General features: G+C 49.5%; 2 protein-coding genes and 1 long non-coding RNA gene across 4 annotated transcripts; 1 reads left to right on the top strand and 2 right to left on the bottom strand.

The window, feature by feature from the left end:
- The first annotated feature begins 24,043 nt into the window (after window positions 1–24,043).
- BTG2 (BTG anti-proliferation factor 2) lies at window positions 24,044–26,639 on the top strand. The gene is made up of 2 exons (XM_058540307.1): window positions 24,044–24,287; window positions 25,573–26,639. The coding sequence occupies exons 1-2, from the start codon at window positions 24,134–24,136 to the stop codon at window positions 25,905–25,907; spliced, it is 489 nt and encodes a 162-aa protein (XP_058396290.1). The 5' UTR covers window positions 24,044–24,133; the 3' UTR covers window positions 25,908–26,639.
- A 7,857-nt stretch (window positions 26,640–34,496) lies between these two features.
- On the bottom strand, window positions 34,497–39,647 carry LOC131405002 (uncharacterized). Its single transcript, XR_009219889.1, has 3 exons — window positions 39,561–39,647; window positions 36,649–36,696; window positions 34,497–34,820 (listed from the first exon to the last, which is right to left on the bottom strand). It is a non-coding gene; the product is annotated as an uncharacterized LOC131405002 (long non-coding RNA).
- A 13,484-nt stretch (window positions 39,648–53,131) lies between these two features.
- Window positions 53,132–63,358, bottom strand: FMOD (fibromodulin). 2 transcript variants are annotated; one of them, XM_058540305.1, is made up of 4 exons: window positions 63,248–63,358; window positions 61,833–61,945; window positions 59,538–60,525; window positions 53,132–54,979 (listed from the first exon to the last, which is right to left on the bottom strand). In XM_058540305.1, exons 3-4 carry the CDS (start codon window positions 60,514–60,516, stop codon window positions 54,828–54,830), a joined length of 1,131 nt encoding a protein of 376 aa, XP_058396288.1. In that variant the 5' UTR covers window positions 60,517–60,525; window positions 61,833–61,945; window positions 63,248–63,358; the 3' UTR covers window positions 53,132–54,827. The 2 variants fall into 2 exon arrangements, with proteins under 2 accessions (XP_058396288.1, XP_058396287.1); XM_058540304.1 differs by lacking the exon at window positions 61,833–61,945.
- Window positions 63,359–70,311: the final 6,953 nt, after the last annotated feature.

Genomic DNA, 70,311 nt, shown 5'->3' with positions numbered 1-70,311 from the left:
CATCTCCTTGCTTCCACCTTCCTCTCCCAGTTCTAGCCACACCAGCCAAGGCTGTAATTCAATCCTGCCACACGCCACCCTGCTCCAGTGCCTTTGCACTTGCCATTTCCTGGGCCTGGAATTCAATTTTCCCAGAAACCCTCACACCTCCCTGGCTTGCTTAAAGTCTTCACTCAAAAGTCACCTCCATGAGGGCCTCTCTGGACATTTCATTCAAACTTTCAATAATATGCTCCCTGCTGATACTTGCTATCCCTCTTCCCCCTTCAGTGGCCTTTATCATGAATAGAAATATATATCATATCACCCTGCTCGCCGTCTGTCTCCCCAGGAGAACGTAAGCTCTCAGAGAGCAGGGATTTGGCCTGTTTTGCTCACTGCTGCATCCCCAGCATCTAGAACAGTGTCTGGCACAAAGTAAGTGCTGTAGGGAATCAATAGCTCACTCCAGGGAGTTCACTGGAGTCCACCTCCTTTCTGTACAAGTGCTCGGTGGCCTGAGGCTGCGAAGATGCGAGCTGAGGTGGCTGTAGTATCCTGGGACAGTCACCTCTGGCCTGGGCATGGGCTGTCAGAACTGACTCCAGAGGCAGAAACCCAAATTGTGCTTCTGTCCTCAGACCAGATTTCCCTTTCTTCCAGCCCCCCGAGCTGTGTCAGGTAGAAGGTTTGGCTGGGAACTCCAAGCTCATCCTTTTCTCCAGAGAGGCTGGGCATTGGGCCTAGGCCGTAGGAGGAAGGAGTGGTATGTGAAGATGGCCTGCAGCCAGAAGGCTGGGTGACACACACAGCTACTCTTTGTCCAATTTTCTTGAGGTTCCCACAGGGCCTTCCTAGGGGAAAAATCAGTGCCGTCCTTCCTGGACTTGGCTTCCCAAGAAAGCAGTGCTCCCCAGGGGGAGTCCTGGCATCACGTTTCTGGGCCTGACCTCAGGCCTGCTAAGTCAGACTCTGGGGCCTGGACACCTGCATTCTACAGGTCCACCAGGGGATTCTTCATTATACTCAAATGAAAGCCGCCTAGCAGAAAGTGACCTCCTTGAGGCAGGGATTGTGACCTTCTCACATTCCAGCCACCCTGTCTCAAATCTCATCCCGTCCCCTGCTTCATGCCCCTCTTTAGCGGTTATCATAATGCAGTCTAACGTAGCATGTACCTATTCCACTGATTATCCTGTTTTCTCTCAGACCTTCCCCACCCCCTCCCACACACTAGGAATAGACGTTTTGTCTGTTTTATTCACTGTTGTATCTCCAGTGCCGAGAACAATGCCTGACACATAGTGAGTGAGTCATGAATACTTGTTGAATGAGTAAATCCTTATCCAAAGCCCTCCTTGATAAGAGCTCACTAGTGAGGGAGGCGGAGTGCAAGGAGGAGATAGTAATCCTCTTACAGTGAGATTGTCTCTGTCCTCAGGGGACTCCCAGAGGCCCCAGGCAGAACAAGACCCAAAAATTCCACCTGCACTGATGATGAGCCCCCTCTGTGCCTTCCACCTGCTGACCCAGATGTTGGACCACTTTGCACAGAGTAGGAAGAATACGTTGTGATGGGTTCTAAGACAAGCTGAACACTTCTCCCCTCCCAAGACTCCCTCCTTTGCTGTTACAACTCCCACCCCTGCTGTAGGCCCCTTCTACCCAGCAGGCCTTCCTGTGCTGCTCTAGGCCCAGTTCTCCTTCTCTGGGCTCAAGGAGCACCAGGGACCAGTCTTGTCATCTGAGCACTCGATGGCCAGGTGGGCTGCTGCATTGTCAGTGGACCCTTCACAGACGTCTTTCTTGCCTCCCCAAATAGACTGTGAGTTTGCTGACAGTATAAACTCTGCCAGTTCATCTGCCAGTACCTAGAGCACGATAGGTGCTCAGTAAGTCATGAATCTGGGGCTTTATGAAGGAGAAGCACATGGAACATGGTTATGTTCAGGGTTTGGTATATGCTAGGGCTAAACAGACGGGTTGTCTTTAATGTGAATCTCTACCATACAGGGATTATCTGTAGCCTGAGGGACTACACAGCAACGTGCCTTAATGTTGGAGCTTAGTTGCCCACCTATAACCTCTTACTGCTCCCGCCAGTAATAATAGCTAACATTCATTGAGTATTTACTGTGTGTTAAGTGCTGTTCTAAGCATGCCACAAGGATTATCTCATTCAGTTCTCATAATGTTTTGAGATAGGAACTATGATTACACATATCACATGCATATCAGGACCTGTGCTATTTTGGGGGTAAAGGCTATGAAGTAGTTGGTGGAGAGGCCAAGCAAGTATGCTAAGGGATAAAGGAGGGGATCAGGAAGAAGGGCTTCATCAGCATGAAAACCCAGGTACACATGAGGTCACGTGAGCTCTTCAGAGCAGAGACTCAACTCCTTCTCTATGATGACTTCAGTCCTGATACCATAGTCTCAGGACTTTCCTTAAGGATTCTCCAGTCTCTAGAAGTTCACCCTTCAAAAACCAACCTAGAAGTGAAAGATCCAGGCTTTGGGAATATTTGTGTGATACGCTGCCCATTTTTGATCCATTCAACCAGCTTTCTTCCTCTCTGAATAAATTATGAAATAATTATGAAATCTTCCTTCCCTGTCCCTGTTCCCCACCCCTTCCCACAGAAGTCTTCCTAGGAAAGCATCCTGCCCTCTTTCACTTTAACTCCCACCAGACAGGGAGCCCCTCTAGGGCAGGGCCATGTCAATCCAACTCAAGGGGACCTCTCTGCTCCCACCCCGGCCCCACTAACCCCATGGCTGGGAACCTTCTTGGTTCTCTGTCACTGGTGGTCGGCCCTCTGCCCCACTTCCAAGCCCCTCCCTCTGTCCTAAGAACACTCTATCCAGGCTCCCAGCTGTGAGTGACACATCAGATACAGGGGCACTGGGTGCTCCTGGGTAGAAAAAAGATGGGAGGACAAGGAATTGTGACAGGGTGTGAGAAAGTCAAAGAGCAGGAGAAATTGGAGAAGGCAGCAAGTCCGTTCCCCTCCCTCCCAGCTTTCAGGCTGATCATTAGACAAGGTCTGTAAATAACATCTGAGTGGCCTCTAATGCTGTGTTTGAACCATGACATTCTATTCCCCAAGTAGACCTTGACTATCTGTTCCAGGCATTCCATAGGCCCTGGGGGCAGGGTGAGAACTTGTCCCTCCCCCTCAGGGTACTCTAGAGCCAGGAACCAGGACGCAGGGACCCCCAGCTCATCGGTCTATGGTTCTGCAGATGGTATGGTGAGTATGTCCTTTGCAATATGCCTATGTTCCTGGAGCAGTCAAGTTCCCTGTTTACAGTAGTTCAAAAGAGTGACAAAGACTGCCGTGCCTTCTGCCTAAAAATAAGCAGAAATTCAGATGCTCAGGGGGCATCAGAGTGGGCTCAAATCTGTGTTTAAGCCCTACAGAAATTCATCCACTCTTCCCACTGTGTTTTGGGTTCTCCCAGGAAGGCTGTGGGAGTGTGCAGTGGGCAGACTCTGAGTGCTTGCTGCTGGAGACAGCTGAGAAGAGGCACCGTGGAGGAGAATGTGGCCACAGCTATACAAATGCACAGTTGGGTGTTCTGTCCCAGTTATAGTGTGTCTCCTCCACCCCCGCCATGTCTCCTGCCCTCTCGCCCTTTTTGCTCCAATAATCTCTTCTCCCTCCGCAGAGCAGAAGAGGGACTGACGAATCTGCCATCTGCCACCTCCTCCGATGCCCAGGTCCTTGCACCAAAGTAATCTAAATGACTTGAGTAACCTTGGGTAACCGAGATAAGATTCTTGCTGCCATTAAACATTGACAGGCTGGAGCAGAGCATGGTACTCAGTTGCAAAGAAACTTCCTGAGTAGTCTGCAGGGAGGCAGGGAGGTCACAGCAGCTAGGCCATTAAAAATGGATGGAAACCAACCTCTCTAAGAAGGGGCTGCATCTCTTAAAGTGGCAGTTCTCCTGTTGTCCAGAGGGAGGGACCAGGAGGACTCAGAAAAGGCCTACAGGGCTCAGACCCTGAGCAGTTTTCAAAGTCTCAGCTCATGGTGGCCTTCACATTCTGTGAGTTGGGTGGAAAGAGCATGGCTCTGGAGTCAGGCCGAAATGAATCTGAGTGTCAGCTTGACCCTATAGCATGGCTTTAAGCACCCTGAATCTTAGTTTGTTCATCTGTAAAATGGGCTTAATACTTACTCTAAAGATTGTCATAGGGATAAAATGAAATAGCATAGTGTTTGGCCAGTGAGACATGATTACTTAAGATTAGTACCCCCTCTCTTTCCTCCTGGAAGGGGGTGAGTTTCTTCCTAGACTTAAGTCTCCTCAAGGAGACCCTCTCTGGACTTGGTGCGATCTTTTCCCTGCCCCCTGGGGTTTCCAGAGACCCTGGTATCATTATCAGTTTGTTTGTCTGTCTTCCCTACTAGTCTGGAAGCACCCTGAAGACAGCTACCTCAGGCACCACTGATTTTCCAGTACCCAGCTCAATGTCTACATATACTAGTTACTTGGAGAATGTCAAACTGAACTAAATTGAAGAAAAAACTTTAAAAGAATATAAATGAGACAAATAAACTAAAGGCAAATAATAAAAGATGGAAGGAATTGAAGTCATTTTGCACAGAAAAGGTCATCACAGGCTGTCCATCTCACAGGGACCTTAGATACGGCTGGTCCAACACCCTCACTTTATAATGGAGGAGACTGAGACCCAGAGAGTCGGTGGCAGAGCCCAACAGCTCACCAGGCTCCTGACTCCCAGGCTCCATGCTGGACAGCTGAGGCTGGGAGTGACAGGCTCTGCCCTCCCACCCTCTGTGAGCAGGGCAGGACTATGCTCCCTGCCCAGGTGCCTGGAGAGGTTACGTGACTGACCCTCAGCCACAAAGAGTCAACTCAGGGTGAATCTGGACCCAGGCAGCTCTCCCAATGTCCAGGTCAACACTGCCACCCCCAGAGCACCTGGAATTGCTTGTGTGCAGGCTAGGAGGGCACTCAGTACTTCTGTCTTGGTTCTAGCAATAGTGTCATATACTTTCTGGTCAGGGGTTAACTGGGAGTGTTTGAAGAAGGAGGATGCGCCCTTTCTCTGCACAGTGTCTGCCCCCCAATAACCCATTGAATAGACCTGTTATTAAATCACCCTGTCATTGTGGAACCCTGAACTCTGCCCCCATGGAGCAACCTCATGGCTTCCTCAGTGGATGCCAAGCTGGATGGGACCCTCCTCACCCCTGGGGGCCTGCTGGAGCAGACGGTCAGAAGATAGGAGATCCAGTCCCAGTCAGCCTCTCTGATAAAATTTTTACAGCTTATTCTGTAGTATCATCGTAAAATTAAATAAGACAATAAATGTGAAAGTTCTGAGAGATAAACACTATCATTATAAAAAAATATTTGGCAGGTAGGGACTGAATGAATCAAGTCAGAGACACTTAGCCAGGCAGGTTTCTTACACTGAAAAGATTCTCAGACCTTCCCCCTCCTAGTTCCTGGAGCAGCTGCTGCTGCTCCATTGTTGGTGGTGAGCAGCTCTGGGACCTTCATCATCCATAGGAAGGAACTGAGCATTCTCTTCTCGCTGAACCTGGAGCTCAGAGACCAGAAGAAATATACACATATACCCCAGCCTAATACAAAGATGTCAGAATCAGGGAGAGAACTTCACTTCGTGATGGCAGAGAAACAGACTAGAAGGCCTCTTAAGTAAGGCCCTTTCTTATAATAACAGTATTTATTGAGCCCTAAGTGTTATGTATATATGACCTTATTAGTCACAAACAATCCTATTTGATAGATACTCTTGTAATTCTACTTTACAGATGAGGAAACTGAGGCACAGAGAATATTAGGTAACTTGTTCAATCTAAGGCTTGAACCCAGGCAGTTTGACACAGTAGCCCAAACCCCTCCCCTCATGACACAAGTCTGACTCTACTAGAGGAACCACTCTGGGGAGCTTTCTGGGTGAGGAGGAACTCCTGTTACAATGATCAACCCCAAGAAGATTTCTCTGGACCTTGGGAGAGAGATTGAAAACCCCTCTCCATCCTAATTCTAGGTCTGCTTGATAAGCCAGGAGTAAAGCTATCCTGGGTCTCCCAGAACCTTCTGTTCCTTGGGGCAGCAGGACATTTATTTGGCCAGGGCTTCCCACCTCAGAGGCTCATCTGCCCCAGTAACAGGGAGCAGCCCACCGACAGTGGGCAGTGCCAGTCAGCTTTCAGACAGGGAGCTGCTGGGTGTGCTTGCCCTCCGCTGGGCCTCTGAGAGGCGAGAGAGGCTGGGAGGGACAGCCTCCTGAGAGCTGAAACTGTGAGGCCCTCATCCTTCTTTGAAAGGAGGGATTTCCCCAGGCCATCTCCACAGGGCTTGGCTTTGCTCTGCTCTCAGGGCTCCTCCTGCAGGCAACTGCCTTTTTGAATGCCCCATGAAGCCCAAATTAGCTGGATTCATAAGAGGGAAATACCCAAAACCCCTCCACAGCCAGAGAGTGATTTGTCGACAAAGTCCCTGTGATAGAAATAAAGTTTTGCCCAAGAAGCTGTCTGGCTGTGTGTCCTCTCCCAAGTACACACTTGGATTCAGTACAGTCCCCACCATGTGTGGGGGAACAAAGAGACACCCACCGTGGACCACCCAGGAACAAGCTCATACTCTCATGATGCTAGGAAGGGCGTGAGAGCAGAGTAGACAAGCACACAAACCACAGAATACACGTGAGGACATTCTCCACACCCCCAAGCAGCAGGTGCGCCTCTTCATGGTGCACTTTGAGTAAGGAAGCCCTGAGGAGATGGAGTGGGGTACACTCAGCTGCCCTTTATTTGGGTTTGAGAAAGGCAGGGCCCCTTGTGGAGATGGCAGCTGGAGGCAACCTGGGCCCTGTGGGGGTGGCAGACAGAAATAACAACACACATGATGGCACCATTCATGACACACCTTCACAACCGCAACTCATTTGATCCTGATGGCCACTCTGTAAGCAGGCTTCACCACTCTCACTTCTCAGATGAGGAAACTGAGGCTCAGAGAGGTTTCTGAGTAAACTCAGGGCTTCTTTCCCTTCTGCTGCAGTTTGCCTGGGGGAGTCAAGCAAAACCTCTCTCTGGAGGGTCAGCCCTCAAGGAACAGAGAAACCTCGACTTCTACAGAGGCAGCTTCCTCCTAGCCTTGTGCAGGGCCTACTGCAAATGCAAAGTCATGGTGGTAAAAAGTGAGTGTGCAAGAAGCCACACTGATGAGGGCTGGCGGCTGGAGGGCACTGGGAGCAGCCAAGGGCAGAGGCTGAGTTAGGAGCACGTCACCCATCAAGGATGGGTGTGGCTCAGTGGCAGGCAAAGAGCTCCAGGGAGAAGAGTGGGCCTGCCGCAGTGCCCAGTGCCCAGGAGAGGGGTCTAACCTAAGGGAAGCCTGACTGTGCCAAGGTCTTTGGTTGCCAGAGGTAAAGGTGAGATAAAGCCAATCTCTTATTTTTAAAGCAATGAGAGGACAGCTGTTCTTTGTTTCCATGAGCCAGCAGAAGAGGAAATGGGCTGCCTATGGTGGGGTGGAGGGTTAAGGTGGGGGCTGGGTGGGGCTTGGGGTTAGTACTTTGGCTGTGAGGAAGTGGAACTTGTTACCAAAGGACTTCCCTTTTAGCAGGAACATTTGCTCTCCTTCCAGGAAGAGAGGAGCGGCAGGGGCCAGATGCTTTCAGAGGTTTCTCCCAGCCCTGGGAGCCTGGAGTAACACCAGTCAGCACGGTGTCGCCTGCCTGCCCCACCGTGGGCAGATGGGAGTGATTGTGTGATGGGAGCAGCAGGAGTCCTTGAATCTGCCCAGTGGCAGGACGGCTCCCCTCCTTCCCTCCTCCTGTTCTCCTCTGATTGCCAACCCCTCCCCTCCCCAGAGGACAGAAGCCTGCTTCCCTAGATTCTGTTGAGGCTGCCTCCTTCTGGCCTCCATTACTAGGAATTGCTGATGGACAAAAGGAACTAGGTTTTAATCAGCCCTACTGTGTGCCCTGCACTAGGGTTGGCACTGTGGTCACGACATGAATAAGACATATTTCCTGCCCTGATGAGTTGTCTGTCGGGGAAATCAGAATTAAACCACTAGGAGAAGTACGAGGTAAAGGGAAAGCCATCAACAGAGCTGTGAACAGAATGCCGGGTGCTGTGAACGCCCATGGGCAGGAGACGTAAGCAGAGGAACAGGAATGGGAGCTGAGGCTGGGAAGGGAGAATCCACCAGTGGAGCACTGGTAGGTAGGGGCAGTTTTCAAACTATTTTCACAAACTTTCATTCCCTTGACTTTCACAATCAGGGAAGCTGGCCAGAAAGTATTTTCTCCATTCCGGTGATAAGAAAATTGAGGCAGAGGTAGGGGCACAGCCTGATGCAGACCCCCGTCTTGTGCTTCCATGCTCACTGCCCTTTCTTCAAGGCCAGGCTGGGATCAGGATCAGGGGAGGAGGTGGCGGAGGTGATGAGGTACCAGAAGGAGAGGAAAGCTGAGGAGCAGGGGACCCCTAAAGGCAAACCTGGAACACCTGATCATGCTGGCTAACTGTCCCGGTGCTGTGCCGGAAAGGACTTCTATTACTACTATTTGTAGTAGTGACAGTAAGTGTTACTATTTATTGAAGTGTTTACTATGTGCCAGACACATAAATATGGTGAAAGGGATTAATATGTGCAAAATGCTTCACAAACATGATCTTTTAATCCTCAAAAGAACCAATAAGATAAGTACTTTTATTTCCACTTTTCAGACAGGCGATTGGGGCTCAGAGAGATCAGGAACCTGCCCAAGACCTCACAGTGAGCAGCAGAGCTAAGACCTCAAAGCGTATGCTCGTAACCACCGTGCAGGACCACCCAGGCAGGGACACATATACTGCCCCCATTGTTTTTACTGATTTTTTTATGATAACATTTTATTATGCCAACACCTCTGGCATCATCCAGCCCCAGGACAGTGGCCCCCAAGGAAGGAAGGCCTCTCTTCTGCAGCCTCTTAAATTCCCAGGCTTAAAACCATTTTGACCAACTGCTCTGAGCCTAGGCCTTGAGGACAGACAAGGCAAACTGGCCACAACCTGGGCAGACCCCCTGCCAAGAAGGGCACTATCTCTTCCGTGCCCCTGAGACTCCCACTCTCTCAGTGTACCCAGAGCTTGGGGTGGGGTGAGGTTTTCACCCAGACAGTTCTCAACCAAGGGAAGTAGAAAGGAAGTGGGTCTTAGACAGGGGAGGGAGACTGGATGGGTGAGCACTGTGGTGTGAAGGGACAGTCTGAGAGACACTGGGACTTTCCCCTCTGCCTGAGCTCCTCCCCAAGAAAGGGCAGCCAGGCTCCCACACACCACAGGCGTGAGCCTCTCCTGGGGTTTCTGACTCTTGCCCTCTGTATCCTCTGGCACCCCACGCAATGCACCCCTCTCCTTGCATCTTGGGATCTTTTTACTTCCCACTGCTCCCCTCAGCGCCCCCACCTCACAAGTGCAGGTGAGATAAGGCGGGCCTATGAGGGCCCCACTCCGACAGGCTTCACCTGAGCACAGCAAGACTCAGAAATGAGGGCATCCCCCAGAAAGGCTCCAAGAAGAAACCTGGTTGAAATGTGAGCCCTGAGCTTCTCTAGTTGTGGTTTCTCTTTCGTTTCCTGGCCTCTGCCTGGCACTAGGCTTCCTAACTCTTCTTATTTAGGCGTCTCCTCTGTCAGCCCCTGGGCCAGACCTCTTATTTGACTTGGCTCCGGCAGGGGTAGCAGTCAGCTTGATAAAAGGACAATGAGTCCTTTACAGCCAAGCCTTTAGTGGGACTTCCTGGGGCTGCTCTCTCGGGAAGCACAAGTGCCCTCTGAGTCTTTTTGTTTGTTTAAGGAGGAAAAAGATGGAGAGATGGGATTGTCTTCAAACATCTCACAGCAAAGTTCCTCCTCTGTCTCCAGAGCATAAATACACCATCGCTGTGAGGTAAAATACACATTCTTGGCACTTTGAGACAAAATAGACTGCAAACACACGTGGACATCCCAAGACAACATCATCGCCACAACACAAATACTGGCACCCACACTGGGACAGACAGTGCTCACGCGTGTGACCCCATGTTGCACCCATATTTATAGAGTGCGCAAAGAAAAGCACAGCGGCTGGCAACCCCCACAGGAGTCAGCTGGCGGTGCCCCCCCATCAGCCCCTTCTCCCCCTCTCCTCTCCCTGCCTCCACTCCCTCCTCCCCTTCTCCCTCTCCCCCTCCTTCTGCTCATCTCCCCCTCCCTCTCCCTCTCCTCCTCCCTCTCCCTCTCCCCCTCCCCCTCCCTCTCCCCCCTCTCCCCCTCCCTCTCCCCCCTCTCCCCCTCCCCCTCCCTCTCCCCCACTCCCCCTCCCTCTCCCCACTCCCCCTGCCCCACCCCTTTTCCTTGTCTCCTCCCCCTCCCTCCCCTTCTTCCTGTCTCCCTCCCCCACCCCTTCTCCCTGTCTCCTCCCCCTCCCTCCCCTTCTCCCTGTCTCCCTCCCCCTCTCCCTCGCTTCTCCCCATTTCCCTCTCCCTCTCCCCTCCGCCTCCCTCCTCTCCCTCTCCCCTCCCCCTCCCTCCTCTCCCTCTCCCCTCCCCCTCCCTCCTCTCCCTCTCCCCTCCCCTTCTCCCTCCTCCCCCTCTCCTCTCCCTCTCCTCTCCCTCTCGCTCCTCCCCCCTCTCCTCTCCCTCCTCCCCCCTCTCCTCTCCCTCGCCCCTCCCTTTCTCCCTCTCCCCCGTCCCCTCCCCCTCCCCTCCCACCCCTCCCCCTCCTGCCTCCACTTCCCCCTTTCCTTCTCTCCCCTTCCCCCACGGAGCTCCGCGTCACTTGTTTTCGTGCTGCAACACACGCTCCTCCCCGCTGGCCGCTGACGTGGCCCCGCCAGAAGGGAAGCGCTGCCCTTATATGGGTCCACACGCTGGAGAGGCTGCGGGGCGGGGCGTGGGGCAGGGCAATAGCTGCCCGCTGTCCCATAGCCCGGCTCTCGTCTTCCAAACAGTTCCTGGCAGGGGTAAAGATGAGCCACTTTGGAGGGAAGACGTAGCTTTCCCATCTCCTGCTAGAGCTGGAGAGCATTCTCCCTCTTTGGGTTTCTCATGAAATGTTCCAAGCTAGACTAAAATGCAGATTGAGAAATCAGTCTCTAATAGATGCACTCAGATAATCCCTTAATACCCTGGGTTCCTAAATGCAGGGCTGGAAAGCTGTGACGCAGAGGCCGGTGGGGGGTAGTGGAAAGGATAGCCTTGCCTCCACTAGGCGACCTTAAACAAGCCTCATAATCGCTTCCAGCCTCGGTTTCCTTGTCCATAAATTATAGAGGAAACTTGCCTTCTGGGGTGGTTGTGAGGATTAGATGAGCCTCCCACTCGCTGATGTAAAACAGCTGTGTAAACTGTGAAGTGCTGTGCAAAATTACATGGATGGTCACTGTGTGCTCTGGAGGAACCTGTTCAGGTGCCCCTTCTGAGGAAGGGAGCAGCAGATGCCCTGCCTCTCTGGGTCCTCACCCCACTGCTCTGGGAATGCCCTTTGACTCTGTTGAAAAACCTGACCTCTATACCGTCACCTGGTGTCACCTGGCGTTTTCCTCCTGCGCTCCCACGGCTGAGAACCGCTATTTGTTTGGGGCCTCTGTTAGTAAGAAAGTGGCAAGCATGCTTGAGATGACCCTTCTAATTGGGAAGCCAGAATTGCCAAACGCCAGTGGGTGAGCAGTCTCTGTGTGAAAGCTTTGTACAGCACTAGACACTGTACAGGACCTGTCTTTCTTCTGCCCCTACTGATAAGACCTCCCTCCTTCCAAATCCAGTGAGGCTCAGAACTCCCAGCCCCAACAAGCTATTTCCTGCTGGACACCCGCTAACTGCCAGCGCCTCCATTCCAGCTGCCTTCCTGAATTTCATTTTCCAACTGTATTTGCAGAGCACTCATCTTCCCACGTTTTCTCTGTGTGCTGGCTGCTTTGCATGGGTGTCCTCTGTGTACATAATTCCTCCTCAGGAACTTGGAGTTTCCTGAGCACAGGAACCATTTTCCCCCAAACCATACTGAAGAGCCCCCACTCTCCATCCTTGAGGATGGGCACCATGTCTCCTTCCTTTGATGGCTCTAAGACAAGGTGGAAAAAAGGTGTTCAGATCCTGGGGTCAAGTGATTAATGACCCACATATAAATGGCAGTGAGTCACGGGGAGAGTCAGACAAGGTGAAGCTCTGCAGTCTCACTGTCCCACTTTCCCTCCCCAACCCTGGCTCCAGTGATCCTCACAGCACACCCTCCAGCCCCGCCAGGGAGGACCTGGCTGGATTGTTGAGAAGTGGATTGCACAGTGGGCAGGCAGGCACCCTCCCTTTAGAGGTGGTTGTCCTCATTAAAGGTAAGGCACTTGAGGGGGACACCTAAGGCTGTGCTCCCAATGGGTAAACTGTGTGTCAGCTAAGGCCAGCTGCTCCTTAGGTGCTGGCTAAGACTGGTCCAAAGACTTATTCTAAGATCTATGGGAGATCCAATGCTCTTCCTCAAAATATTCCAGATTCCTGTGGGAGTGAGGATGGAGAGTGGGGAGGACTTTCCTTCTCATCATTGCCTCTGGCTTTGAGCTCCTATTTTTCTCACGTCAGGTCAGTATAGAAATCATCTTGCTGATTCATGAATGCTCTTGCTGTTGTGAACTGTGGATTTCAGCCCTTTTCCTTGCAGATTCCTCCTGTTTTCTTTTGCAGAGTAACTTAGCTCTTTCTAACCCCTACTCACACTTCTGAGCCTCTCTATGAACTCAGTGAGATGGGTCCAAAGCTTGTGTATGTTTAAGTTCTTAGGCAGAGTCTCTCCTCCTAAGCCAGGCCAGGCTGGAGGTAGAGGGTGGTCTTCCTGGACTTACACAGCATTGTTACATAAGGATGCTTACTTACAATAGATTCCTCTTTGAACTCAGAACCCTGGGGGGCAGGGAGTTGTAATCTTTCTAGGAGCATACCCAGTCCCACTAACATCATCATTCTACAGAAATCTGGGGACTCAACCTTCTCAAAGCCCTCTTAGGTGTATCTCATAACATTCCTTTCTCCACTCTCCTCTGGAGTCTTGCCAGGGGACCCCCTTGCTTCCACACAACTCTGATGCTGGAGGGAGGCAGCTGAAAACACCTGGGCCACCTGCCTATTTTTCTGACTCAGCAGGACTCAACCCCTGACCCCAAGGGAGTTTCCTGAGCCAAGAGGGAAGGAGGGAAGCCCTGAACAGAGCATAGAAGGAAACATGGAAAGGATGTTGATTGCTATTTTCCCAGCCATTATCCTGACCCTGATTACTGGGCTCTCAGTAAAGCCCAATTGAGGATGATACTAAATGCCAACTGAGAATAATTTCAGATTCCTTGGCTCCAATATTCCAACAGAGGGATTCACATCATAAATTCCTCCTTGAGTTTAGTATTGTGGATATGTGTGTGTGTTGGGGCAGTGCTATTTTAATAGGCTAACTTGATGCCTTCTTATATTTGATGACAAAAAATATATATAATGCAAGTATTCCTTTTTTGCCTTGGCTTCCCGGAAGCCCAGTGATAAATTTAGGGGTCAATGAAGTAACTAATTCAAACGCATTAGCAAATACGTATCTTTATCTCTGTCCCTCATACTACTAATTGGTTTCTGATCTTTAATATAATGTAAATATACACATATAATTTCATTCTTAATATGTAATTTAATATTTTAAACTGTCTCAAATTCTTGGAAGGAAGCAAAGTATAAATTATGAGTAATAACAGTTAACATATACTGACCACTATTACGTGCTAGGCACTAATCTAAGTACTGTAAACTTGTTCAATCCTCCTAACAACTCTATGAGGTAAGAAGTACTATTAGCACCATATTATAGATAAAGAAACTAAGCACAGAGAGTTTTAATAACTTGCTTAAGATAGCACAGCTTGGATTTGAACCTGGGCAGTATAGCTCCAAGGCATGTGCTCTAACCACACACTAGAATAAATAAATTACAAGCTAGTTCAAAAAGCTTAATGGAGAGCCATCTAGGTCAGTCATCATCAGAACAAGGCTGATATAATAAGCAGCTCAGACCACCCAATCTTAATCTACAGAGAGACTCCTCCCCACCAGCCTGATTCTTAGTGGAGGGGATGGAAATAATAGGATTTAGAATCTTTTTCTCTCTTTCTTCAACCCCCCCCCACCCCACCACCCTAGTCCCTTCTGGTGTCTTTTCTGACAGGTCCATTATCCTATCTGTGTTTACTTTTTCCTTCAGTAGTATAGGAAAAATAATGTTTTTTCTCTTTCTGAATCACTTGCATGGAGATAATTAATTCAACTAAATTCTATAAAGGCTCGCTGAGTACCTACTATGTGCTAAGGACCAAGGTCTGTGCTAGGCACTGAAGTACAAGTGTGTAACCTGGGCTCTGACTTCAAGGAATCCCAACCCCACAGTCTACACAGGGAACTGTAATACCAGGAGATGAACTTACAGAGTTATAAAGAAAGGAGAAAGTGATTAATTGCAATAGGGAGTTGGAGGTGGTAGTGAATCCAAGAAGGCTTCACATAGGAGGTGACATAGAAGCCAGGTCTTGAAGGAAGAGTAGGTTTTTTGATGCAAAAAAAAAGTGTACTAAGAGAATTCCAGGCAGAACAAATAATATGAGCAAAGGCACAATGGTATCAAAACGCAAAGTGTGTGTTTGAGAAACTCTGATAATGGGGTTAACTGAGTTTAGAGGTTGGACCAGATTTTAAAGGCCTTGAAAGCCCAACTATGAATTTGAACTTCCTCCTGTAGGGAGCCATCAAAGGTTTTTAAGCAGGAGAGAGACAAAATAAATCTGTAGTTAGAAGGGGCTCTGACAGCAGAGTATGGACTGAGGGAAGGGTATGAAGGGGAGAACTCCAGGCAGAGAGACTGTTTAGGAAGATGTTGTACTTGTTCAAGAAAAATCTGATGGCAGGTAGCTTTAGTGATGCTGAGTAGAAGATGTTTCAAAAGGATAATTGACAGGGCTGGGCCCCTAAGTGGCCGTGAGGTATCATCAGCTCAGGAGGTAGGACTTCGGGATATCTGTCACCGAATCAGGAGATCTGTAATATGGCCAGTCATCACATATTCTACTGGGGTCCAAGGAGTCGTCAGTGTGGCCCACAGATCACAGATTAAGGAAGAGACAGGGTGGATCTCCTGGCCACACTCTCTTGTCACAGATCAGCAAACTGAGGCTCATAGAGGTGACTCCCTGTCTAGCCGTCAGGCTCCTTCCTCTGGACCACATGGAGCAAATGCATGGTCTCCCCTGGCTCGGAGCCACATAGCAGCTGAGAAATGCCTTGGGCCTGAGTCTGAAGGTGGGAGGTGGGAAGCTGCAGTACCTCTTCTTCAGATTCTTCCTTGCATCCCTCTGTCTTTTTTTTTTTTTTTTTTGGTGAGGAAGATCAGCCCTGAGTTAACATCTATTGCCAATCCTCCTTTTTTTTTTTCCCCAAAGCCCCAGTAGATAGTTGTATGTCATAGTTGCACATCCTTCTAGTTGCTGTATGTGGGACGCGGCCTCAGCCTGACCGGAGAAGCGGTGCGTCGGTGCGCGCCCGGGATCCGAACCCCGGCCCCCAGTAGCAGAGCGCACGCACTTAACCACTAAGCCACGGGGCTGGCCCGTGTCCCTCTGTCTTGAGTTTGTCTTTTTCTCCATTTCAGCCCCCACCCCAGGGGGTCTCTGGCTGTGGCGGCTGTGATGCCAGCTTCCTGCCTGCTCCAGACACTCAGCCCCAGGAGGCCCGGCCCCACTGTGGCTCTGCCAAAACAACCTCTGGAGCGGCTCCCACAGTCTCAGGGCCTCTTCTCTTGTTTTCCGTCTGGAGACGAAGGAGGTTTGCCCTGGGCCCCTGGGAGTGAGGATGAGGAGGGTTTACAATGTGTCTGTCCTCTAAGTTTGGGAAAGAGGCAATAAATTTAACTTCAGATTTGCTGCTGTCCCCAAGTCCATGTGTTCCCTTGTGAGTCTCCGGCACTTGCAGTCACACCTTCTAGTGCCATTGGAGAAGGCCAGGAGAGGGACAGTGTGGGAGGTCACATCCTCAGGAGGCCTCCAGAGAGCAGACTTTGCACAGAGGGTTTCCATCCTGTTGCTCCTGTGATACACGCAGGGAGTCACGGAGGCAAACACATCACTGGGGACCTTTCCAGCCAAACACTGCTCTGCCCATCTGTCCACATCTCTCTCCTCCAGCTCCTCCCACGTCTCTCATTCACTCTCTCTCTCTCTCTGACACCCTGAGCCATCCTGCCTTCCTTTGCCCTTCCCCTACACAGGGCCAGCCTGGCAGAGGAGGGGAAGGAAACCAGAGCATTCCTCTGCCTGTGGACGCTAGTGGGTCAGTAGGGCACAGCAGCTGAGAAGCAACCCTCAGGGGAATGGCTGTCTTTGAGGGAGCAGATTTCCTCCCTAGATGGGGCCTGGAATACCGTCAGTGTCCATTACAAGTCTGATGGATTGATAACGCTTTCCAGCTCTCCCCGCCAGTGGAATGAGAGTGAGTCTGGATGAGCCAATGTGATGCAGGATGATGTGGGGTGATGAAGAGGTGAGTCTGAGGAGCACAAAACAGACCCTTAGGGCCTGAGTCCAGGAACCTGGAGGCCTTGACTCTCTAAGCCACAGAGGTCACGCTGCAGTCTCCTGGGTGGCCCTTGAGAGCAAAAGTGGCGGTTCTCTGCCCTGCCCAACACTGTGAGTGTCATGCCTCTGTGGCTGAGTCTCTTTTTCCTGGCACCCTGAGTTCCGTTGTCTCTCAAGGTCTAGTCTAAATCCTCACTCCCTGTCCTTACACTGGTCACTATCCAAGGGGCAAATGCTCTCATCCCCACACTGCTGCGTACATGCTCTCTGATCATCTGACTCCCACCACCTCCCTTCCCCTCTTTGGGTCCAGCAAAGTCCCTCATATCCTCAGCCCCTCCAAGCATTTTCTCTACCTCATGACCTTAATTGAAACCAGCTGTCGCCTGAGGGCCCTCTCAAGGGGAGCTTGTTTCTCTGTCACACCTCACACCCCTCAGGTTTACGTGGTGGGGCTGTCTTCCTTGCTCTGTGTGACCTCTTCCCGACCATCACTCCCCATGGCCTTCTCTGAAGTTCACTTTATCTTGCTGTACCATCATCTTTGGCCCTCCAGGTCACTCCTTCTCAGTGACCCAAGGTCTTGACCCTACGAGGCTCACAGCCTTTCTCTCCACCCCAAACTCTTGCCACCATCTGAGGAAACATCAGCATCTGTGTGAGCAGCTGAACTCATTCTGCCCCTGGGCTCTCAGTCTCCTCACTCCACATTGCCAAGTGACCATGTCCTGCTCTCAGCCTCCAACACCTACCCCTCCAAAACCCACCCCTGTATCTCCAGAGCCTGGTGCCCGGGGGTACTCAATAAATATTTCCTAAGTGAATAAATGAATGAGTGAATGAATGAAGCAGGTGTCACAAGAAGGGAGTCTGACATAATGGAAAGAGTAATAGGTTGGATGGGAGATCGAGGTGCTAGTGTCAGACCCGCCACTAGGCAGCTGTGTGATTTTGGGCATCTTTTCACATCTCATGTCCTCCTTTCCTTCATCTGAAAAATTAAAAATTTTGTGTAGATGATTTCTGAAAACCCTGCTTCTGACAGTCAACAACAATAAGAGCCATGGTTCATGGAGCATCTACGATATTTAGGCATTGTGCTAATAGGCATATTTCTACAGGCACTTTCTATTACCTCTCATGTACCCAATAACTGTGTGAAGAACTTACTGTTCCCATTCTAAAAATGAGAAAATTGAGGGTAAGAGAGATTAAAGATTTGCCTTGTCATGAGATAGCAGGTGGCAGAATCAGGAGTAGAATCCAGGTTGGTCAACAAAAGCAAGTATGTCTAAATGAGCCTTGTGTCTTGAGAACAAAGAAGCGTCAAGTTTAGAGACACTACTGTTTGCTCTTCACAACTAGGCCTCTGGTGATTGAAGGTCTCTCTGAGGTGGCAGGGGCCTGCCTTCAGATATCTGGCTGGGGGTGCAGACCTCCCTTGTCCCACCCTTTGCATGGGCCTGCTCCCCACCATTCAATTCAGCCAACAGTTCTGAGTCGGGTGCTACAGCAGGGGAGGCTGGGGGAACCACTGCCGGGGACGTGATGGGGACGGAGCAGCTCGCAGCATCTGGGTAGATACGTCAGGTAACTGTGAGTTTGGTGCTCTAAGAGTGCCTCCAAGACAGGGTGTGCCAAGTGGGGTCCATGGGCCGCTGCGTCAGAATGGCCAGGATTCTTATTACAAATACAGATGCCTGGACCCCACCTCAAACTACTGAATCAGAATCTCAGGGAGAGGCTGATTAATCTGAATTTTTACCAAACTCCCCACATGATTTGAATCACTCACCTAAGAAGTCCCATGGTATAGGGACTTGAATGCCAAAGGAGAGATTTTTAATGAATGCTGTACGCAATGGGAAGCCATTGAAGCTTTTTAAAGAAAGTGACATGATTAAGATATTATTCAAGGAAAATTACTGTGGCAAGCAGTCTTCAGCATGGATTGAAGTGAGGAGAGACTAGAGGGCAGAATACCAACCAGTAGGCTATGGCAACAATCTAGAGGAGACAGAAGAACTGGGGTAGGGAGGGCAATGCTGTGGCAAGAGGCAAAAACAGGAAAGACAGCACAAATGTAGACTCTCTAGGCCTTGGTAACTGATTATTAGGGGTAGGGTTAAAGATGTCTGCCAGATTGCGAGCCTGATGACTAGAAAAAGAATAATAATTGTATTGAGAGAGAAAAAAAAAGCAGAATTGGGGAAGAAGGGAGAAAAGTATCTTAATTTGTTACATGTTGAGATTAAAATGCCAAAAAATATTTCAAAGATGTCCAGTTCTCAACTGGGAAAACAAATAGTTGGGAGCTCAGTAGTAAAGTTGGGGTTAGAGATAATTTTTTGTTGTTTTCTTTTTCTTGGTGAGGAAGACTAGCCCTGAGCTAACATCTGTGCCCATCTTCCTCTACTTTATATGTGGGAGGCCTGCCACAGCATGGCTTGATAAGTGGTGCATAGGTCTGCACCTGGGATCTGAGCCTGAGAACCCCAGGCTGCCAAAGTGGAGCACGTGAACCCAACCACTACACCACGGGGCCGGCCCCCTAGAGATGACGGTTTGAGATTTAGTCTGTATCAGGAGATGCAAATTCAATTACCTCCAGGGTCAAGGCAGGTAATGCAAATGAGGATTAAGAATAATTAAAAAAAAAAAAGAACAGCATACATCCCTAATAAATGATAACCACTACTCGGTCTCAGTGGGAATTCGATAGAGAGTGGTGGGGACTGTGGTGAACTGGAGGACACACTCTGTGTCTTAGTCACCAGTTATGGCTAAACAGGAATGTGGGACCAGTGTTAACAGATATTCTGGGTTTTGAAGAGAAATCATAATTCTAGGTTTTTTTTTATTATGACACATCCTAATAGTTAAATGCTGACAACTAATTTTTAAAAAGCTTAAACACTATGCAGACTAAATAATATATATCTGTGATTGAGTCAGCTCTGCTCATAGGCTTCCAATTTGTGACATCTGAGCCATGCAAGTGGGATTCAGGAGAGCAAGTTGAGCAAGTTGAAAAGAAACCCAGGGACTGTCTGTGGAGAACCAGGACCCTCCCAGGCTCCCAAGCTTCCCTGTGGGTGAGTCCAGGGCATAGAGAGGCCCTGAAGTTTTAGCCACTGCTGTCTGGTGGGCTCCCAGGTTGGTGGCAGCACATACAGCCTGCACCTGCCATGGCTATTTCCGCTCACCACCTGGAAGTCATGTGAACAGCCACTGAGCTTCTGATACTTTCCAGGTTTCCTCAGGAGGGAGCCTGCAGCCTTCTCCTACACCAACCTCTGTGGCCATGTTCATCTTCCACTGTAAAGATGCCCATACCTTGGAGTGTCTGAGTTCTGGCTGGAACAGGCATCTTGTTTAGCACATCCTAGATGTTCACTTTCCTGTCAGGAGGTTTTTCTGTTGCCTAATTTAGGTGCTTTTTGGACAAGTGAATCTTCTTTTCGCTTCTATCTTCAGAGCAAGTGGAGGAATGGGTTATTTTTTAGCTTTCAGACTCTTTTCCAGTCCTCAACACGTTCTCAGAAATGATCCTTATGGACTTGAAAATTGTTCTGACCTAGAGATGAGCAAGTCCTTTGCATATTTATATTTTACCAAGCCTGCCGTTAGTCCAGATGGGTAGATTTCCACTTACCCTCAACAGCAATCACTTTTGCATTATCTATTTCTGTTCCTGTTCTCAGTTCACTTTGGGGTGGGGGAAGGAGGTAAAGACAGAAATTTTTAAAAGAGGTAACATCCCCACTTTCTCACAGTCTTCATTAACAGGTTTTAGGGACAATGGCGTTTTCTTCTGTCCTGGATTTCCATTCCTGATCCTAAAGAATAACTCCTAGACTGGCTGGCCTAGAACTGATCTCAAAAGGCAGGATGGGAGATGATGACAGGGAACCCTCAAAGACATTCTGGGGCCAGCCCTGTGGCGCAGGGGTTAAGTTTGGCGCACTCCACCTCGGCAGCCTGGGTTCAGTTCCCAGGCACGGACCTACACCACTCGTTGGTGGCCACGCCGCGGTGGTGACTCACATATAAAATAGAGGAAGATTGCACAGATGTTAGCTCAGGGCAAATCTTCCTCAGCAAAAAAAAAAAAAAAAAAAAAAAAAGATGTTCTGGGCATTCCCCAAGGATGCTTGCAAAGAGTTATGAATATATTTAGCAGTATTTCCACCCTGATTAGGAAGTGAGGAGGAGGCATCTGGTCCTCCCTGGGTGATGTTTCTTATCATCTCAGGGCAGCAATGAGGTCTGAAAAGAGGAAAGATCAAATTAGCATCTATACCAGCCACACTCAGACATACCCCACCCAAATGTTACCTTCCCCTCTAAAATACACACTCCACCAAAACATCCACACTTCACGAAATGACACCCTTCGATATGTATATTATAAGTGCATGTTAACATCTGCATGTTACTCCCTCCTATCCACAAACATCAGAGCTCACACACACTTTCAAGTATGCACACTCACTCAAATAAATATACTGCCCTCCCTACCCACACTGATACACACGTGCGCACACACATGCACACATGCAAAGACCTATAAAAACTCCGTGTTGCACAGTGTAGGAGTGAGCTGACAGCATCCTCCTAGAATATCAGCCCAGCCTCCGCCCACACAGCGGCTTTACTCAACTGCAGGTTTCTACGAGTGGTAAGGAAACTGGGAGGTAATGTTGGCAACCAAGCCAAGGCCCTGCAGGCCCAACAGGACACTAGGAAAGACAAGAGTCACATAAAACCATCTGGTTGCTCCTGATTGGGGAGTGGAGACCAAGGTGTGTGTGATGACCCCACAGACAAGGCCAGAGTTGAGGCCTGAGGAGAGGGACCCAGGGCTGGGTGGGGATTTGGTCTGAGGAGGGCAGTTTGGGATTTGAAATCTGAATTGTCCTGGAAATGTAGGACATATAAGCATAGTAACCTGTTTTCAAGCAGCCTACAACCTGTTGTTGAGACAAGATGTCAATCTTTAAAGAGATCACTAACAATACCAAACAATAGATTATAAATGCCAAATAAATGGTATGGATAACATTAATTCTGTAGTGGGAGAATGGTCAGCACAGGTTTTCAAGGAGGAAAATCAAGCTTAAACTGTGCCTTGGGAGCATGGGCGATTGGGAGAGATGGGAAGGAGGCACTGAGGTATCCCAGAGATAATGGCACAAGCCAAGGTGGAGCAAGGCCGGGCACATTCAGGCGTGCATGAAGTGGGGGCCACGTGACAGGGCAGGGATGGGGATCATGGGCAACATGCTGAAGTCTCTGGGCTGCAGAGCTGCTGCGATGATTAGAGAATAGTGAGGAGAGTGAGCACAAAGTGGTAGAAACCTAAAAAGGTAGATGAGGCCAAATTATGAAAAATCTTAACTGTTAGGCAAAAGAGTCCAGACTTAATGCAGTAGAAAAATGGCAGAGGGTGGTGTCTCAGAATGATCTGAGCAAAAGAAGAGTAGCCTTCTTTTTCTTATTTTATTTTTTATTTTTATTTATTTATTTATTTTTATTTTATTTATTTATTTTTTTTGTGAGGAAGATCAGCCCTGAGCTGACATCCATGCTAATCCTCCTCTTTTTGCTGAGGAAGACCGGCTCTGAGCTAACATCTATTGCCAATCCTCCTCCTTTTTTTTCCCCAAAGCCCCAGTAGATAGTTGTATGTTATAGCTGCACATCCTTCTAGTTGCTGTATGTGGGACTCGCCCTCAGCATGGCCGGAGAAGCAGTGCATGGGTGCGCACCCGAGATCTGAACCCCGGGCCGCCAGCAGCCGAGCGAGCGCACGCACTTAACCGCTAAGCCACGGGGCCGGCCCTGAGCAAAAGAAGAGTAAGTGAATGCAGACGTTTGGGAAGAGAGCTCTACTAACAGTGGGAAGGGGGATTTGGGGATGGGATTTGACAGAGTCCACTGCAGTCATCTAGAGGGGAAGAAGCAACAGGTCTTGGGACTGGATCTGAGGAGCGAAGTACAAGGAGAAGCCAAAAGTGAGTCTGAGTTTTCTGGGTGGAGTGACTGGGGAAATGATAGTGTCTCCACAGAAATGGAGATCAGGAAGGGACCTGGCTTTGGAGAAGATAGTGGGCTTAGACTGAGGTGGCAGCTGGACATCCAAGGGGAGGGAGAGAGCAGGTGGCGGGAGGACAGACTATGCAGATGCAAAAGTCAGCTGTAGAAAAGTAAACATCAAAGTGGACAAGAATGAGGAAGGAAAGAGGAGAGAAAAGGGAGTGAGGGGACATAGTGATGGAATGGGGGCAGGAAAGGAGGCAGGGCAGACACAGCAAGGGAAGGAGGCAGAGAAGCCTGGGGTTCCTACCATGTCAAGGAAAAGGAGGGAAGACTGCCTCCAGAAGGTGCTCGACAGGGCCTTGAGTTCCAGGAAAATAAGAATTTACAGAGGCCGCCGGGTTTGACGCATTTAACAAATATCTATGGGGCACCTATGCATGCCAGACCTGGGATGTTGGTTAGAAATGACCCCCATTCAGCAGGCGTCTAGGAGTGACCGTGATGGTGCCAGGCCCTGAGCGTGGAAGAGGGAAACTGAGGCTGGATTCTTCCCCCTGAGGAGCCTGTGTTTACAGAAGCTCCACTCCACAATAAGGAAGGATGAGGGCTGGGGGCAGGGGAGGAGGAAGAAGGAGTGCACGGGAAAATGTGTACAGTTGAGAGCAGACCACTGACTCAAAAATTTTGGCGTTGAAAGAAAAGCAAGAACTAGAAAAAATAACCTGAGGAGACAGAAAAGTCTTGCAACAGTCCCCCTACCCCAACCCCCCAAATAGGTGAGACTGGATGTTTCTAGGCAAGAGAAAAGGCGTTGCTGTAGAGGAAAAGCAGAATTTGTCGGGGGAGGTGGGATCATTGTGGAGTAAATAGAAGACTTAGTCTCCATTTCCGAAGAACCCATTCCTGACTAGTTAAGAAACACGGCAAAGCGGTAAAATGATGACAAAGCGTCCGGGTGAGTGGCTCTCTCAGTGTGTGGTTGGAAAATGCGGGTGTCAAAAAAGGCGACCGCTCGGGAGAGGTGGTATCAGCAAAGGCTTCTTGGAGGAGGTGGCATTTAACCTAAGACTTGAAGAATGGGCAGAGAGGAGAGGCCGCGGCCTCCCCAGCTTGGAGCTAACCGGGCATAGCTCTCCTCCGCCGGAAGCCTTCGACCCTCCCACCCGCTTCTGCTCGCGTGCGTGCTCCGGTTCCCAGCACTGACGTCAGCGGGAGCTGACCTCAGCGCGGCGGCGGCGGGGGTGGGCCGTGCCGTGGGCGCGGGGCGGGGCGAGCGCCTGCCCCGCCCCGTCCGCCGGCGATGGCCAATGGGCGGCGCCGCCGGCCCCCGCCCTGGGGCGCTATGAAAGGCGCGACCCGGTGCGGTTGGCGCAGTGTGAGTCGCCGAGCAGCCGAGGCTACGGTGAGGAGGTGGGTACCGCGGCTTCTCACCGCTCCTGGAGCCGACGGCCCCCGCCCGCCGAGCCGCGCACGGCATGAGCCACACCCGCTGTACCGGGAAGAGAACGAACATGCTCCCGGAGATCGCCGCCGCCGTGGGCTTCCTCTCCAGCCTCCTGCGGACCCGGGGCTGCGTGAGCGAGCAGCGGCTTCAGGTTTTCAGCGGGGCTCTCCAGGAGGCACTAACAGGTGAGCACGCGCGGAGGGTCCTGGCGGGCGTCGAACTCTGCCATCGGGGCCCGCTCTTTGCCTGGGCGCCCTTGTTTTCCACCTCGGGTAGGGGTCCCCACGCGAGCAGCTCCGGGACTCGGTTTCCGGCCAGTTCCCCCATTGCCCTGGGTCACGTCTCCGCTCCCCGGCCCGGCACTCAGGTCTCGGTCCGCCGCGGTTCTTAGTGGGACGCGCCCCTCGTCACTGTCGCGGGCGCAGCCTCCTTGTCCTGGAGTGCTATCCCGAGTCCCTGGCTTATGCCCCAGAAGAGGGAGTACCTGCGGGTCTGAGTGCGGGCTCATCTCCCTCACTGGACCCTGAGACCCTCGAGGGACGCTGCGCGAGACAAAACGCGGCCGGCGAGGGGTCCTTGTGGGAGAAGGCGCAGTTGATCCTTCTGAACAACTCGAAGTCGCTGCGGGGCCTTTTCCAGCCGTGGGGGCTGCGCTCTGTCTGGGCCGCTCGTGGAGCCGCTCGAAGATGGAATCCAGGCCCCCTTTGTATTCTCGGTCCCTCTCAGCCATCTGCCACTTACTATGGTACCAAGAGGTCCTTGTAGGTAGTAACTGAGCTCTACAGGCGTGTGTGTTGAGGGGTGGAGGTGCGGCGGGAGACGGGAGGTTGACAAGAGATAAGCAGCCTCGCTGGGGAGAAACCTATCTCCCAGCTGTTTCTAGCGGTCTTGGGCAGCAATAGCCATCTCTGAACGTGTCTGCACATATCTTGCCTTCTGAGGAACAACATATGTTTCATTACAACAACCCGTTTGGACTGCGGTAGCCACTGCTAAGATCTCTAAATTTTGAAGGAGGCAGTGGGAGCCGCTGGGGCACAGGGTGGGAGGTGTGGTAACTTACTGTAGATCTGACAATGACAGTAGCCTTCCTGGCCTTGGAACTTCAGCTCGTAGGTCTCCAGAGGCCCTGCCTAGAGTTGCCGGCCCTGCTCACATCCCTCCTCCTTAAACTGAGGATGTGCCAAAAACAATACATTGGCTACTAGGGACTGCCCCAGAACACTGGGACCGCCATCCCAATACACCCACACACCCCTGTCCTGGAAGGGGGAGGTTCTTTCCAGAGCCCATAAAATTTTCTCTGCTACTGTGGCAGGAGGGTCCTGGAATTTGTGGAAACCACTTTGCTTACTTGCTCTCGGGGTCCTTTCTTCTCTTGCTATCGTTTCATCTCCATCCTCCCTTCTCATAGCATCCATGGCCCAGCTTCTCTAACCAGGGCATCTCCCTCTTGTCCTGTCTCCACAGAGCACTACAAACACCATTGGTTTCCTGAAAAGCCGGCCAAGGGCTCTGGCTACCGCTGCATCCGCATCAACCACAAGATGGACCCCATCATCAGCAAGGTGGCCAGCCAGATCGGACTGAGCCAGCCCCAGCTGTACCAGCTGCTGCCCAGCGAGCTCACCCTGTGGGTGGACCCCTATGAGGTGTCCTACCGCATCGGGGAGGATGGCTCCATCTGCATCCTGTACGAGGACGCCCCAGTGGCCGCCTCCTGTGGGCTCCTCACCTGCAAGAACCAAGTGATGCTGGGCAGGAGCAGCCCGTCAAAGAACTACATGATGGCCGTCTCCAGTTAGATCCCCCACCACCCCTGTCTGGCATTCTACTGTACTCATTCTTCTGTGACAACAGGACACTGCATACCTCAAGCTGGGGAACTGTATTTTAAATGAAAAGCTATTTATGTGTGTGTGTGTGTGTGTGTGTGTATATATATATATATATATATATATATACACACATATATATATATTTTTTTTTTTTTTAAGAAAAGGGGAGGGAAAAACCAGAAGATTTTTTTAAGAAAAAAAATCCTTTAAGGGAGCTGCTTGAAAGTGGCCTCCCCAGGTGCCTTTGGAGAGAACTGTCTTGCCCTTGAGTCTGGGAGCCAGTGTCTGTCTATGGGAGGGGGGAGTGGTTGGGGGTAGGCCTGGCCAAGGTGAGGTGGGAGGAGCTTGGCTAGCAGCCTGGGAAGATGTGAGAGAGAGCAAGCAAGTTTAGCAACTGTGAATGAGAGAGGTCAGGATCTGCCCTGGGGGAGAAGAGGGACTGAGTTCCAACCTCTCAGTCTCCCCACCAGGACACCTGCATCCCTAGCCTCTCTCTTACTGCTGGGCATTCAGGCCTGGACTTAAATCATACTATGTTGCCTAATCTTCTGTTTTATTTTTTTGATGAGATCCTGGGCAGAGAGTGAAAAGGCCTCTCCTGATTTCTCCTGTCCTAAGCAGCTTTTCTTTTCTATCCTCAGGGGCCTGTAGATGTTGCTTCCCAGCCAGGAATCTAAATAAAGCTTTTTGTTTTGTGGGGGTCAGGGGAGTAAGACAGGGGTTGGTGGTTATTGGGTTTGGGACAGTGGGGACTCTGCACAAAACCTTTGTTTCGTTATCTGCTGCTCGATGTGTGTGTGTGGCGAATAACTTGAGAGTGATTTGCAGTGGAATTTTGGGACCCAAACAGCATCCCTGGGGATGTTTTTTTGGCCAAAATCCTTCTCTTTGGAACCACATGAAAGTCTTGATGCTGCTGTCATTATCCCTTTGAGAAGTGGCTCAAAAGCTGCAGGGAACTCCAGGTCTTTTATTACTGTCTTCTTTTTAAAAGCACAACACTCCTCTCACTCTCCCTGCTCCTCTTCTCCTCTGGCTAGGTCACCGAGCTGCCCTATTTTCTAGGACAAGAGTTGTCAGTCACTGTGCAATATGGCCTCCTGGGTCTCAGGAGGGTCTGAAAGAGAAGTGCCTCTAGGAACCTCGTGGTGCCCTGGTGGGCTTAGGGAACTCTTCCTCTGTCCTTGGCACTATGGCTGGCTGCTCAGCCTTGCAGGGATTCCTTGGCTAAGTGGGAGAATGCCCCAAGGTCTGCAGGACCGCTTGGTATTCTTGGAGGGCTGACACTAAAAGCCAAATCTTGGGCATTGTTTTTTCTCCCTCGTGCTCAGAGCACCTGTGGGAGAGGTTGCTGTCTCACTCAGTACAATCCAAATTTGTCTGTAGACTTGTGCAATATTTACTGGAGAAAATGGAAAACTACGCTGAAAGAAATCCCCTTCCTTAGGTTTCTCAGTGACATTAGTGAGAGGTACTCAGAAGGCTTTGAGTCTCCCAGACCCGAATCACCTTAAGAAGGATGCAGCTAGAGCATCTGGTCAACCTGGCCACCCTCCTGCTATTGCCCTTAGTGAGGAACCTCCCTCATCAACCCCCGCCCAGGACCCTCCCCACTGCCAGTGCCTTTCCTGAATTTCTGAACTACTCAATTCTGACTAAAGGTGCTATTTAACCAAACACTCTCTCTAATCATTCCTGCCAGTTCTGCCTCCTTTTCAACTCTCCAGATTCCGAGTTGCCTTCCCAGACCCTGCTTCCAGTCTTGATTGCTTTCAAGTTAATTTTGGGCCCACAGACCCAAGAGCTCATTTTCTGGCCTGTGGGTTGAAACAAAGCTGTGAATCACTGCAGATTGTGCTGTTGCATCTTGTCTGCAAACAGATGCCTGCTTTTTTAGAAGCAGCTTCATGGTCTCATGCTTAATATTTTCTCTCTTCTCTTCTTTTTGATGTTCACTTTAAAAATAGCAAAATGCCCAGAGCTGGACTGTTGAGCAGGCCTGTCTCTCCTATTAAGTAAAAATTAATAGTACTACGTTTGTAAGCTATTCTGACCGAAAAGACAAAGGTTACTAATTGTATAATAGTATTTTTATATGCAAGAATGTACAGCTTTATGGACAAATGTAGACCTTTTTTTTGTTACTTTAATAAAAATGTAGCAGATGAAGTCTTGCAGAGAGAAGATTTCCACATTGCTAATTTGCATGTCCTTCAGATCCACAACCTTTCTTTGTTTCCTGTAGCATTTCTTTTCAGTTGCACTCAGAAGATCTGTAGCATGTGGCTGGTGTAAAAGAAATATCTAGTTGTGTGGTGGGGTCATTTCCAACCTTCCCTCTTCCCTGGGAAGTAGCTCTCCTTCCTTCCTTCCTTCCTTCCTTTAATGTATATTCTAATAGCTCCCTGTGAAAATACGAGGTGGGACAGTGTTCTTCCAGCCAGCGTTCACTTTATGTATTCTCTTCTTGCTAGGCCTCAGTTGCGCTCACTCATTCATTCATTAAGCAAGCACGTATTGTTGGTAAGTGCTAGGCACTGAAAACACTTTCAATGATTAAGGTAGCCTGCCTCTTACAGACTGGGATGGTGAGCAGGGGCTAGTGAACTCCTTTCCAGCTGGGGGCAGGACTTTTTGAAATACCTGGTACAGGCTCTCTGGTCATCTCTGGGCTGCCATTTGTTGCCTGCCATTCTTGTCTTATTAGACGAGAGCAGTTGGGTCTCAGGGTCTACACACTTCAGCCCGGCACTGAAGGCCAGTGCCATTGAGTTAGCTAAGAGCAGCTACTTCGTGTGTGTGTGTGTGTGTGAGGAGGATCAGCCCTGATCTAACATCCATGCCAATCTTCCCCCCCTTTTTTTTTTTTTTTTTTTTTTTTTTTTGTGAGGAGATCAGCCCTGAGCTAACATCCGCCAATCCTCCTCTTTTTTTTGCTGAGGAAGACGGCCCTGGGCTAACATCGGTGCCTATCTTCCTCCACTTTATATGGGACGCCGCCACAGCATGGCTTACCAAGCAGTACTTCGGTGCGCGCCCGGGATCCGAACCAGCGAACCCCGGGCCGCCGCAGCGGAGCGCGCGCACTTAACCGCTTGCGCCACCGGGCCGGTCCCCCCCCTTTTTTTTTTTGCTGAGGAAGACCGGCCCTGAGCTAACATCTATTGCCTATCCTCCTTTTTTTCCCTTTTTCTCCCCAAAGCCCCAGTAGATAGTTGTATGTCATAGTTGCACATCCTTCTAGTTGCTGTATGTGGGACGCCGCCTCAGCATGGCAGGAGAAGCGGTGCGTTGGTGTGCGCCTGGGATCCTAACCTTGGCCACCAGTAGCGGAGCATGCGCACTTAACCGCTAAGCCACGGGGCGGGCACCTAAGAGCAGCTACTTCTGACAGCAAACACTGAGCTGAAGGCTTGTTACCAATTTATAACTCCTGGCTATGTTGATAGGATCTATGCAAGGAAATAGGAATAGTCTTTATCATCCCTGACATTTCGGTTCTTTTTATGAGGTTTTGACACTGATTTCCCAGTTGCCACCGCACTTATCGCTCAGCAGTTCCCACTGAGGTCACAAGTACATTTTTGACCTGGGCTAGTTTTCTTTTCTCGGCCATAGTGAGCTGGATATAAATTTTAAATGTTGACTCATGAACAGTGGCACTGCCCTTCCACCGCATTTCCTATTTCCATGACCCTCATCAACAAACATGCAGTTGGGCCCAGGTGTGCTGGTTGGGAGGTAGGCCAGGAAGGCTGTGTATGGTACAATGGGAGAGTAGCTGAGCCAGGGGATGGGAGAAGCTAGCTCATCTGCATCATAAATAGAATTGGTTATGGGGACCCAGTTGGTGTCAAAGGAATGGTCCTATTTTCACTTGTAGCTTCTAATGCAAATGTCTGAGGCACTCATTTGTTAAGAACCCACTTTTTTGGCTGTTAGGACAGGGTTAGGATTGAATTTTCGCCCATTCTGGTATGCTCTTTTATTCTGTGCAAAGTCAGCATCTATCTTTTTTCCTAATAGGGCCCAAACATCAGTGATATTTCATTATTTAGCAGAAAGCCTCAACTTCAGGGAAGGCTGTCTGGAAGCTGGGGAAACCACAGAAAGGCAGATTTACCTTGGTACTGCTCTTGGCTCCCGGTGACTAGCAGCCCTTCAATTTACATGGGAGGGTTCTGTGATCAACTAGTGTGTTATTTACTTTAGATCTGACGAATTTCAGTAGGGGTAGTGAGTGCCCCTTATCCAGCTGGGTGTACAGGGGCTGTGGACAGGAACTACTTAAGGAGTTGCACTTGGTGGCCTTCATGTGTTCAGGGACTGGGCATCGATAGAGTCCATCTGCTCCCAGCTTCCCCACTTGGTAAACAGTGCCTGACCTGTGCTTGGTCAACTGTTTCTGGATGATAACGCGCCTCCCCAGAGTGTAGACAAGGCCCTGGGAGCTGCAGGTTAAGAGCCCATCCTGGCTCCTGATAAAAGAGGTTTGGGTGGGGGAGTCCTTGATGCTGCACAAACAAGCCCAGGAAGAAGCAGCCACTGCTGTGAGTCTGACATCTCCCACAGCAGTCTTCGTTACAGAAACATAGTGAGGACTCCTGGCTCCCAGGCCCTGTACTGGCTCCTCTGGCCAGACAAAGCGTGGTGCAGTGGAAAGAGTTCTGGGCTGGAAGGGAGAACATATGGGGTGTGGTCCAGATTCTTCTTCCTCACTAGCTGTGTGAGTTTGGACAAGCCCCTCAGTGTTCCTGTCTCAGAAATTGGGGGTTAGATTAAATGACCTGTGTTCCTTTCTTCCGCTTTTGATTCTAAATCATCTCCATTATCCTGGCAATCACTGGAGGGCAAATTAGCACAATTATTATCATTATTTTCAATTAGTTGAACTGAAAGGTCACTGGGCTGGGAGGTGGGGTAAGCAGTCATCTTCTCTGGCTTGGGTCAGACTCTTGCCTGATGAGGTTGGAGTCTTCAAGCCTCCTGAGGCGGTGCTGCGAGGAGGTGAGCAGCTCAGGCCCCACGTCAGGCAGCCCAGGAGCCCAACCTCAGCCCTACTGCCTCCCTGCTGCCCGTGCAACCGGGGCCAGTTACTTCACCAACCAGGCCTCTACTGCCCCATCTGTAAAATGGAATTAAGAATAGAAGCCATCTCAAAATGTTGTTATGAGGATTAAATGAAATCCATAAACTACTTAGAATAGTGCTTTGCACATTTAAGTACTCGGTACATGAGAATTGTAGTTTTAAGTAGAAGTTAAGCTCATCTCTTCAAGGGCTGTGAATTGGTCCTGAGATAAATAAGGACACTCTGACATTCCAAAAACTGGAAGGAAAGCATTGTTAAAGGAATAGTTCCTACTCGTGCCTCCAAGAGCAAGAGCGGCTGAGGTTAACACCGTCCACACAGCCTGTGGCATCTCCCCGAGAAGCGTGGTCTTCACTCCTCTGTTTACAGATTCTCACAGTCCAGAAACTCTTCCTCGGGTTGTCTGTAGTCCATAGTAGGCACTATAAGTACCTGCTGAATGAATGAATGAACTCATGCCTGATCTCTGTCATTGTTGCTGAAATCAGATCTTGCCAGAGGCACCTTTGACCTTTTGGCTTCCTGGTCTGTTTGTGGATTAGTGGCAAACTGGGCTATGTGCTCATTCGCACATACAGTGGGCGGGGAAAGGGATTTTCCAATAGCAACTTTACCTCCATTCTGCCCACCTGTGGAATCACACCCACGTGCTCTTCCTTCCCAGAAGAGAGAGATGGGGAAGCTGAGACGGGCAAGCCTGATGCATTCTGGAGAGTTCTGGCTTTCTCTGTGCACCACTTCTTTGCAGAACTGGCAAGAAAAATGTTTGAGCTCAGCCTAAGAGGATCCCAGGATAACAGTCTTAGACAGTTGAGTATATATGTCCCAGATGTGCAGCCATCCTTTCCCCTTCTTTGAAAGGAGGCCCCTACCGGCTCCAAGTGACTTTGCTCCCAGCTGAAGGCTGGCCCTACCACTCCCCACCCCCATTCCCATAAACAAGGGTGGGCCTCAATTCAACTCTTGTCCTGTAAACCTGACAGGCTGCCCAGAGCACATCAGATAGCAGGAAGTTATAGTTGGGCAGTTTGGAGCAAGGACTGACTTTGTTTACCAGCACCAGCAAGGAGAGGCCATTTAAAGTTTTTGGGCACCAGGGGAGTGAGGATGGGGCCAGGCAGTCAATGAATGAGGACAGCTGGACAGAGGCTGCAGTGAACTGGGAAAGCAAGCTCAAGCCTTGTCTGAAAAGGGCCCCTTTCTTACCTCGAGTCCATTGTCATCCTGGGAGACCTGGGATATCACATATTGTGAGTTTTCCAGAGAAACCTAAAATGTAGACTTTTATTTGACATCTCCCTAAATTCTAATGATGGCAACTCATTTTTAAAAAGTGTTAAACACTTTTTTTTCTAAGTACATAACTGCACAGGCAGCCAGTTTGTGACCTATGATGCACCTGGGGCCACCTGGGAGTGGGAATGTAGGGGTTTCTGGCTCCCATAGTAGATGTGCAGCTCTGCCTTGAGAACATCAATGGCAAGCTGTCATCACGGCCGTGACCTCCAGGAAGGAGCAGCCCAGCATGTTCCTGCTAGAAACAAAGGCACATATGGGGCCTCTGCTTCCCCTGCTGGGATTAGACCAGAGGCAGCTCTCCCACCAACTGGCGTCCATTCACCTGTGCCTGGGACTGCGGTCCCTGGGCCTTTGCTCAAGGAATGTCCTGCCTCCCTCCTGCCCACGCACTTTTGTCCGGTTAACTCTTGTCTCTCAAGATTCAGACAATCTCTTCCAGGCAAGTTTTCAGTGACATCTTCCCTTCACAGTCTAGGATATGTGTTCCCATGATACTCAGTTCCTTCCTCTGTCCTAGTCCTTACAACTCTAATTTACAGCTACAATGTGGACCAGGGACCTTGCCTGAGGAGTATTTGGTTCTTAGTAGGTCTTAGTGAATATTGGTTGAATGAATGGATGTCAAAGTTTCCAAGAATAGAGGCCAACAGATGAAAGGGATGTAGATCAGGTGGAAGAAAAAAATCAAGTCCGAGGCCGGCCCAGTGGCATAGTGGTTGGATTTGCACACCCTGCTTTGGCGGCCCAGGGTTCACAGGTTCAGATCCCAGGTGTGGACCTACGCAACACTTATCAAGCCATGCTGCGGCAGCATCCCACATAAGAAGTAGAGGAAGATGGGCACAGATGTTAGCCCAGGGCCAATCTTCTCAGCAAAAAGAGGAAGATTGGCAACAGATGTTAGCTCAGGGCTGATCTACCTCACCAAAAAAAAAGAAAAATCAAGTCCATTCAGGGTCTGCCAGTGGTGGGTGTGTGTGGGGGGGTAGGCAGCTCAAAATAGCACACCTGAGATTGTACTTTCTTAGGAAAACAATCCTTTGAATCTTGCAGGCTCTTAGGTCTTTAAACACCTGCCACTGAAATGTAAATATAACTTAGAGGGGAGTGGACACACTTCAAATTATAATGTGGTAGAACCTTAGTTACCAATTAACTTCCTAAGTGGGTTTACCTGGAGAAAAGGCTGGGCTGCCATCATGAAGGAACTCTGACCGAGGTGGCAGGAGAGAGAATAGACTTGGCAGCTACTCCACACCAATCCTGTCCACAGAGACCCTCCTTCCCAATGTCTACTTTAGAGGCCAGCTTCAGGGTGGTGGAAGTAGCTCTGGGCTTAGGAATTGGGAAATAGGGGCCCTAGCTTCAGGTCTGACAACAACTAGTAATAGATGTCTGTGACGTCTTAGACTAGTCTCTTCCTCCTTCCCAGCCTCAGTTTTCTCATCTGTGAAATGAGTCACTCATGCTAAATCACCTCTCACCGTTCCATTTCCACTTCCAGATGGGACAGGAAAATCTCTGATTCTTCTGTTCCACTTGGGCCAGCACATAGTTCTAGTCCGGCCCCTGTCACACTTGAAATACACAACAACCTTCTCCCTGCCCCACTACCCAGGCTGGCCGGCAGCCTGGGACAACCGCAAACTTCATTTTCATCATGCCATTCCTCTCCTGCTGCATTTTTTTTTTTTTTTTTTTTTGCCATTCTAAATCCGTAAGATGAGAATACCAAGCTCTCCCAGTCTTTCTAAGCACAAACCCCCTGTGCAGTGGCCTACCCACGCCAGGACCCTCCCCTTGTCAGTTCTCTCCTGCTCACTCTCCTTGCAGCCCTGCCTACATCTGCGAGTTTCTCTGGTCTGCCAGTTATCATGGCCCAAAACTACTTGTAAAAGCACTTTCTTCTAGGACAGGAGCACCTACTGTGGGCTGAACACCCACTACTGCCAGGCACTCTGCCTGATGCCTTACCCACAGAATCTGTCGTGTAACCCCCACAAGCACACTGTGAGATATTGCTCCCTCAAGTTCACAGATGAAGAAAACAAAGCCCCAGTAACTCAAGGGGGAGGCAGTGGAAACAGGTTTACACCTCAGTGTGTCTCTGCGGAGTCACCTGCTGCCTCTTCAGGATGCCTCCCCTGAATGACTTCATTGTCCTCTTTAAAAATATTCCTACCTCAGGGCTTTTCAACACGTATACACATGGTTTAAAACTGCTCACACTTTTATCACATATTTCTTACTCCAGAGCTTCTTGACTATACACGTAGTTTATTGCTGTTCACACTTGTATGACAAAGCACATCTTCACATATTGCATTTGATTGATGTCTGGTGGCTTTGCAAGCTCGCGTCCCCTCTCCGACTGTTACCACGTGCACCCCCATAGGAAGAACCATTGTCTTCTATTTCTTTTTATACCCCCATGTGCTGTCAAAACAACTTGGCACGGACAGTCTAGGTACACCGCCTGAGTGCACTGGCTGTTGAATGAAAAGATACGGGTTGAGTGAACTGTGGTACGCTCACAGGTGGCTGTGGGACAAGTGCCCTCTCCTCACTGCCCCCTCCAATCCTCCCACTCCAGACCTAAGAGGGAAAGTGCCCTACGTGGGAGCTTCCTAAGAGGGGGTGAGGGAGCCCTGTGAGCTCAGCCCCCACACACACACCCAGTCCCCACGCACGGCCTGCACACTGGCAAACACGTTCTTGGGTGGATGCTGATGGTAGCGCTTCATTTGATCATGTTGGTTAAGTCTGTTCCACCCTGAACCACAACAACTTGAAATAATAAACAGTGAGTAGGTATGGATGAACATCTAGATAAATGAGTTTGGAAATAAATGGAGACTTGGAATAAGCTTTCACATAACACAGGCTGATGCATAGGTTAAGGATTCTGTCTTCATGCGTGGACTACAGGTTTAAATTTACATGGTCTAAAGAAAGTCAGACTGTGACTGAGAGTGAGGAGACCATGCAAGGGAGGAGAGGAGCAGACAAAACTCTCTGCGGAACCTCTCCCATGTGAGTGTTCTCATTCGGCTCTAGGAAAGCTGGTGCTAAAGGGGCTGATCCCTTTCTGTGAAGGCTGGGGGTATGGGGGTGATGGTGCATTTGAGCAACTCAGCTGTTAGTTCTCAGCAGCTGGTGGGTGCCAAGAGAACACAATTAAGTGCCAGAGCCCCTCCCCCAGCTCCGCGCCAGCCTAACTACTCCCACAAACTCTTTCTTCTCTCAGGCGGAGTGTCCCCTTGCCAGCTGCCCAATCCTCCAGGTGTTTCCTATACTCTGTTTGCTGGCTGGGTGGCTGAGGGTGGGGAGAGGGACTCTGTTTTGGCTTCCTGTTAGCCAATGGCAGCCATGTGGAGGAGGCCAGGCACTCTGGTATCTGATGAGAACCGACCACAAGCAGCAGCTGCCTCCTAACACCTGCTTTTCTGAGAGCATGTAAACAGTAACAGGCCCAAGGAGGAAGAAGGCTTCTTCAGCTGAGCAGGGCCTTCTGTTGGGTCAGACCAGAGGGAATGACTTCACAAGTGAAATGTCCAGAAGCTCCCCACCCCAATTCCCCTTTCTCCACGGGAAAGGGGTAGGGTCAGGGTCTAAAGTGTGGGTCACCCCAGGGACCTCAGGGCAAAGGCCCAATTGCCCCAGGCTCTAATCCCTACATGACAAGCCCAGGGGATTCCGGGTCACCCTCTACTGTCCCCTGGCCATGAAGTGGATGGCACTGCTTCTCAAGGCAAAGGCCAACAGTGGACAGGGGCCGTCTTGGTAAAGCCTCTATTTCCTTACCTCACACCTGAAACAGCTGCACACCCCATCTTAACCAAGCCTCCCAACCCCAGACAACTGGTACAAAGACAAACGCTGTCTTGGGTTTCTCCCTGGCCACTCTTCCCAGGAAGGCAAGGCAGTGTTTGTGGTTCAGGTTTCTCCGTTTCAACTGAAACACCCCCCCCAACCTGGGTGATGATCTCATTTATATCTCTCCGGTAGGCCACTGGCTCTGGAGCTGAGCTGGCCCTTTTGATGTGACATGGTATCTCCAGGGCCTGCTTAGGGCCTGCACATGGTAGGTTCTCAGCAATGTTGTAAGAGAAATGGGAATGTTCCCTCTTTAATCCTTGTCTGTCTTTATGTTTGTGATGGGCCAACAGAACAACACAATAATAAATAGCACCAGTGAGCACTCGCCATGTACAAAATCTCATTAAATCCTCAGAATAACTCAATGGGCTGATATTATTACCCTTAGACTATAGATGAGGAAACTAAGGCTCAGGGAAGGTCGAAGCAATTACCTACAGGCACGCTGCGAGTAGGTGGCAGAGTCAGGCTCAAATCCAGGAATGACTGAATAAACAGAGGGGAAAAAAAAGAAAAATTAAGGCAAAACTGGACCCAGGGTTTCTTCTCATTCTCCCTGTCACCCTTAGCTCTCTGTTTTTCTGGATTCCAAGAACTTTTACACCAAGCCACAGTTCATATTCCAGGTAGTCAAAAAAGATAACAAGTCTGGAATCTCAATCTTACACACTTTTTTCTGTGAAATCCTTGCCATTTATCCCAGCCTTAAGTAATTTTATAAAAACCTTCTGAACTCTTACTGGAAGTCACTGCTCCCCTCCCTTGCTCATGTACATGGAGTTCCGTGTGTGCATGTCTTCCTTGGATTTCATTTTTGTTTATATGTCATATTTCAATTTGAATATAAGGTCCTAGAGATCACCTCTGATATTGCTCAATATCTACCATAGCATCTGGGGCTTATCCAGTACCTGGGTATAAACCTGACAGCAAGAAGGGTTGGGGAACCAGAGTCTAATCTACATACTTCGTGGGTCCCTCCATCTCTTTTTCTCTTTTTCTCTCTCTCCTTTGTCCTTTGCCTCTTTCCATGTTGAGAAGTTGAAGAATCCTCAATCCAATAGACATGGACCAGCCAGATGGATTGTTCACCCTCAGCTGCTGATTTCCCAGCCCTGGCGCAAAACACAGCAACCCCCCGTGTTCACTGTGACCCGCTTCCTTTCTTGCTAGGGCCTGCTCAGGGTGGAGGCTTAGGTCTCAGCAGCTTCTCTTGTTTTCACAAAAGGAAAATAATCTCCCTGTCACAGTCACTACTTGATCAATAGGCTTTTCCCGTGGATCCTCCCAGGTGGAAAAAAAATGGAACACTGATTGTGTCCTAGGATGAGATTCAAAGATACCCAGAAGGGGGGAACAGGATGTAAAAGCAATTGTTAAGATGTTATTTGAACGTGAGGGACTGAAGCTGATCAATGCTGCCACGGAGCGCAGGGTCTGTATCTGGGGTCCAGCACATGGGCAGCTGTGCAGGGCAGCTTGCAGGACGTTTTCATGGTTTTGAGCTTTCAGCTTTCTGTCTGGCAGGCAGGCAATGGGTGTCCAGGAGTAAGGGCCCTCTTATGTCCAGAGATGGGTCCTCATGAGAAGCACAGGGTGGGGGGAAGGCAGAGACGAGAGTTTTTGTCCTCAGGGTGCTGCCAGTCCAAAGGAAGTGAGGGGATAATCAAGTGCTAGAGTTCATAAAACACTGATGACATAGGATTAAATGCAAACCAATGGAATTACACAGAACAATACATTATACATAAGTAAGTGCTCAGATTGTTGCTAGACAAATGGAATGATCAGAGACGGGTGAGGTTAGCTTAAGTAAGGATTGAGAAAGAGAGATGTTTTGAGAAATGCCTCTATTATCTTATGCCGGAGAGAAGGAACCCAAACCAGCTCTGAGCACAGGCACTTTGGCCAACACAAACAACAGGAAGTCAGGTGAGTGTGTAAGAGCAGAGCATGAAGCCAGTAGGAGGCGAGCTGTGAGTTCTGTTCCCTGTGTTCCCTGGGCAGCCACTCTGCTCCCCCAGCCCCTGCCCTTCACCCCAGCACCACCAGCTCAGCACTTCTGCATAAAGAGCAATGGGGAGTTTAGCCCAGAAGAACATGCCTGTGGCCTCATAATCATAACTCTGCATGTGCTATACCTTTTACTGTCTTAAGACATAGGGAATGGTTCCCTTTTATTCTGAATTTATTGAGATCTCTTAGTACCTTAATCTAGAGTTCCCATTAATCCTCCCCAATCAGACTGGGCTGATGTTGGAAGGCAGAGGAAGAAGGGAGACAAAATTTGGAGATTCAGGAGACTAGGGGGACAGGGGGAGTCTCCACCCCTTCTCTTTAAAAAGAGATCTTTGCATTGCCCTAGACCTTTCTGGTCTCAGTTGCCTCAAAATAATAGATATGAAATACTCTGAAAAACGTGTCAAGTGCCATGCTCACTCTACCTCCCGGGAAGCATGGTTGTGGGGAAATTGAGAGTTCAGCCTTACATTTGTACAGCCTAGCCTGTTTATAGAGCATTGGATCACACACCAGTTTACTCTCCACCGTGCTGGTAGGTAGAGGTGGTGGGTGATTTTACCTCCAATCTACAGAGAGGAAACTGGGGCTCAGACAGCCTAGATGACTTGCCCAGAATTACAGGACAAGCAGATGGAAGCTGAGAGTGGAAGCCAGATCTTCTGATTCCTGGTCCATTCCTTTCCACCTATAGCTTCTTAATTTTTGAGGCCACGCATGGATTATTTTGATAAAATCCCATTCCAAAACAACTCAAACTTGATCATTTAATGTCAGGGCGCCCAGATCCCACTGTTCTCTATCTGTTTCCAAGGCCTTGGATTTTTTCATTTAACTCTTTCTCTGAAGAGGCAAAACAATGCCCAGCCAAGGGATTTTTGCCTAACAAAAGCCTCAAAGCACAAAGTCCCTACTGCAGCGTAGCATTGCTGCCCCACATCGAGGTCTCCCTTCCCAGGGGCCCTGGCTCTGCACAGAAATGGCTAGAAGCCCAGGATGAGCGTGGCGGCAGACCCTCCCCCAAGGAGGACAGATGGGCAGGCTGGCCCCAACGCCAGCGCTTTGAACAACCTTTTTGTTTTCCAGCCAAACATCCAGCATCAGTTCCCCCTCTCGACTCCAGCTCCCTGGCAGCCTCCCTCCATTCTGTCTTTGGGCTGGCTCTGAGGAGCCTACAAGCTCTGGAGGGTTGGGGGCTGTTCTCCTTTATGACTAGAAGATGGATGAAAGGAGGCTTGCAACTGATGTGGGGCAACTGTTGCCATCTGTCTGGTGGAATGTCACCAGGGAGGGTCTCTCCCACTCACTCCTTCACGCACCGTTGGGCTCACCTTTTGTTTGGTTGGCTGCAGAGGGAGTGCTGCTCTGGGGCAGTGGAAGAAGGCAGGGGCGAGAGAGGCAGCTTCTTTCTGTCTGAACCAAACTTTCAGTGAGTCACTAAGATAATATGCATGAGGAAGCTGCCCAAGCCCCAAACCACTCAAATGATTGACAACCTCCAGCCCTTCCCCATTTCACACCTCTCGACCTCCTCCACAGGGATGAGGAGCAGAAAAAGCTGCTCTGGTCCTCTGTCCCCACCCCTTTCCCAGTTTGAGGTAGGTCTGGTGTCTTCCTCCCTCCCCACCCCCATCAGTCCCTTACAGCTCTTCTCTTTTTCTTTGGTTTCTGAGTACTAGGCCTGGCAGGCGGAGAGGCCCATTAGCCGCAGCTGAAGAGGACAAAGAAGGAGCTGAATGGAGGCGGTGGGGTTGGCAGCCCTCCAGCCCAGCTCCTGGTCTTTGAATAACGCTCCAGGCCAGGGGCTGGATTCAGTACCGGGGAGGCTCGGGGGCGTTTAATTATTTAAAGGTCTCAATAAAAGGAGCTAAGTCCCTAGAGAAGGGGGAGAAGAGGCAGATGGTGTGCCCAGGCACTGGGAAAGGGGTGCAGAGCAGGCAAGCATGGGATGGAGGAGGGAGGAAGGGCCGAGCAAGAGAATGGGGGATGGGAAATGAAAGAGATGGCCCTCCAGACCCAAGCAGGCCCTGAAGACCTTTCCCCACACCAGCTTGGGAGGGTCTCAGCCTCTCAGTCCTGTACTCTGCCTGCCACTCCCCAACTTCAAAATATGTCTGCCCTATGCAAGACCCATTTTGGAAACAAAATATCGTTTGGAAAACAATAAAGCTGTGAGGTGTAGGGGATCACCCCTCACCTCTGTGGCACCCATAGACATTCCAGATTGGTTCAACAGTGACCAGGACTGGGCAGATGCGTGAGAAGATTTTACTCTGGTTTCTTTTCTTTTTTTTTTCTACTGTGGTAAAACTTATGTAACACAAAATTCACCATTTTATCTGGTTTCATTTTATATGGTGAGGCCATACAGTAATTCTGTGAAAGTGCTGAGAAGGCAGATGAATGGAGGGCCTGCTCTCAGGACACATGCTGCTTCAAACAGCAGCCCATTCTAGCCCTTTCTCTTGGAGAACATTGCAGGAAGAGCTACATCTTGAAGAATGAGGTCAGATGGGGTCCCTAGGGAGAAACATACTACCTAGGTTCAATTCAGCTCTGCCACTTACTAGCTCTGTGACCATAGGTAAATTACCTAACTTCTCCAGGCCTCAGTTTTCTCATCTTTAAAATGAGGATTAAAAATAACTCCCACTCAGTATTGTTGAGGGGATTGATTAATATACCTGAAGCCCTTGGAAGAGTTCCTGGCTTTTGGTAGCACACAGTAAATGTTATTAAATATGATTATGACCATAACCAGATCAGGAGGTATTTAGAGAAACAGGGAATTTGGGAATTGGGTATGAGGCCACAGGAGAATTTTGCAAGGGGGTACATTTGCTTCTGCCCTTTCTCCCATCTGTAATGAGCTATGGTTGGAAATGTGGTCTTTACTGTTCCTAAAATAATAGTCCTGTTGGGGTAACCCCGTTTCCCAGCGGCACCCCTCTTCTCCTTCACCAGGCTGAGCCAGCGCCCAGATCCTTAGGCCCTGAGACCCCCGGTTCAGACCCTGCTTTGGGACAATCTGGGCTTTATTGTGAGCCCTGCTCTAGTGATGGAATGACCAACTGAAACGGTTACAGGGCTTGAGATTTGATTCTTCTGCCTCCTGGGGCTTTTCCCACTCTCTTTAGCCCCTCCCAGGCCACAAGGTCACCGGGCATGAGGTGGTCACTTGGTCACTGCTGGGCACACACTGCAGGACAGCATCTTTGTTAGCCAGCCTTCTTGTCTTAGTCTCCTCGGCCCCAAACGTGTGAGTGGAGTTTGTTTTTGGTTCCTTCCAAGGAAGGCAGTTCTCACGTCCCCGAGGTTCCTGGGGGGCAACCGCGACGCCTTTCAGCTAGGACAGCTGGGGACAGCAGAGGCCTCCCACCGCGGGCCCAGGAATCAGGCCTGCGTAGCTGGGGTGGAGCCGGCGCTGCGTGGAGGGTAGGCTGCGGACCAGCGGGCACGCAGGCGTCTGGCTCCCGCCTCCCTCCCGGACACGGACCCAGGGAAGAGACGTCCGCCGGCCCCCAACACCAGCAGCTGGCTGGACTCCAGACGCCCGGACAGCGCTCACAAGTCCGCCCCGCGCAGCCCCCGCCCCTCTGGGCCCCGCCTTGGCAACAAGCTGCTGATTGGCTGGCGGGGGCCTGAAAAGGCCAATCAAAGCCGGCTCTGACGATCGAGGTTTGGCCGAGGAGAAGAAAACAAAGGGGTTGGCGGAGGGGGTGCTGGCGCTTTCGGGGCGCAGTTGCTCGGCAGGTGGCCTCTGCAGAAAGAGGGGAGGCAAGAGGAGGGCCCGGAGCGCGGCGCTTGGATTCCCTCCCTCTGGCCACCTGCTGCCGAGTGGCTCGGGTCCCTAAAGCTTCGGGTCGTTTCCCCATTTCTCAGGCCCCAGCTCAGCCATTCTTAAGCAATTCTAGAGGCTCTGGGTTTCTGAACCTCGAACCCTTCCCAGTCCTCTCTCCAAAGTCCCTGTGGATTTGGGCATTTATTTCCCCAGATTTGCCACGCGAGGGGCCCTCTTTCTCTTCCTATTTGTGTGTCCTCGCCCTGCCACGGCGCGTCACATGAGCCCTCCTCTCCATTAGCTGTCACCCACCCTCTAAAACCAAAGTAACCAGCCGCTTCATAATACTGGAGCCATGGGCTACAGCTGCGTATCCTCTAATAGAGTATACATTTTCTGAGGATGTAGGTTGTCAGGTTTGTAAGAGAAAGTATCTTGGATTCTTTGATTCTGCACCCCAACACGCACAAACATACACACACACGTAGACTCAAAGGACCTAGCACAGTAGCATCGAGATCAAAATTAGAGACAGGTGACCAGGGCTTGACTCTCACCCTTGCTACTTATTGGCTGTGTAACCTTGAGCAGTTACTTAATCTCTCTGAACCTCAGTTTCTTCAATGAAAAATGCCAATGATAATAGCTCCTACTTCCTAGCGTTATTGTGACAAAATGCCTAGCACATAAATGCCTAATAAATGATATTATTTTAGGTATTGATAACGAAGGAATGAGTATTCTTTCCCACATTTAATCTCAGCTACCCATTCCTGGTTTGGCTGCTCTGGGTAACTCTAGATTCCAGGCACATTTAAAATTCCTATCAGTCAAGCAACAGAAAACTCAGACTAAAACAGTACAGTCTTGAAACCCCAGCCCTAGCATGGTCCTGCTCTTAGTTCGTGGATTTTGCCAGGGGAGAGACCTCTTGGCAAGACAGGATTCCTCTTTTCCTCAGGGACTTTTCTTCAAATTCCGCCCCCTCAAAAATTTTAGAACAGCAGCATCCACGGATTTACAATAAATCCCACTTTAATAGGATTAAACTTTGTCCTTTTTTCATGAACCCGTGGAGTGCCTACCTGATCTCTCCGTATACCTGCATCAACACCAAGGTGTTATGGTAAGTTTCTCCCAAACTCTTCTCCTGAAGTCCTTTCTTGTAGCCCAGAGACTCATCTCTTCTGCAGTCTTTGCCTCCCCCCAACATACTACACACTGATACGTCGGTTTTCTTCAGTGAACACAGAGACTGGCAATTCAGTGCTCACCGACCCCTACTGGCCATCCAGTTCTATCACCTGCTGGGCCCTGTTGGTGTCAGAAGTGTGCCTTTGTTGATGTTTTGCATTGTTAAGAACAAAAGCAATGATGTGTTGGGGGCACCTCAGTGGTGCCAGATGATGGGGACAGGGAGGAGAGCAAGGAGCACACAGCAGTGGGGTATGGTTCATGCGAAGCCAGTAGACCTGAGTTTCAGTGTTGAGTCTATGCTGTTAAGGGCAAGTTGATTAAAAGTAGTAGGTCTCAATTATCCTATCTATAGAATGGGGTGAATCGTACCTGTCTCCTTACTGTATAGATATTTTAGGAAAAGAAATGAAGTCGTACCATTGAAAGCACTTTATATTTTTTGAAAAGAAAAAAGAGATGTCTGCGGGGGGGGGGGTGGTAATGGGTTATTACATCCATTTATGGCACTATTTTCATTGGTCCCCAAAGAATATGATCCAACAGATGTTAGTAAAAACTTATGAACCCAGCTCTGTGAGGACTGTTGTGGGGTATATGGAGGAGTCATAGGACATGATCTCTACCTTTAAAGAATTTACAATCTACCCCATTGCTCAGCTAACACTTGAAACATTGATGCGTGGTACTGACTGTGGGTTTATAACAATGATCCCCCACTCTATCCTATTCTTTTCTACAAGAAAAGGATAATCTGGTGATGGGACAATGGAGTCAAGAGGTGGATGTGCCCCACACGGACCAGCACCACTGCTGGCCTCTGACTGCTCCCTTTCTGTCCTTGGCAGAGCTTGGGGTCTTACACACCATCCTCACTGCTGCCTTCACCAGTGCTCATGAGTCATGGCCTGATGCCTTGTGACCTGGGCTTGGAGAGATGCCAGTGCATTCACTGGGCCTCCTTTCCTGCTCACCTTTGATGCTGCCCTTGGCCTACAGTCATGTGGGTACCTGTTCCTGAGGCTTTCTCACCTGCACCCTCCCACTGCCACTGGTTACAAATGCCATCACAGCCACTGTTGCTGCAGCAGCTGCCCTGGAATGGGCCCTGGGTGGGACACTGGGGGTGCTGTCCCCACCTCTCCTGTGCTAGGCAAGAGAGGCCACCTCTCTTCCCCCTTCCACAAGAGAAAGAAGAGTTGTAATCTCTGCATTTGCCCACAGGCCAGGTAGCCTAGAAAAGAGGCAAGGTGGGCTTTTCCCATAGCACAGAGGGCTTGTGCCACCTTCGGGGACTCCTGCAGCCTTCTTAGTGGAGGGAGCTGGTCTGGGATGGGTTGGAGGATCAGTTCTGTCGCTGCACACTTGGCAGATCCCAACTCCAGGCTCCCAGTGCTGGGCTGGCAGATTTAGCTCCATTTCTTTTTGGGATTGCCAACAAAAGCTCAGCGTAACTTCTGAAAAGGAAAAGGTCAGTGTAATTGCTATCATCTTGAAAATAAAAGATGGGGCATGCCAATTAAAATAAAAATCAATACCAAGTCTCACCCAGAAGACTGTCAAAATTGCTAAAGTCTGAACCAACATTTGGCATTGTGGAGAAGTGGGGAAATGGGGGCTCTCATGTACCATGACTGTGAGTGGACATTTGTACAACCACTTTGGAGAGCAGTTGGACAGCATCTAGCAAAGGTACATTGTTCATCCTTTGCAGCTCAGCACTTCTCTCCTAGGCATATATAGCAGTGGTTCTTAACTGGGGGTGCTTTTGCTCCCCAGGGAACATTTGGCAACTCTGGAGACATTTTTTATTTTGACTGGGGAGGGGGGAGTGCTACTGGCATCTAGTGGACAGAGGCCAAGGATGCTGCTAAACATCCTACAACGCACAGGCGGTTCACCCGGTCCTCCCCACCTCTGCCCAACAAAGAATTATCCTGACCCAAACGCCCAGAGTGCCACTGTCGAGAAACCCTGGTATACACCCCAGAGAGACTCCCCACTGCAGCCCACAGACACAGGGGAAAGAATGTTTGATTGGTTTTCTGTTTGTTTTCTGCACTGTTTCTATCAATAAAATATTGAAAATGATCTAAATGTTCTTCAAAAGGAGAATAGAGAAATAATTTTAGGTGTATTCACACAGCAGTTAGAATGGATGAACTGGAACTACAAGGATCAGTATGGATAAATTTTGGACACAGAATGTTCAGTGAAGGAAGCAGAGTGATCCATAAAGCACTGCTGTGTAAAGCTTAGAGACACAAACAGCTCTGCTTCTGTCACCAGCTAGCTGCCCCAAGGAACTCAGGGGTGAGTTTGGAAGAATTTAACTGGTTTTCCAAGTTGTTTTTTCCCTTTTTGTTATGTTAAGTTGATGCAGCCCCCAGCCACCCTGAACCAGACCCAGCCTCAGCACAAGAGCTATGCCCGTGACCTTTGCCTTATTTTTACCGCTAAGATCTCTCCAGGAGGAGCTTAGGCCTTATCACCATAACCTCCAGTGTATGTGGAAGTGTGTTTTCCAACTGAGCCTGCACAAGAGAATACCTGCCTCTTTGTTTTTGGTGAGGAAGATTAGCCCTAAGCTAACATCCGTTGCCAATCCTCCTCCTTTTGCTGAGGAAGGTGGCCCTCAGCTAACATCCATGCCCACCTTCCTCTACTTTATATGGGACGCCGCTACAGCATGGCTTGACAAGCGGTGCGTCCGTGCGCGCCCAGGATCCGAACCTGCGAACCCCAGGCCACAGAAGCAGAGCCCGTGCGTTTAACTGCTATGCCACCGGGCCGGCCCTCCCCACCTCTCCCTTTTGAATATTCATTCCCCATCCAAAATAAAAGGTCCTTGCTTCCCTTTGTTGGGGTACGCCATGTCTTTGGAAATGATTCTTTATTGTCTCCTATTTGCTGCAAATACGCTTTACTTTGTGAGACAGCTTCCACTGGTGTAGAGTCTTATTTAGCTCGCCAGGAGGCAAACCCACTTGATTCAGTAACACTTCATTTATGGATACGAAAATATGTAATGAAATGATAAAAACACAAACCTCAAAAGAGAGTTCACCTCTGGAGAGGAAGAGACAGGAATGGGAAGAAGTAAAAGGAGATTTCAAGTGAGTTGCAATGTTTTATTGTCTTAAAAATTTCTCTAAAGCAAACAGAATGGAATGTTAATGTTTCTTAAATCTGGACGATAAACACACACATCTTTGTTATACTACTTTCTGTGCTTTGTTGTAGGTTTGAAATATTTCATAATAAATTTAAAAAGGAAAGATGTAGGGGACCGGCCTGGTGGCGGCATAGCTGTTCAGTTCACGCACTCCGCTGCATCGCCCCAGGAATCACAGGTTCAGATCACGAGTGCAGACCAATGCACCCCTTGTCAAGCCACGCTGTGGTGGTGTCCCATATAAAGTGGAGGAAGTTGGGCATGGATGTTAGCCCAGGGCCAGTCTTCCTCAGCAAAAAGAGGAGGATTGGCAACAGATGTTAGCTCAGGGCTGATCTTCCTCACAAAAAAAAAAAAAGGAAGATGTAGATTTCCTGATATACGTGAGTTGTTTTCTATTTACACCAGCCCAGAAGAATGTCTTCCCTCCTCTTCTCTGCTGTTCGGTTTGGTGCGTAGGTGATACCTGCCTCGGACTGTTCCGTTTGGTGTGTAGGGGATGCCCGTCTCGGACCGTTTGGTTTGGTTAGTATGTGGTGCCCGTCTCGGACCGTTCGGTTTGGTGAGTGTCTGATGCCCGTCTTGGACTGTTTGGTTTGTTAAGTGTGTGATGCCCGCTCGGACTGTTCGGTTTGGTGCATATGTGGTGCCTGTCTCGGACTGTTCGGTTTGGTGCGTATGTGGTGCCTGTCTTGGACTGTTTTGCTGTTGTCAGAATGTCATACGCCTGAGGGCAGGACCTGGCTCTGTGGTGCGTGGGTCTTAGCACCTGGCTGGTAGTGCATCCCCAAGCCTCTGGAAACATCTGTCTGACATCTAGATGAAGCTCTGTCAGTCTGCCTTGGAAAAGTCTCCTTTAGGTGACAAAATAGATTGACTAGTGTCCCAAATTTATGTCCACTCAGAACCTTAAAATATGACCGTATTTGGAACTAGGGTCTTTGCAGATGTAATTAGTTAAGGATCAAGATGATATCACAATGAATTAAGATGGTCCCTAAATCCAATAACTAGTGTTCTTATAAGAAGAGGAGAGGACACAAAGAGACACAGAGAAGGCGGCCACATGAAGAGGGAGGTAGGCAGAGACTGGAGAGATGCAGCCACAAGCCAAGGAACAGTAGGAGCCACCAGAAGCTGGAAAAAGCAAGGAAGGATTCTTCCCTAAAGCATTCAGAGGAACCATGGCCCTGCTGGCAACTTGAATTTGGACTTCTGGCCTCCAGAAATGTGAGAGAATAAATGAATTTTAAAAAATTGTTATATGCCACCCAGTTTGTAGTACTTTGTTATGGCAGCCCTATGAGACTAATACGGATGGGTTCTGCAGATTTGAAACCAGACTCAAAGCAGTGTTAGCCGGAATGAAGTATTTCTGGATTAAGAGGAAGGAGCCATTTGTATGTGACAGTCCTGATTTATATGAGGACACCCTATTCCTGTGTTGGTGTCTGTTACCCAGCTTCACAGAGTGGTCATGGTGGCAGGTGTGGGGACCAATGCACCTTACAAACCCCTTCCACAGATTTCCCAAAAGGAAACTCTGACATTGGTTTGGCCACTCAGCATCTGAGCCCTTTATTTATTGTGGGTTCTCCCCAACCACATGTGACAGCCTGACTTTTACTATTGAAGATGAGATTGCTGGATAGTCACTGTCCCAGCCTCACTTACCACTAGGGCACTACACATTCTGCCATAGTTCTGCCAATATCATCTTGAATGGAAAGGTAGTGGCACACAACAGCAGGGGCCTGTGGAACCGACTCTGGTGAGGGTGGGCAGTGATGGCAGCTACATCCAGATTCTACGTGCAGGACCAGCAGTGGTTCTCGTGAAGCATCCATTATCCAATATTGGTGGCGTTGGTGGAGCCAGCTCCAGTGTCTGTGCCCCGGGGGGTGGTGGCTGTGGGATCTTCATGGTTGTGACTTTGGGCATTATTGGACATGCCCTTCAAGCATGATTCTAGAGCCCTCCCAGAGATTCTGTGAGCCACTTGATATGCCACCCCCCTTATAAACAAACGAACAAATGAATGAGTTCTTTTTCTGCTTAAATCAGCTAAATTTAATTTCTATTGCTTACAACTTAAGAATTGGGACTGACACAACCTCTCCCTTTACCTGATGGTCTGACCCCCAAATGATCTTGATTGCATGTCTTAGACTTCCTAGGACACAGATGTTTTTAAATAAACTGTTTTATGGTCCAATGAAGACATGCATATTTAGTGAAATGTATAATTTGGTTCAGAAAATACGATCATTGAGGCCAGGAGAGATGCTTTTCACATATTGGAGGTGTCTGTGGGCTGAGAGCCTCCACGTGTGAGGATGGGCCAGGAAGCGCCACCTGACACTTGCACTGGGCTGAAGTCCTCAGGGCAGCACTACACAGCTCCCAAGTCCCCATGATGCCACCGTCTGATCTTGACTCACCTTTACTCCTGGGCTGGCAGCTGCTGTGCCCCTGACACTGACCACATGTATCTTCTTCTACTTTAGGACTGGAGTTTTGCAGCTCCTTCCTTGGAATGGCTTCCCCTCACCTTCCTGTGCAAACTGCGGTTCTTGGCCCTAGCGTCTGACTCGACTCCACCTCCAGAACTGCCGACTGAGCCGGGCACTGATGGCATATATGGGTTATTGCCCTGCCTGTCTCCAGAGTCTTATTTTGGCAAGATCCGTGGCTCTGTATGACACTTTTGGAAGAGACACAGGGATATTGGGATAGAATGTTCTCTGCTGGTGGGTTTTTGGAGGGTTCAAGACTAACTTCACCTGCTGGTCAATGCTTCTGCTTCTGTAGGGAGGTCTTCTTATCTCCTCTTGGGACTCTGACCCATTTCCAATTATTATTTCTTAAACCAAGTCAAGGGTAATTTCATTCATTCTCTTCTAAGCGTAGCTGCCAACCCAGCCCCGTGGGTGGGAGCAGCTCATTTATCTTTAGTGTCTGCAGTTCCTGTTGGAGCCTAGCATGACTGGGCAGGGTGTGCTTGGTCCTTTTGTCCCTTTCAGCCTTTCTGTGCTAGTTTCCCCTCTTCTTCTGCTCCCTGGGCCACGGGGGTCAGCTAAGGACTTGGTTCAGTCTATAGTCACGCGTTGCATATGATGTTTCCGTCAATGACGGACTGCATGTACAATGGTGGTTCCCTAAGATTAGTGCCATGTAGCCTAGGGATGTAGCTGGCTACACTACTGAGGTTTGTGTAAGGACACAATGATGAAATCGCCTAAAGATGCATTTCTCAGAATACATCCCTGTTGTTAAGCAACACACAACTGTATTGTGTCAGCTTTTCTCAAACCGCGTGTGGACTCTGTCCTCAGGGTGTGGCCTGGTTTCCGGGAAGGACTGCTGCTCTGGAAGCTCCGGCTGCCATGGGATTGAGCAATGTGTTTGCTCCCTTTGGGCACAACATGGTGGCCCGGGTCACCCGAGGCTCAGCTGGTAGTGGGAGCCTTGTCTGCCAGCTTCCATCTGTCTGTCTAAGGCAGAGGACTTCCTGGGAGAGCCTGAGGTCTGCACAGAACCCTGAGTCTCCTGAGGACACACTTCTGCTGTGGGACCCGCACTGGGTGCTTAGTAGACTGAATGGCCGAATAATGGAGTGCTGCCAGCCCCCGAGAGAGGGTGCCTGGGGCTGCACCTGCAGCTCCCCCAGCCACCCAGCCCTCACTAGTCCTTCCTCTTTAAAAAGAATGAAGGGGCCGGCCCGGTGGCGTAGTGATTAAGTTTGTGGGCTCCGCTTCAGCAGCCCGGGGTTTGCAGGTTCGGATCCCAGCTGCGGACCTGCGCACCGCTCATCAAGCCATGCTGTGGCGGTGTCCCACATACAAAACAGAGGAAGATGGGCACAGATGTTAGCTCAGGGACAATCTTCCTCAGCAAAAAAAAAATTGGCAACAGATGTTAGCTCAGGGTGAATCTTCCTCACCAAAAAATTTACAAAAAAGAATGAAGAGACATTTTGTCCATATACCTCCTTAGGCACTTAACATCGAACTGCCTCAGGGGTTCTCAGATCAACTAAGTGTCTTTTAAATGGCTGAGGCAAAATGCATGTCAGTTGTTCTTATCTCCACCAAACTCCACGCGAGTACTTAGAGAGCGCCACCTTCATTCTTTCATATACTGAATGTGCCAGCTGGTGACACAGTGTCTGGCTCAGCGTTTTGCATAAGTAGAAATTCATTGAGTGACTGAGCTGCGCTCACAGCGAGAAGACCACGATTTGCCTTCTCTTCTTGCCTTCCCTCTATGACCCATCTTTCTATCTGTCTTTTCATGGGTTAACTTAGAGAGGGTCCACGAACTTGGATGAGAAAACACTTTATCTTCTTTTCAGCTAACTGAAATTTAGCATTCCCTTCAATTATGAAGGTAACAAACACCACAGTATGAGCCGTACTTGTGGCCTTGTCACCAACTGAAATCATAGATATTTCTATGTCACATTACAGTTGTTGAAAATACTTCCAAATGCTGTTTACATTCATCAGGACTTTGAAATGACTGTAGTTAATTAAACTTTTTGCTAGATCTTGTTGTTTGTTGCATTAATAAACAAACATATATACTACACAAACATTTGTGTATGTTATATTTTGATAACTGTGTTTCAATGTAATTGGCTTCCTTTGGAATCCTATGTATTTTATTCTATGCCTTAAAAAACATTTTGAGAAGAGGTCCATAGGCTTCAGCAGACTGCCAAAGGGGTCCACAGCACACAAGGGTCAAGACCCCGCTTACACTATGCCTTCTGGTGCCTTGATTTTTGGTCAGTGTCCAGTGGGGCTGGGGGCTGATCAGAGCAGGTTGGGAGAAGGTAGTCTGGACTGAAGAGATTTCAAGGTTTCAGAAAAGCCTCTGATGGTGTAAAGTGAGATGATGCCCACTAGTGGCGAGAAGACAGAACTGTGAGATTGCGTATAACACAGGCCACTGGATGGGAGGTTTGAGATGTTGGTCAAGCTTCTTGGTGCTTGTGTCTGAAGTAATAAAGGCACTAGGTGGCTTTACCCCTGCCTACAGGTCCAGCCTCTCTTCAGAAGGCCTGTGGTTAAGTTGTATTTCCTTCTGATATTTTTACACACTTACATTTCTGCCTAACTCTTACTTTGAAGAATTATAATCAAATTAGTTTACTCAGGCTTAAGATGGTGTTGTAACATTTGCAACATGCTTGGCACAGAATACCAGTTGTTGTTATTTCCCTATCAGAATATAGTGGATTGCCTCGAAAGCAGAAGTCTCCTAACTTATACAGCATTTGCTAAGCCCCTGGCACAACATCTGCATTTAAAGACTTTCCAGGGGCTGGCCCCGTAGCTTAGCGGTTAAGTGCATGCGCTCCGCTACTGGCAGCCCGGGTTCAGATCCCAGGTGCGCACCGACTCACCGCTTCTCCGGCCACGCTGAGGCCGCGTCCCACATACAGCAACTAGAAGGATGTGCAGCTATGACATACAACTATCTACTGGGGCTTTGGGGAAAAAATAAAAAGGAGGAGGATTGGCAATAGATGTTAGCTCAGGGCTGGTCTTCCTCAGCAAAAAAAAAAAAAAAAAAAAAGACTTTCCAGAAAAGTGCATTGAGGAAATGAATGAAAGAATGATGGGCCGCTGAATGCTTCTTTTCCCCTTCCAGGCCCAAATGGGCTTTGCAGTGCTTGAGTGCTCGCAGTTCTGCTCAGTTGCCACTAGAGGGCAGGAGCAGTTAAGACAACAACATACAGGACTCACCAGACCCAGAATTACTGGATTGACAAGGGAGGACGGTCCAAGGAGAAAAATGTTAGAGTGACTGAAAAAACCCAGTTGTTCTTTATCTCTTGGGGAACAAAATGGAAGGAAATGTGTAATTAGTGGGATTGATGTTAGACTTAAAAAAGAACTTCCAGAGCACAAAGTTTGCTAACTAGAGCTTTTATAAAGGTGACTTTTTTTTTAACCACTTAGCTATGTGGGAGATCAACATTTGGCCACCCTGAAATCTATCTCTCTACCTTGGTTGTTTTCTCTGAGGACATTTGACCTCCCCCACTAACTGCCTAAAGAATTTGACATAGTAACTCCTTCCTGGAACAGATCTTCTATCTGATGGCTGTAATATAATGTAAAATAGATGTCACAATAGAAAAGGCACCAACAAGCCCATCTTATCAGAAGTTCTGTCTCTGGCCACATTCTCTGGATGGCCCTGCAAGGAGCTGCCAGACAGACATTTACATTTATAAGGGAAATCTCCATTTGTAAAGGTATCTCCCTCTCTGTATTGGGAAGAGGGGGGATGACCTCATTTCTAGAAACTTATCAATGTAAAAGATGAGGACTTAAATCTGCGTAATAACCTTACTCTTGTTTACTGTGCTTTAGTGGTAATCTCCTGTAACTGACTCCCCCCACTCCCAACATCCTCCTTTGTCATTGGCTGAACATGGTATTTAAGACGAGAATTCTGCTATTGTGTGGAGAAACGCAGTGTCCCTGCTTTCTCCCATGTATACATGTTATTAAACTTGGTATTATCTTCTCCTGCTAACCTGTCTTGATTATTTGGCCAGCCAGAAGAACCTTAAGGAAAAGGGCAGAGGGGGATTCTCCCTTTTCCCCCGACAGCTACATCTACCCAAGCAGAATAGATGAGAAAGTGGGCTTCTCCAGTACAAGGCCTATGTGCCCCTCTAGGTCCCCTCAAAGTAACCCTTCTTTGTCTGCCTTAAATGACTCCATTCTTGTGGATGCAATCATAAAATAACTTTATTGGTCAGGTTAGCCACCACTCATGCTTTTCCTGTAATAAGGATCCTTTATAGAGGCATGATGGTGTCCACATGCAGATGCTTTCTGAAGAGCTCTGGGGCTGGGGGCAGCCTTGCCCCTCACGTCAGAGCTCCTTTGTTGAAATGAGCTGGTTTGGCTTTTGTGGATTTCAGGGTCTGGAGCCAAGAACATAGTCCAAGGATACCCCACTTCGCCTTCTCAGGGAAGCTGCCTCAAAGCATACACAGTATCAGGGACATGATGGCATCTGGGCAGAAACAAGACTGGGGCTTGCTCTCCTCAACCAGTCTCTGCCCCTGGCTACCCAGATGGCTCCATCCCACTGGAACAGGTGGGTTAGGCCCCAGGCAACATTACCTTCAGAAATGGGAAGAATTAATCGCTCTCCAGCCAAACTATAAAGCAACAGCCATCTTAGTAATGAGGGTGTAGCTCAGAGATGTGAAAGCAAAAGGTTTCATGCTCAGCACAGGCAAGATTTGGCTGCCTGGCCTGGGCTTCATAGACCCAATGAGCATCTCCAGACAGAGCTGCTACTTTTAACTGTGGCCTGAGGACAAATCAGTTAATAAGATGAACCACAGCCTCCTCCTTCGGGCTAGCAGGCAAGTTCAAGGCTGATTGGAGTCTGTCTCTCCTATCAGGATGTAGACATTTCTGCTTGGAGGAGAGGACAGACTACCTTCCTCATGCTTTGAGACTCACATGGCCTCTGCCTTCGAGGATAAAGACCCAGTGGGACCTGCTGGGAATGCGGAGAGCGCTGGGCCAGAAGGAAACTACTGGGGCTGCGTCCTCAGCTCAGCCGACTGGAGGTGTGTCTGCCCCATTGGGGATGCTGACGATAAGCAAAGTCTGGCCTTTCCTCTTTTGAAGTCTGACCCACCTTCAAAGAACTACCCAGCTGCTAAAATATAGCTCCATGCATTTGTCTAAGCCTGAGGTTGGTTGTCTCCTCCCCCATTAGGCCCTGAATATTGTCATCATACTGGTGACCTCCAATCTGGTGGCCTTCAAGGGGAGAGATTGGGGGGTGGAGAGGTGACACTTGGTGTCCTTCCAGCCTCAGATACAAGTGCGAGTTCTCTGCACAGGCCACTGGGCAGATGCCCACATGCCTTGGAGTCTCCTGCCTCTCCCTAAGGTATAGGTGTTGTGGAGCAAGACTGAGTGGCTGAGGTGGGCTTAGGGGGAGGCCGTCCGCAGGAGGTATGTTCTGAGGGGCCGCAGTGGGAGCCCAGAGCATCTGCACTACCAGCCCGCATGAAGGAGGGCTGTCCCAGCTGCTCACAGAGGGTCAGGCATGGTTGGAAAAGTACAGGTGTGTACTATTGCCCAAGCAACTTTTAAAGTTCAGGACACCAGATCAGCGGGAAGAACTTAAGGGTAGTGAGATTTCTGGGGTGGGGACTTCCAGGGATTACTCCCTCTGCCACCACTTCTGTCTGGAAAAGAGAGCCTTGGCCGTGTCCCTCAGCAGAAGCTGCCTGTCCCCGCATCCTACCTAACCCCGCCTACAGGGAAGAAGACTGTAGAAGGAGCCCATGGAGTTCTGTCACATGGTCTGTCCCAGACCTTCCAGCAAAAGCCAAAACAAAACATCAAGCCAAATGCAGTGGGGTGGGGGCTCCAAGCCGCGCCCGTGCGAGGGCCGTCAGATCTCGATGAGGCTGGCAAGGCGCAGGCAGAGCGGCGCATCTGCGGGCACGGCGCTGCGCTGGATCTCGTTCCCGTCCAGGCGCAGCACCTGCAGCTTCGAGAAGTTCATGACGTCCACCACGGTGCAGAAGCTGCTGATGGAGAACTCTGTGGGGACAAGAGGGCGGGCATGGTGGGGGAAGCCAGATCAGGGACCCGGCTGCACACGAGGCTAGGCAGACTCTGTGAAGCTGCTGAAATACTTGTGATGTTCGGGGTGGAGCCGGGCTGGGTGGGGCAGGCGTTCTCCAGGATAGGTGCCGTACCTGCTTGCACCACTAGGAGGCGGAACCAGGGGCAGAGGGGGGCCCTGCCTGCGTCTGCGCCCCGCTTCCTGCCATCCCCCAACCTGTGCATTACTCTGCAGACCCTGGATGTCCTTGAGTGTCCTTCCAGCCAGGACCTGATCTTTTCCCATTTGTGGGCAGCAGGGGGAAGCAGAGGGTAGTCAAAGACCAACCCTAGCAGCTTTGAAAGCCTTGACTGCTTTCCGAGAAGGAGGGCTTTGCTGAATTGCTGTGAGAAGGAAGTCTGGGGAAATGGAGGGACTTAAATCTGGAATATCTCCTGCCACTGTGCAGATAGAGAAGGTGGCAGGAAATTAAAGCGAGAAAGCCTAGGCTGACAGACAAGTGTCTGCGTGCATAGCTTTGGGGAGTTGCACTGCTCCATTCCAAATCCTGTCAAAGGAGTGAGCAAGGCCTTGAGGTTCAGGAGATGGAAATTCATAGACGAACGGGGCTGCTATGACCTCCAAAGTCAAATCAGTAATTCCCCTGCCTCCTGCATTTAATATGATTATGGTTAACCTCTTTAAAAGAGTTCCCCTTTTTGAAGCTTTTCCCCCAAACCATGTAATCCTAATAGATACAATAGTTCTGTTTGGTTTTAGCATAAATCCTTCTGCTGCCTTTCACCCTGTTCCAACTCTGGTTGTCCTCTTGGACAGATCAACCACCGTCGTCTTGAGTCTACTGAGTCAGGAACTTGAAAGGGAAAAACCAAGAACTCAGCTAAAACTCCAGCAGGGACAGCAAACGTCACCACTGAGAAGCTGCGGCCACCTCTGCCGGCTGCCTTCAGTGTGGGGCCTGAGGCTTCAGGAAGATGCTGCCGTGACAGGGGCTTGGCTGAAGTTACCCATTGTGTCTTGCGGGTAGGATCAAGCATGGGGACATCTTGAGTCCGTGACACTTGGGCAGACCCAGAGCTGGGCTTTGCTTTTGCTTCCAGCAGAGGCAGTCCTCTGCTTGCCACAGTGGTCGGGGGCTGTGTGTCAGCCTGGGGCTGGGCGGGAAGAGTGGGAGGAGGCTTTTCTGACTCTCTTCCCACGGGCCACCATGGAGTGCGACACGGAGGGAGAGGTTATGGGTGTGAAAATGAAGGTTACAAGGAAGACTACATGGAAAGCTTAAATAGGCTGATGCGGACAGTATTGTTAAGATAGCACTATCAATTGTTTCCAGCACGTGTGAAAAACTGACAAGGCGAGATGGGGTGAGGCTGCAGCCAATTAACTTGTACTGCAAACGTAAGACAGAAGATCCAGCCCCAGAGAAGAATGAGACGGTGAGAACAGTGGGGAGACCAGGAAGAACCTTCTTTGGAGGGCACTTGGAGTGGGGAGAAGATCTGGAATGTCTCCTTTCTGGTCCCAGGGAAGAGAGGGAGTAGCCTCCAAGCAAGCAGCTGGGGCAGAACCTAGGCGGGGCTGGTCTGCGGCGTCTGTGTAGAAGGTGGAGTGGGGTGAACTGGGGAGAAGTGCAGTGGCCCAGCTTCAGGACCACTTCCACCCCTACTTGGGACTGTGCTGGAGGTTCTGTGATAGATTCTCTCCCCCACCTGGAACCACCTGCTAGAATCCTGGATCCCAACTCTGCCTGTATAAATATGTGGCGTCCTTGGGGGCTGCTGGACACACTGTATATGTAGATTCTGTCCACACACGGGGCACTCTGGGCCCTCCTGTTTGTCTTCCCCAGCTCAGGAAGAGCGAGGGCTTCTGCTTGGAGACTCTGGAGGACATTTTACAGCCCAGATTAACTACTGACATAAGTCTTTCCAAATTTCTCCTGGTATACCCGGCCCTGCTCCACTGGATCTCAAAGCTACTGAATAACATTCCGAGCTGTGTTGCTTTGCTGTTGCCACGCTGGAAAAACTGAGGGAGATGCTGATGGAAGAAGGAAGGGGAGGAGGAGGACCAGGCCTTGTCCCCCTGCACGCCCTTTAGCTCCTGTCTTTCTTGAACTCCTCCCTCAGAGGGTTGCTGCAATTCTCCCTTTACCACCCCCACCCCTGGCCCCTGACAGCTGTGCAGGGAGACAGCCCTCACAATTGCCCCAGGAGAGGGGGCTGAGCTGGGGCCACTGTGTTTCCTGCTGGTGGTCTGAATCAGAGAGATAGTCTTCACATTCTCAGCCAGAGACGCCTGGCTCTAGGTCCTTGGATATTGAAGGCAGGGGTTCAGGGCTCTAAACTACATAGTCTAGGTGACCTAGAGAGATTGCTTTTCCTTCTCTGTGTCTCCATTTCCTCATCTTGCTGATGCAAAAAATAAAACAAAACAAACTATGCTTGTCACCTTCAAAGTGGCGATGAGAAGAATAGCTAATAAAAATAGTTATTGTGCACTGGTTTTTCAATTATGTGCCAGGCCCTGGACCAAGTACTTTACATGTACTAATTCACTAACTTAAGAAAAATTAAATTAAGAAATTAGCATTATTTTGCCTAAAAAGAAGACTGGGAGAGAGACTACATGATAACTAGATAAAGGGGATTTGCCTTAAATTACACAAGAAGGGATTTGGAGTAGACACTGAAAATTTTTAGGTTGTTTGACTTACAAGGGAACCTTCTTGCAAGACCTTGGGACACTTTACTAAAGTGGTTTTATCCTCTGCAGAGCTTTTGGAAGGCTGGGCCACTTTGTGTTCAAGTGGCAAGGTGGTTTTGCAGGATGGTGACAAGATGCTGGATGAAGCCTTTCCCACCCCAAGTGTCTCTGATTGTGTAGTTAGGCAATAACTAGTGGGTTCTCTCCCAGGACAGCTGCTCTTTGCTGCCACATTTTCAGGGTCAAGCACAGCATACAATATGACATTTCTGATGTGACAATCCTTCTGGACTCAGAGTGGGTGCAGGTAAGTAGTGATGACTTCTTGGTGGGAAGATGGACAGCTACAAGTAAATGTCAAACCCTTTGCAGCACACAACATCTCAGAGACGTCCTAGAGAACCGCCCCCCTCAGGAATGAGAAGGCCCAAAAAGAGACGTTAAATACAAAAGAGTTCGGACTGTGCCTGATGGTGTCTTGCACTTCAAACTAGAGGACGAGACGCAGCTTCCCCTTGCCCTCCCCCCGTCAGCCTCCAGGACTGCTGCCTCTCACTCAGAGGGCTGTCTAGCTTAACATCCTGCCAAATGACTGATCTGCTCCCTGAGCACAGGGAGAGAAAGGGTGGAGATGGAGAGGGCGACTCAGCCCCTATCAGCGCTTTGATGCTGCTGTCGCACTCAGCAGCCTCCACTTCCGAGCCCTCAACAGTGGTCATTAATGAGTCCTTCTTTCCCCAGGGTGAGGGGAACTTTGCTGACAGAGGACGGAAGGTTAAATTCTGGCTCAGTACCTTCCAGCTGCAATTAAGACATCAGAGGCCCTGGGGTAATGTAAGCACGTTCTGAACACAAGATCCCGAGAGGGAGCTTGGTAACTAGATAACCCAATCTGAAAGGAATATTTTAGGTTCTTAGGGACAGAGAGGCAGCCCTTTTCATTCCTTTAGACATTTTCAGGGAAGTGCTTGGAAAACAGGAAGCCCAGTGTCCTTGCCCATCACCCCAGGGCTCTGTGGTTGTCAGGTTCACATTACCCCAGGAGCACATCTGCCCTGCCCTGCCACCAGGGGCTCCTTGTGCTCCAGGGAGAAATGACCAGAACGAACACCTCATTCAGCTCGGAGAGGCTGCACATTCTTGTCCACTAGCTGTTATGTTTAAAAAACAAACACCCAAACACAAGACCAGGCTGTAGAGGCAGGAGTAGAATGTGTGGAAACAGAGAGCTCATCTCATCATCTTCTGGGTTGGTGAGTAAGTACAGACACCATGGTTTCTTAGCAGCCCACCTTCCTTCCAAGATGAACCCTAGAAATTCAAGTGAAATCCCCCTCTCTGTGAAATGCGCTCTGCCAAACCTCTCCAAACTCATCTCTCACTGCTCCTCAGTACAGGACCCCTTCCTCTTATGGAAGAATTCATGGACACATGAATTCCCTGGTTAAATGACTGTTTTAACAAGGTGACCCATTAAATGACTGGTTCCTTTGTTTGTGGCAATTCCCCTTCCAAGAACAGCTTGTCCTGAATTCCTCTAGCCCATGTCCACTTATCTCTCAAGACCTAGACTAAAACTTACGTCTTAATGGGGAGTCTTCTTCCATACCAACCCACTCCCCTCTGAATTTTCCTAGCACTGCTGTTTAGTCTAAGAGTATGCCATTTTGTACCTCTTGGACAGGGGTATGGCTTGGTTTTTGGGTAGCTTCATTTGTACTCTTTGGTTCCCCTACTCGTTTCTTTTGTATTGCTACCAGTGCTCAGAATAGGGTCTTTCCAGAGTAATAGACAGCCACCGCCCACTTCCCTGCGCCCAGGTCTCACCATTGATCCTGTTGCCTTGGAGGTAGAGATTCTCCAGATTGGTGCTGACGGGGGGGATCTTTTGCAGCTGGTTGTAGGAGAGGTCGAGCTCCAGAAGGCTGCTGGAGTTGAAGGTGTTGGAGGCCAGGCCGTTGTTGGTAAGACTGTTGTGGGACAGCCGCACATACAGCAGCTTGGGCGAGCCCCGGAAATAGCTGTCAGGTACAGAGTAGACATTATTGTGCTCCAGGTACAGCTGCTCAAGGGCTGAGGGCAGTCCATCAGGCACCTTCCGAAGGTGGTTGTAACTCAGGTCCAGCAAGATCAGTGACTGGAGGCCCCTCATCGCACTGCCCACTTCCTGGATCTCATTGTGTTGGAGATACAAAGCTGTAAGGTTCTCCAGCCCCTCCAGAGCATTGTTGGGGACCCTTGAGATCTGGTTGTGGTCGAGATGGAGCTCCCTCAGGGATCGAGGCAGCGGGCCAGGCATCCGGGTCAGGTTGTTGTGGTCCAGGTACAACCTCTCCAGGTGCCTAAGCTTGGAGAAGACCTTCCTGCCCACCTTATCACTGGTGATCTGGTTGCCATGGAGAGCAATCCAGAGCAGCCCAGTGGCATTGTCAAAGACGCCTTCCTGGATGGAGGAGATCTGATTGTTCTGAAAGTAGACGTACTTCATGCGAGAGGGGACGAAGGGCAGGTACTTGAGGTTGCGGTTGTCACAGTACATGGCTGTGGGGAAGTTGGGTGGGCAGTCGCACTCCTGGGGGCAGTCGCGGGGCTCTGGTGGGGGTGGAGAGCCGTAGGCATAGGCAGGGCCTTCCTCCACCCCATAGGGGTAGGGCTCATAGGGCTCATAAGGGTAAGGGTCATAAGGATCATAGTAGGTGGACTGCTGGCTACGGAGGTAGTGGAACCACCAGTGGGGGTCTTCATCATACTGGGCCCGGGAGAGAGAGCAGAGACCTGCCAGCAGCAGGAGAGAGGCCCACTGCATTTTGTCTCTCTGCAAAAGGGAGAGAGAACAGAGCAAGCAGGCATGAGTGAGACTCTAGGGAGGCAGAGAGCCAAAGCAGGCAAGCCTTAGGCTTTGAGCTATGTAGACCCGACTTCAGCGTCTGAGGGCAGGAGCCTTGCTCCCACTTCCTCTTTGCCTCCTCCCGGTGCCGGCTCTGCACACTTGGTCCATCTGGACCTTGGCTACCTGGGGGGAGCTAGGTCCATTTTCCCCTGGACATAGAGTCACAGAAATAGAGTCTTTGAGATTAGAAGAAACTTGAATGGCGGACACTGCCGTTTTTGAAGGGGCAGGTCCTTAGGAGTCTCTAGCAGCATGAAGGTTCTGTTGGGAGAAAGCCTACAGCAATCCCTGCGGGGGTGAGGGCAGGGTGGGGGAGGGGTGCTCTTTAGGCCTGAATTCACATCCAGTTTGGACTCCCCAGGAAAATAATATTTTTCAAGAGTCCAAGGAAGAAGCCCTCTGGCTCTTTCCATGTCTCTGAGAAACCTCCAGAAGTGGCTTGAGACCTCAAAGGGGAAGATCTGAACTACTTCTGGAAGATCTTTTCATCTCTTGGGCAGGCTGGGTGTTTCTGGTTTTGAGGCTTTGGGGAGGCGTATGGTCCCTCTGCAGCCACCACAAGGCCTGGGCTACCCTTCAAAGTGCCAGCGTCTGTGACAGTCTGCTGGGTGAGAAAGCTCTCTGGTTAGCAGTTTGTGGCTACACATGCAACTTGGCTGGCATAGGGTCTTCATGTAACAGTTACAGATCCCCTCCAGACTGGGGATACTGGCAACCAGGTATGGCACTTGTCTTCTCGGGTGGGTCCTGAGTGCATGGAGTCTGAGCCAGTGCACTTGGCTGTCTTCCATGGTGTCTAGCAAAGTGTTAGCACTTCTTATGCTCCACCTTGGATATTATGCAAGAGCCATGTGCAGCCAAGAGAAATGAATGAGGAACACCAAAAAATAGAGCAGGAGTTAAAGCCTCTTGTGTGTGCCCAAGGGAATGTAGCTTTAGAATGGGATTCTGGCATCCCCCCCTCCCATCACAAGCTGCCTGTGATGACATCTGGGTTACCAGGCTCCATATCTAGGCCTCCCACCTTGCCAGGCAGCCTGTTGCCTTTGAGCTTGTATGCTGGTGAGAAGAGAACAGGGCAGACTTGGAGAGAAGTGTGGGTTTGGTGTCATCTGAGAGGGAAGCTGAAGGTGTGGAAGATGAGGGACCAGGGGCTGGCATTTCGGGCCTGGGGACCCTACTCCAAATACCTATAGCCAATGCAATGCATAGTCCCTGTGAGCAATGGGTACCTTCCAGAGGTGTGAGTGCCACTCTTGGATGGAGAAACCTTAGAACCTTTCTTGGTCCTAGAAGAGTCACATATATCCCTCACATTTTTGCTGGGCCTTGCTGGGATTGGCATCTGGGGACAGGAGAAAGAAAGGAGTCTAAAAGCCAGCATCAAATCCAATGAACTGATGGAAGGGACCCCTACTGTGACACTCAATCTAGTCACCTTCTGGCCAATCATCCCTCCTAGACATCCCCGTCCCCTGAAAGCAGTTCCCTAGGCCCGTTTCACCCTACCAGCCTCTGGGCTACAGAGGAGAGGCACCCTGGCTCAGCCTCAGGCAGCCTGAGGTCTCAGACAAAGAGACCACAGTGTTTCTGAGAAGCTGACCCAACTGCCCACTGCCTGGGCATGCTGGCTCGGCACTGCTTCTGGCCAGGAGAGAAGACGGAGAGAGCGGCCCACTGCCAACAACGCATATTTCCATGCACAGCCCTGGGCTGCTGCAGGACCACGGTGGCTGTCTGGAGGCTGGCACAGTGAGCCTCTGTCTCCATTTCTCCTTCTAGACTGGGCACCTTGGCAGACAAGAGCCACCTTCCTCTTTAAGACTCAGCTCTCCAGGGGCTGTGCATCCTACCCACTTTGGCCTCTCCTTAGGAGCCATGATGGCTGAAAGGGCTTGGTGGGGAGCTTATGTCTCTCCTCACCTCACCCTCTTAGCAATGTTGCATCAGAGTTGTATACTCTTAAATATCCCCTCTTAATGCTAGAGACCCTCCTGTGCTCAAGAGTTTTGTGAGGTGGAACGTTCCCAGGCAGGCACTGTATGAGATGCGTCTGGCTTACTCAGGAGTTACTGCTGTTCTTTCATTTCTCTGCTCTAGAGGACCATCTCTCCCTCCTATGAGAGTCAAAGAAGTCAAACCAGAAGCCATCACCTCACTGAATTGGACCCCCACTTCACAGCTCCCTGGACACAGTCAATTCTCAACACTTCTCTTTATTCTCTCCCTCTCACCCCAGCAAAACATGTGCACACAATACACAGTACACAAACTCCTCCTGCCCCCCAAAACAGCATGTAGGTACCACAGAGAGACTTCAGGGACAGGGGGCTAGGATGGCGGGGTGTATGAGTGGTAGTGAGGCAAAGCTGGATTCTCTAGATACCTGGTCCTTCACTTTTTCATGTCTGAGAATTGGAGGTCCCCCCAGCAACCAGAAAGGAACTGTAGGATAAAGGCAGCCTGTTGGAACCCCTTCCTTCTGCTCAGCCTTTGCCCCTCTCCAGCCTCTTGGGATCATGGCCCAGAAGGGGAGAAGGAGGAATGGCTCCTCCCTGCCTGCCCTCTCCCCACTCCCCAGCCCCTTCCTTTGTTTCCTTCATGGAACTACGAGACACAAAAACTGAAGCAAAACGACTGAACTTACCTCGAGTTGAACCTTTCAGAGAGTGACCACGTCCCTCTGTCTGGCCTCCTTGGCTGGAGAACGTGTGAGAGACAGAGAGAGAAGTAGGAGTGTCGACTGAGAGTGTGCGTGCCTGTGCCAGGCCAGGGTCCCGCCCCCAAATTACTAATCAAATACCGCGAAGAGAGGGACTGAGGAGCAGAGCCGCTGCAGGGGCGGGGTCACACTCCGCCGCCTCACAAAACACTTCCCTCTGCCTGACGCTGTAGAACCACCTTCTTTCCACTGACTTCTCTTCCCTGAAGCATTGGCAGCTCTGGGTCTCTTTCTGCTGAATGAGTTAGTGGTGCCCTGGAAGTGTTTTGTACAGTCTCTTATGGAGTGCCTGGATTTCCCATTAAACCACAGGGCAGACGTGGGGATGCGGAAGGCCAGGCTTTGGGAAGCCATCTTAACTCTCTCAGCCACCTCCGTGCCCCCAGAGAGGTAGTGAGCACTAGCTCACCCTTCTTGGCTCAAGCTCCCCCTATGGGCAGGTGGTTAGACCAGTGGATAAGAGGGCAGAACACGGGACAGTGGTCCCTGACCAGAGTAGATGTGTCAGGGCTACAGACACTCTCTCCCTACGTTGGAGAAAATAGAACATTTGTTGAGCACTCACTGCGCACCAGCATCGTACACTCTCATTTAATCCTCACTACAGTCTTAGGGTTCCTAACACTTACCTCCTTGGGCTGTAGCGGGGACTGTCTGAGGTCATGTGTGTGAGGCACTTGGCCTAGCCCCTCACTGATGCTCACAATGTGGTAGAGATGATTGATGATGTACTCATTCTACAGATACAGAGACCCTGGATGTGGGGAAGATAAGGTCGGAGAAGCAGGCAGGAGCTAGACCATGAAGGGATATTAGGCATGGAAAGGATTTAGTTTTTATTCTAAACATTTAAAAGACAGTATGTTTTGTTTTGGTTTTTGTGTGTGTGTGTGTGTGTGTGTGTGTGTGAGGAAAATTAGCCCTGAGCTAACATCCATGCCAATCCTCCTCTTTTTGCTGAGGAAGATTGGCCCTGGGCTAACATCTGTGCCCATCTTCCTCCACTTTATATGGGACACCGCCACAGCATGTCTTAACAAGCAGTGCGTCAGTGCACGCCCGGGATCCGAACACTGGGCAGCCACAGCAGAGTGGGCGCACTTAACTGCTGCGCCACCGGGCTGGCCCCAAAAGACAGTATATTTTAAGTAGAGGAAGTGGAAGGACCTGATTCACATTTTTTAAAGCACACGGGAGAGACTGCTGTGTGGGGAAAGGGAGATGAAGGTGGAAGCAGGAGGCACTAGCCCAGCCTCACAGAGAGATAATGGCAGCCTCGACTAGTGCAATGGGAGGGGGGAATGTATTTTCAGAGAGGGGGATGTCCTGAAGACGGACCAGATATGGGGATTTAGGGAAAGTCAAAGATGAGTCCCTGGTTTTCAGTTTGAGCCACTGGGTGGGTAGTAGCTCCATTTCCTGACATGGGAAAGATGTGGAGGGACAGAGTCAAAGTTAGTGTGGGGGAAGAGGGAGAAGTCCCCTCCACCCTTTCCCTTAAGGTTCTTATGGCTGGCCAAATAATTAAAAGACAGGTTAGCAGGGGAAAATAATACCAAGTTTAATAACATGTATACATGGGAGAAACCAGAGAAACTGAGTTTCTCAACACAATAGCAGAGATTCTCGTCTTAAATATTATCTTCAGCTAAAGACAAAGGAGCATGTTGGGGGTGGCAATTTGGGATTTCAGAGGGGAAGAAGACTATTCACATGAAGAGGGAAATGTAAGGCTGGCCCTGTGGCTTAGCAGTTAAGTGCACGTGCTCTGCTGCTGGCGGCCCGGGTTCGGATCCTGGGGCGCGCACCCACGCACTGCTTCTCTGGCCATGCTGAGGCCGCATCCCACATACAATAACTAGAAGGATGTGCAGCTATGACATACAACTATCTACTGGGGCTTTGGGGGAAAAAATAAATAAATAAATAAAATTATTAAAAAAAAAAAAAAGAAGAGGGAAATGTAAATGTTTGTCAGACAATGCTTTGCAGGGCCACCTATAGAGAATGTGGCCAGACAAACAGAAATCACAGTAATCAAGAGTATGTAGATTTAAGTCTCCTTCTTTCATCCTGATGAGAGTTTCCAGAGATAACGTCATTCCCCCTCTCTTCCCAGCACACAGAGGGAGACAACTTTACAAATGTGAATGTTTTGTAAACAGAACTTTGAAAAGAATGGGCTTATCGGGGACCCTGCCAGTCTGTCCATACCTAGAGTCAAGTTCTGTTAGGCAGTTAGTGGGGGGGGGGTGGGAGTCAAATGTCCGTCAGAGAAAATAATCAAGGTAAAGAGATATATTTCAGGGTGGCCAATTTTGATCTCCCATATTAGAAATGCCTGTTGGCATTCCAGTGGAGATGGGCACACGCAGTTACATGGATGACTCTGAATTTGAAGTTCAGGGGCTCGAAGAAAACATTTGGGAGCCATTAGAATTTGGATCACGTAGAATCTCAGTAGCTTAGATGAACCCATGTGTCCTAAATGCTCTCTCCTCAACTAATTGCCTCATGCCAACATCCAAGAAACACTCCTTATTTTTTTTTATTTTTAATTGTGGTAAGTTGCACATAACATAAAATTTACCATCTTAACCATTTTTAAGTGTTAAGTGTTTAAGTGTTAAGTAGTGTTAAGTGTATTCACACTGTCATGTAACCAGTCTCTAGAATTTTTTCATCTTTCAAAACTGAAACTCTATATCCATTAGACAAAAATTACCCATCCCTCCCTCCCCCCAGCCCCTGGCACCCGCCATTCTACCTTCTGTTTCTATGAGTTTGACTACTTTAGATACCTCATATAAGTGGACTCATACAGTTTTTGTCTTTTAGTGACTGGCTTATTTCACTTAGCATAATGTTCTCAAGTCTCACTCATGATGTAACGTGTCAGAATTTCCTTTCTATACTATCCTATTGTATATATATGTAACCACGGGCCCATTTAGAGCCAGTTCGAACAGACCCCATCTCTTAGCAACAAAGTGATTAAAGATTGTCTTTCAGAAAAACTGCAAAGTCACGTAGCCCAAAAGAAGAAATCGTGACCTGAAACAACCTCATAACCAAAGATCCTCCTTCTACAGAACCAAGGACCTGGATGCAACCGGAACTTGAAAGCCAGACTCTTATCAGAAGCGAGGGGTCCCTCATTCAGGAAGATCAGGTGTTACAATTTCTTCCCAACTTCGTCATAAATGTTTAGAACCTCATCATAAATGTTTAAAACCTTATCGTAAATACCTGAAGCCCAGCAATCAAAACCTGTCCCACCAGCGTTTCTGCATGCCAACCTGTTCTCCCTAACCTCTTAAATTTTGTCCCAAATCCTGAACTGGGGAGACAGATCTGAGGGCACATGCCCCCTATCTCCCTGGAGATTGATCTTGCAGAATAAAGCTGATTTCTCCCTTCAAAGACTGGTACCATAATTAATTGGCTTGTTTATGTGCATCAGGCAGAGAACCCCAATTTTGTGCAGTAACATATAGACCACATTTTATTCATTCATTCATCCATTGATGGACACTTGGGTTGCTTCCACCTCTTAGTTATTGTGAATGCTGCTGCTATGAAAATGGGTGTACAAATACCTCTTTGAGACCCTACTTTTAATTATTTTGGATATATGCTCAGAAGTAGAATTGCTGGATCATATGTTAATTCTATTTTTAATTTTTTAAACTGGCATACTGTTTTTCATAGCAGATACACCATTTTACATTTCTACTAAGAGTGCACAAGGGGCTCAAAGTTGAAACACTCCTTATTCTTAAAAAACACCAATTGAGGGGCCGGCCCCGTGGCTTAGCGGTTAAGTGTGCACGCTCCGCTGCTGGCGGCCCGGGTTCGGATCCCGGGCGCACACCGACGCACCGCTTCTCTGGCCATGCTGAGGCGGCGTCCCGCATACAGCAACTAGAAGGATGTGCAGCTATGACATACAACTATCTACTGGGGCTTTGGGGGGGGGGGGATAAATAAATAAATAAAATCTTAAAAAAAAAAAAACACCAATTGAGAAAGCCTCAGATTTGAATCTGAATAATTTAGAAGTGTCAAGGCAGATGGCACTTTTGGTTGCTCTGATAGGTTTGAGCTGTGTTTTTGTTGTTAGTGCCATTCCAATTCCTAGCGCCCCTGTGTTCAGCAGAGCGGAACCCTATCTGGTCTTTTTGCACCATCCTCCCCCTTTCCAGCACCATATCAGACAATGCTTCGCTGCTATTTGTAGGGTTTTCATGGCCAATTTTGTCAGAAGTGAGTGACCAGGTCCTTCTTCCCAGTTTGTCTTAGTCTGGAAGCTCTGCTGAAACCTGTCCACCATGGGTGACCCTGCTGGTATTTGAAATACCCGTGGCACAGCTTTCAGCATCACAGCAACACACAGCTGCCACAGTATGACAACCGACAGACGGGTGGTCTGGTTCCCTGACCAGGAAATGAACCCGGGCCACAGCAGTGAGAGCGCTGGATCTTAACCACTAGACCACTAGGGCTGGTAGTCTAGCCCTGAGTTATGTAGGCTGTCATAAAAGTGCCTGTCAGGGACCCACTCTTCTCAGGTCTTACGAAGAATTTTCAAAAAGATTAAGCATAGTGAACGGGCCTCTGCTGAACATCTACTATAAACTAGGTGGTTTCCTTATGTTATCTCATATAATGATCTCAGGAGGTATTTTGCATTGGAAATGGGGGGTCAGAGATGTAAAGTGAGTATCTAGAAATGGTAAAACAAAGATTTTAACCTTGATCCACATGATTGCAAAGCCCACACACTTTCCCCACAACCGAAGGCCAGAGGACGGGTGGACCGAAGGGTGATGACCACCCTGCTGTCAGGTCTGGATTCAATTAACGTGGAGCCAGTCTACTAGAATCTGGGGACAGGGGAGTGTAAAGATGAGAGATGGTGGGGAGCAGGGCTGCTCCTCCTGGCCTCATATGCGGTTCACTTCAATTCAATAAATAAATAGTATCTCTTCTGTGCCTAGCATGGTCCTAAGTGTTGGGGACACAAAGAAGGCTTCATTATAATGCCTGCTCAAAATAAAGCAGATGTATATGCAGCAAACTCTGATCTCATGTGTGATGCAGGGTGGCCTTAACTGAAGGTGGTTGTAAATAATGCACGGGTAACTTTCTCATCATTTTTAAGTCCAGAAAGCAGTCACTGGTTCTGGCAACCGGGCCTGGGAGACACTTCTTAGATGGGGCTAGTTAGCCTGAGCAAATCTGCCCATTGGTACAGATGTTTTAAAATTCCAGCATGCTGAATAATATTGCATTTACTAATGATGAAAGTCAGTAGAGTCTGGGGTCCAAACAACGACTGGGATCCTTTCCAACTAAGTTTCACCAAAAAGGCAATATCTCCATGTGGTTTGTTAACCATCTCTAAAGCAGTGAGATTTGCACCAGGTCTTTAGTCATCTGTCCTGTTTCAAGGTAGGCTTGGGAGGAAGAAAGGATAGGGATGATTGGGATCAGGTCCAGAGGCAGAGTTCCAGGGAACCATTTTGAACCACTGTTCAAAAGTTCCTTGGTCGATGGGTTCTAACCTCCATTTTGATGACTGCTGCTCTGTTTGCCTGGTTCTAGATCCGGGCCCTCTGAGCTTGGCTTCAATATGGGAAGCCAAGTAGGTGATCCTGATGTCCTCCAGATTGCCAGAGGAGTCCACATGTGAAGGAGGTTCATCTGGGACACTGATGCTTTCTGGGAGGTAACAAGCCAGCACTACCCAGTCACGAGACTGCAAGCAAACTAAAGAGAGAGGCTATGTTGTTTATTTCTGTAGCCCCTGTCCCCAGCCAGGCACACAAGGCCTGGTACTTGGTAGGTAATCAGTAAAGGGTTATGAAATGAATTGTATTTTTGGCTCCCTACAGAGTCTACCTGTCTTCAGTACCCAATGCTGGATGGAATAACCACCACCAACCAGGCCAGGCAAACCCTTAGACCTTCAGGCCAATTAGACTTTCCAGGGGTTCAGGCCCAGAAAAATACTAGGTAAGCTGTTTGCCTCTGGCATTGGACTAACCATGTCTGGAAGGGGTGAAGTGTCTTCTGATTCAAATTCCCACCAGCAAAGACACAGTGATGCTCCTGTGGCTGCCAACCTCTTCCTCTTCATCCCCACAAGATCCAACAGCCCCTGTTTTTATATCACAGCCTCTGATCCCAAACAACCGGGGGATGGGGGGCAAGACTGGAAATCCACCAAAACAGAAGTATTGAGTTGGATGTAAAGAGTCAGTAGAAGGATGACCACGGTGATATGATCCAGGCCCTACTGCCGGCCCATCCTGAAAACTGTTCACGCCTAAGAGGGATTGTTTACTAGTCTGATGTTTTGATGGAAAGTCTTCGCTGCAGTGGCACCCAATAATGTGTCCCACAGTTTCCAAGGGAGATGTTTTCCTTATTCCCTTGGTACTGAAGGGTCACTAGAAGTCCTCACCATGGATAGTCTCCTCTTTCCAGAGGATGAGACAAAGATGTTGGAGCTGAGGGGAAGACTTGCTTTCTTTCAAGTGCAACTTCTTTCACGTTCCAAGTTCTGGGAAATGCATTAAGGGCTTCAGAATTTCCTTCTAATAAGCTCTTTAAAAATAAAGCAGAGAACAATCTTTCTCTTTTAATGGATAGCATCTCTTATTTTTACTGTGTTTTTACTGCATGCTTGGTATTATTAAAATGACGATGATATGAGGGATTCCAAAAGTTTACCTTCTAGAAAGTACAACTGTATTTGAGTCGGGAAAGGGGAGTTGGTTCAGGGAGAGATACCAAAATGAGGAAGGAGGCAGAGGAGATAACCTGAAATCTGAAGCCTGGAGGGTTTGGTCATTCGGTGACTCAGTACATGATATCCACCTTTGTTCTGCAAATGAGCTAAGAACTAATGGTGTCCCTCAGACTGTGCTGGGGGCATTTGGAGAGAACCGAAGTAAGACAGACTAGTTCTCAGGATGCTGGCA

Source organism: Diceros bicornis, chromosome 4 (genome assembly GCF_020826845.1).
Source record: "Diceros bicornis minor isolate mBicDic1 chromosome 4, mDicBic1.mat.cur, whole genome shotgun sequence".
In the NCBI taxonomy this organism is placed as follows: Eukaryota; Metazoa; Chordata; class Mammalia; order Perissodactyla; family Rhinocerotidae; genus Diceros; species Diceros bicornis.
This window is presented reverse-complemented; position numbering and strand designations above follow the sequence as displayed.

Bases quoted from the DNA above. Each gene is read 5' to 3' on its own strand.
- BTG2 (XM_058540307.1), top strand. From the start codon at position 24,134: ATGAGCCACACCCGCTGTACCGGGAAGAGAACGAACATGCTCCCGGAG. The intron at 24,288-25,572 runs GTGAGCACGCGC...CTGTCTCCACAG, and splicing joins TCTCCAGGAGGCACTAACAG to AGCACTACAAACACCATTGG.
- FMOD (XM_058540305.1), bottom strand. From the start codon at position 60,516: ATGCAGTGGGCCTCTCTCCTGCTGCTGGCAGGTCTCTGCTCTCTCTCC. The intron at 54,980-59,537 runs GTGAGACCTGGG...TTGTCCCCACAG, and splicing joins CCAAGGCAACAGGATCAATG to AGTTCTCCATCAGCAGCTTC.